Source organism: Pleurodeles waltl, chromosome 1_2 (genome assembly GCF_031143425.1).
Source record: "Pleurodeles waltl isolate 20211129_DDA chromosome 1_2, aPleWal1.hap1.20221129, whole genome shotgun sequence".
Classification (NCBI taxonomy): Eukaryota; Metazoa; Chordata; class Amphibia; order Caudata; family Salamandridae; genus Pleurodeles; species Pleurodeles waltl.
Window position 1 is genome coordinate 667,151,761 of NC_090437.1, and position 72,089 is coordinate 667,223,849.

Consider the following 72,089-nt stretch of genomic DNA (forward strand, 5'->3'; position numbering starts at 1 on the left):
GCAGCTTCCATGCAATATTACAATTTTATAAAGCAACTTGAAACATGACATTGAGCACTATAGCCCATTGTTAAAATTTACAATTATTATCTGGTGGAAATACGACTAGTGGAGCAGAACCAGAGCAACATTTTTCCACAGTGCAAGTCACACAGGATGTTTAATAAACTGCTTCCAAACATTTCAGTGAAGTCAGCAACATTAAAACATCGTGCTCCTAGAAAATGCTAAAACATGGGCCTTTTAACTAATGCTAATCCATGAAGAAAATAAAACATTTCATAATAATTTCAAACCATTATTTGTATGGTACATGTTGGAGGCTGGCCCTCTGTGTATTGTACAAAAACAAGTCCACTATGCAGAAGGTCCGAACAAGCACATGTTAGTTTTCAGGACCACCTAATGCTCTTATTTTTAAGGTAACTGGTCAAGCAGTTAGGCTAATCCAGGAGATGTGCTAAGTATTTGCTGTACTTCCAAATCCATTCATGTACCACGCACACTCAATGAATAACTCAAGACCAGAATTTATAAACATACTTCAGACTTTTATATCATTTTTAAGACCAAAATCTTTAGAATAGGTTAAGTACTTTTCTTGTTATGACTTTTGAAAGTTTTAGCAAAGTTAGTCTTTCTGTGTGTAATTACGCACCATTAAAATCAATAGACAGTCCCTTTTAAAACTGCATTAAAAACCATACGGTTGAGTTACCAGTCTCCTCTTTTGCAGGATGGTCGCAGAGGTCGGTGGGCACCTTGTGCCAGCTGTAGAGCTTCAGGCAGCTCCCAGTTAAGGCGGGAAGAGCTTTGGAAAAGTTCTTGCACAGGCACAGGGCCACCTGCATAGGCCACTTGGAAAAGGAGCTGGTTTGCAAATTCAAAGTAGTATCTGGGTGTCCCCTTTGGCTGTCGAGGTCACAAGGAGCTGGGGACCCGGGGCACACAGCAGAACCCGCGATGCAAGGCCCAGGGCGGCCAGGTGCAGGGCATTTTGGAGGTCTTGGATGCTGTGCCAAACGAAGTCCACTAGAGCTGGAGGTAAGTCTCTTTGGGGATCGCTTGTAGGACAATGGAGGCACTCTGGTTGGAGGTCCAGAGTGTGCCTGAAGTCCCTCAACTGGGGGTTCCTCCTGATCCTTTGTCAGCTCTGGGGGAGCTGGTTTTCTCCTGGTCAGACGTCAGCTGACCAGTACCAAGGGTATTGCTCTATCTCTCCCACTGGGGGTTGCAGTGCCAACAAACCTGGTACAGCTGGTGGGCACTTCCGGACTGTCATCTGTGTGTTGTTGGGTCTGTCTGTGACTTCCGGCCATGGAGATATTGGCGATTCAGTGAAGTGTCCTTCACTGGTTTCTTGGTCTTTTGCAGATTACTTGCTTTTCTTGAGTGGTGCCTCTACTCAGGAGGGAGATCTGGGGTTATCCTTGAAGCCTGGAGGTCCCCTGGGTTTATTGGGGTCGGTCCAGTATTCAGCTCCTCCACTATTGTGAGTGTCGGGACTCTGGTGCAGCAAGCAGGGGTCTTGGGGCCTCTTCTGGTGCAGCAGTTCCTCGTTTTTCGTTCTGGCGGTTTCTCTGGTGCTGGTCTTCTTGTATTCTTGGAATCCTTTTTGAATCGAAAATCTTGGTCTATGGGAGCCCACTAAATACTGAATTTAGTGGGCGTTTTAGGGGGAACCTGGTAGTGTCCAGTGGACACTTGCCCTTCGGTGGCTACACCCACTATAGTGATAACTTCCTGTGGGAAGGGTCACTTCCCTAAACCTGATTGGCTATTTTCCTCCATTGCAAGATGGAGAAAACTGAATCAGAGTGTCCACTTTGCACGCAAGCCCTTAGGGGTGGTGCAGTCTCAGTGAGGCCACTCCTCCTACCCTTTGTCTGGTTTCCCACCTTTGCTCCCTCCTCACTTGGGAGTTTGCAAAGGGGGAGGCCATCTGCTGCTATAAGCAGGCCTGGTGGTTGAGTTTCAAGGGAGGTAGCCTTTGAAGCTCACTGCCAGGTCAGTGCACATTCCTAGGGGGGAGTTAGCTCCTCCAGCTAGGAAGGGCTTTGTTTCACAAACCAGAGAGGCAGGGCTCTCCCCCAAGGTTTGTGGATTGACTGTCTGGAGGCAGCAGGCTGGTTGGAACCAGTCAGCAATCATGCCAGGATAGTTAACTTTTTCAGGGGGCACCTCTAAGGTGACCCCTGGGTACTTTTTATAATAAATCCAGTACTGGGACCAGTTTGAATTTATTATTTTTGATACCAAACAACCCACGGTTCAGAGTAGCCATTATGTAGCTGGGAAACTCGTGTTGACCAGTGTCCAGCACATATATTAAAATGGTTGCACTGTTCACTCACTACGGCGGTCATTCTGAACGCAGCGGTAAACGCTGCAACCGCCGCGGCTGCGGTGAACAGAAGACCGCTGTTGGCGGTGAATAGAAACCCGCCATATAATGAACCAAAATCACGAACCCGCCAAAAATCACCAGTCCACCAGTCACCGCCAGGACCCCTCCGAGCACACCCACATCCCGACCTCCAAATAATGATGCACAAATCAACTTGGCGGTCAGTGGAAGTCGAACGATCATTGGTGGTGCCGACCGCCACGGGCGGCAAGTGGACCCAACAGCAAGAAGTGCACACATTGGTTAAGCTAGAAACCCACTCTCCTGACACACATCCACAACACCATAAAACACTCACATACACACCCCACAATCGTTTGCAATGAAACTAGGCCAACGAAGACAGAGAGCAGCAGAAGCAGACACGGACGCCACTATACACGAGACTCACACCGACCCACAGAAGGGCACCCTCATCGCGATTCCACCCCCCAACACCATTCACCACACTCACCATGTCACCCCCAAACATCCATGCTTCACAGAAAGGGAGCTAAGGACCATGGTGGACGGGATCCTGAAGGTGGAGCCACAACTATTCGGGGCTCAGGTGCAGCACACACCCATTGCCAGGAAGATGGAGCTATGGCAGACCATTGTCAACAGGGTCATTGCCATGGGACACCATCCACACACCAGGGACGACATCCGCAAGAGATGGAACGACCTGCGGGGGAAGGTCAGGGCCATGGCAGCAGTCCAGAAGACTGGGGGAGGACCTCCACCAACACCACCTGACTACACCGACTGGGAGGAAAAGGTACTGGCCATCCTGCACCCTGAGGGACTCACTAGACCTACTGGACTCACTGGCGGAATGGACTCGGGTAAGTCGTCTTCATTTACCCCATATATATCACACCTGGAATGCATGCACCACCCTACCCCACCCTACCAACACCCACCAGGATCACTACCCCACCCAGCCCATGCCATCACCGCCCTCCCTTTTGCTCCCCACCGAGTTGCCCGTGCCCGCTCACCCAGAAGGGTGGGCGTCTCCTTTGCTCCAGGCACCTCCTCCCCTGCCCCAGTCAGCCCTGCTGCCCTCACAGAGGAGGCTATTGACCTCCTGAGAACCATCTCTGTAGGGCAGACAACCATCATCAATGCCATCCAGGGGCTAGCATCAGAGATGCAGCAGACAAATGCTTATCTGGATGGCATTCACGGTGCCGTGTCTGGCCTATAGAGATCTTTTCAGGCTCTGGCCTCCTCTTTGACGGCAGCCAGTTTCCCTGGTCATTCTGTCCCCCCTCCAACCTCCTCTACCCCTTCCAGCACCTCACTCCCTTCACCTGTCCAAAGCACACAATCTGACATGCAGTCAAGCACCTCAACACACAAAAAACACTATTCTAAACACAAGCACCACACTGCCCACCACAAGCATTCACATAGCCAACATACACATGCACACATAGCAACATCCATTCCCCTAGTGTGACCACCTCTTCTGCCTCCCTGTCTGTCCCCTCTACATGCACACCCCCAAGCACTGCACCTTCAGCCACAGTTGCTGAGCCTATTCCTGCACCCACAATAGCAGACATCCATACATGCACCCCAGACACCACACCTGCACTCACCACAACTACTGTAGTTGACACATGTAGCACACTCACCAGACTTGCAGACACCCACACAACATACATCCACACTGGCAGCATGTCTTCTCCCACTGTGTTCACCTCCCCTCCTCCAAAAACACACAAACGCACCAAGACACCCACCCATCACACATCCACCACACTTCAGCATACTGTCCAGTCACCTGCCCCCAAAACACGCACCCCTACACCACTTCCGTCCACACCTTCTGCCTCCACTCCCACGCCCTCCTCCAGGCCCAACCCAATTGCTCCCAAAAAACTTTTCCTCTCCCATGCTGACTTCTTCCAACCCACTGGCCCACCCCGTCTTGCGCCTAAGCATGCGCACATCCTTGCCCTTTCCACTCCTTCCACTTCACAGCCGCCCCTGTCCGCCCTTCATATTCCTGTGCCCCTTCGCCAGAGAGGAAGAAGCCCCTGCAGAGCCAATTCCATCTGGCTCCACCTGGTCGAAGCACACACCCCCACCTTCCAAAGCCAAACCCTAACCCCCTCCACCTTCCGAGCACAAGTCCAAGCCCCACCCCTGTCACAAATAACCCCCCCCACCACCTCCTGCCCCTATTCCCTGAGGTGCCTGGATGCCCCATTGTTGCCCCATTAGGTGGAGTACCGTGCATTTTTTAGAGTCAGGTTGGGGCCATTGTAGCCCAAACACGTCTGGCACTATGGACTGGCCATTGGCCTTGTTGTGAATAGTTAGCCGGCGGCGCGGTTTGGACCGCCGTGTTCATAATGAGGGCCTATGTCCAAGGTTTGGCAAGGACACAGTGGGGGCATATTTCTCATGCAATTATGCCCTCAGATATAGTATGGTGGAACCTGCCTTAGGGCTGGAAGGCCTGCTAGAGGGGTGACTTACCCATGACATAAGCAGCATAGGGTGGACAGGGCACACAGAGAGTGTGCCATGTCGAGTTTGTATTTTAGGTTGGCACCAGGACACTCAGCCTGCTATGGCAGTGCTGGATGTATCTGGATGCTTACCCCTTGAGGTGGCACAATCAGTGCTGCTGCCCTCAGGGGCTTACCCATAGTACTCCATGCCCTGGGTACCTATGTACCTTTTACTAGGACTTATAGTCGTAGCTAAAGGTGTATCCAATTACTTTTACTATGTTTCAGGGAAAGAACACTGGCACTGGGAACCAGGATCCCAGTGCACTCCAATCTAAGTTGCATTCAGAAACCAGGCAAAAAGTGGTGGGGGGGTACTGCAACAAGGAGCCAGTCTCTCACAGTACATATTAATAATAATTCTACTCCAACAGGGGATATGAAATGGTAGATTTAAGCTGATACATTTTAATTATATACATCGCACATATGTTACCCCAGTCTTTCTACATAGAACTGACCCTAGTACGGATGATAGCTGTCAAAGGTGTCACACTCGACCAGCAACCTTCCTACATTTAGTTTGCAATTGTCCTACAGTGCAAAAATTCTTGGGCTTTGTGGTCCAAACTTTAAGATGTATGTGGGGTTGAACTTGAACTGACTTAAACTTGAAAAAAAAAAGAACTGACTCTTGTTAAGTGTTTACTGGGGGCTATTAAAAAAAGAAAGGTAAAAAAATGGAATGGAGATGTATGCAGCTAGCTGTATTGTTAGGCAAGCGCCAAGTGGCGATCGTTTGGATGAGTACTCAAGGGCCTAGTGTAAAGGGATGGCTTAAGGATATCCAGGAATGGGCAGTGGCAGAGGAAATACGGCTAAGGCAGGTCAGACAGGACAATCACATAGAGGAAGATATGCAAACAAGGCAGGGGATACTCAAACGGATAGAGGAAGTGGAAGAACCCAGCCATGACGTATCTAGGGGTGCTCGGAGTAAACCATAGTACAAATCATGTTATATGGGAAAACAGTTCTAGTACCAATGGGGAACACAGTGTCTTTGCGTTTGATGCAGATGTTCTGTAACCCGGCGATTTGTGTGAGAGACTGCTTCTGGGATGATTGGTTGGGAGAGGTGGGGATGGGACGGGCTTACATGTGCAAAGGTTGTTTATCGTATAATGTTTTGGATGTACTGCGAGTTTAATACCAATAAAATAAAAATTAATTCTTTTTTTTTTAAATCATCCTTTGCCGGTACATTTAATTATGATTAAATAAAATAAATTTTCATTAGACATTATTATTTTCACATAAAACACCTTGTGGTGGAAACCATGTCAGTCACTTTTTAAAGGTGCACGTTTATTTTTCTAATACGCGGTATTCAGTTAGACCTTTAAATACACGTTATTTCACATTATTTTAGTGATTCATTTTTATTGATAATATTTGCTCACTAACAATCCCTCTTTGACGACTATATGTGCCGTCACAAAATAAATATATATTAATATGTGTATTAATACTAACGCGACAATTCAAAACTTATTTTTCCTAATATATATACAATTAGGTTATCTCTGTTTTTTCCATTTCTCAAAATTTCTTGAATCATGAAAGTATCTGCTTCTCGTCTTTTACATTTCAATTTCCTCCCTCCTCTGTTCACTTTTCATCTTTTGTCTTTGTATGAATCTATACAATTTGTAAGATCCAATTATGCAAATAAGACATACAACCACTATTAATAATGGTTTCAGTATCATTCCCACAGCACCATGACTAATATTTCCTAACCAATTTTTAATTTCAGTGAAACTTTTGCCTATATTTTCCCACACACCTGGCTCTTTCAGGTCTTTCAAGTCAAAATTGAGATCTGTCAAATTCTGAATGAAGCTCCTAATTTCTTTACGGTTATCAGGGATAAAAGTGCAACAATGTTTTAATTTGAGCATCCGACAAACTCTGCCCTCTTTCGCTAAAAGGATGTCTACCGCAAGATGATTCTGAAGAACCATTGAACGTATCACAGCCATTTCAGTGTCCATCAGTAAGGCTGCACCAGAAAAATCTGTTAACATTTTATCCACAATGGTAGATAGAATTCTTATTTTCATGTCATTCAGAACAACTCTTACTGAAGGAATGATTGCTCCAAATATATCCCCTACTATTTCTGAATAACTTTTTTAATCTTGGTCTTTGAATTTCATGTGTGTCGTGTGTCATCTATGTTGTTAATTTGATAAATCTTAGCTATGACCAGTCTCAGGTAACAAGTCCCATACCATTCCCTAGGGAGACGATAATAAGCATGTTTTCCACAGATGTAATAAACCCCAGGAATCGCAGGATCTTGCCCATTCAGCATAAAGTCCCATGTATTCTTAAAAATTAATACATGTCTATATTCACTTGTTCTCACAAACTTAGTATCAGTTCTGGATTGTGGCACATATATACAAAGATTAACTACATGCTGGTAATGTAAAGCAAGCTTCCATTGTGTGTTAGTTACACTATATGCATGGTCATTCCTAAATGTACGTTTCACTAATCTCTTCTCTATTTTCTCCTTCATTGCCTTTCTCCTATCATCTCCACTAGTGAAAGTGTACACGTTAAATTATTTCTGTGTGCATAGGCAGTGCCAAATGTTAGTGTAGTCTCAAAGAAACCTCCTACAATGTCAATGTTTCTAGCTCTAGCAATGCTATTCAAGTGTTGGTTAACTGGAACAAAAGACAAGACAAATTTCAAAGTTGGATTAGAAATATTGTGTTTATTCTTCATTATAGAACCTTATTAGTAGAAGACTGCAACTAATTCCATATGCTAGTGGTAAGCTGTGACATATAATTCCTTCTTCCATTGATGAAGGAATTTGGGTATATACATAACATTCTCTCACATCCATTGTTTCAACATATTCATACAAGTGATAGAAAACATTTCTAGAAAGATCTCCTTGTGAATTGTCTAAGTGTAAGTATTTCACATCCCTATTAAACTTCTTTAAAGTACAAAGTGCAGTAGTCTCCAGATAGAGTGTATAATTAGTTTCAGCTTTATCAGAAACACTCACAATCAACAGCAAGCTTATCAACACACATACTACCGTCAATCGAACACACATACACTTGCAACATCCATTGTTCCTTTTGCAATTACGTTTGGTATCCATGACCTGTAAAGAATCAAAAAGAAAAATAGATCTAACTATGCAGCCAAACAAAAATAAAAAATAATCTTCAGTTTTCTTTGTGATTATTTACAGCAGCTATCAGAGTTTCTTCAGAATTTGTCAAAAATCAGTTTAGCAGCTTTGTCAAAATCAGTTTTTCAATGTCTTTTAGCAGATCATAATCTGCTGATCACTAACTATCACTTCCAGTGTATAATGCCTTTCTTGTTCAATTTGCAATGTGATTTCAAAATTCTATTTAAATGCAATTTCAAGTTTTAGAATGTTGAACTAGATTCTCACGGTCAAAACAAAAGGACATAAACTTGTTTTCACACTCATCAGCTGCAAGGTACGCCTCTTCAGGACCTAAGTATCTTTGATTTGCAACTCTCTTTCTCTTTGATCTTCGATTGTCACTTGTTTCTCATCCACTCAGATCTGCTACCTCTGTTGTTTCTTCTACTTTCTCATTGATAGTCAATAACACATCAGGAACCTTTCAAATGTTTGCAGAGTAGCCCATTTATCTCCTTTCACAGTTTTTCTAGACAGTGATGGTAAAACTGAACTTACGATTCTTCTTGGTTCAGCAGGAATTTGACTTGATTCACCTGCACCATTAGCCACTTCAGGAGGAGTCAAATCTGCATGACTTTGATTCAACTAAACTCCACTCTCAGCTACTAAAGAAAACGTGATCTGTTTGAATAGATTTTCCCAATCGTCTGCATATGGGAGTGTCTTTTGGCTCAGGCTTGACTCTCCTGCTAAATCCACTTCTGATTGTGCTGATGCTGATAGAAGAATATTAGGATTGTCCTCTATTTCATCTCTCAGAGGTACCCCTCTGGGATCCTTCCCAGTTTGCACTGTCTTTGTATTTGCAGTCTCTTGCTCTGTTTCTGTCACTTGTTCTTCTTGAGACTGTACAACTTCTGCTGGTGCTCTCAGCAACACAGAATTTTCATCAGCCAAAGCATATGGCACTTTACGTGTATGGCTGATGTCAATCCAGTTCAGGATTCCAGCACACTTCACAGCAGTAGTTGTCACCAGAACAGTTTGGTACGGGCCCTTCCTACTAGGTTCCAAACAAGTCTTCTTGCTTCTTGAGCACCACCCAATCTTCAGTTCGGAGACTATGACACTGATCTTGGGATGGTGGCATGGCTGTAGCTTCCCCCTGGTAAGACAAAGAGCGAACCACATCAGCTAGACTTTTGCAGTAATCCGGCACCAAGTCATTTGCTATGTTTACAAGTGTTTTTGCAGGAACAGCTGTCAATCTCATTGTCCTGCCCGTTAGGAATTCATGGGGAGAGAGTCCAGCCTTTTTGTCAGTTGTACTTCGCATGCTCATTAGGAGCCAAAGATAAAGTTTAAAGAAAGAAAGGGGATTCGGAGGATTAATGGTCCAGTGTATGCCCTCTTGTGGATACTACTATGTAATAAAATACACTGTTGCAAAAAGGGAAAGAAAGACAGGGAGAACACTAGGGAGTCCTCATTAATAGGAGCAAGAGTCCTCACACACCCTATTGAGTGTCATGCTTCATCATCGGACGTGCTCCTCATCAGACCGGCGCTGCAATGTCTGATGGGTATCCCCTGTAGGGAGGCTCTTTGCCGGAGATCTTTTTTCAATGATGCCACAAACCCCAAGTGTGAGTAAGGAGAAAAAGAGGAGAGATCAACAGAAAGAATAAAATTGGCTCAGGACCCTTACTGAGTACTAAGTTTATTTGTCTGTGTTGGGTGATGGCCAAGATTAAAAATGTAACATGGGAGTGAGATAGAGATAATGCTCAACCACTCTCCAACAACTTTTTAAGGAAGAGAGGAGGTCAGGAACTACCAAACCTTCCTCAAAATGAGGTCGACATGTTTCGCGTCTCTGTGGTCCAAAAGGATCCTCTGACGCTTCTTCAGGACCTAATGCATCTTAAACTTCTCCAACAAAAAACTAAATTGACTCCTGCAATCTGAAACTGACAGTAAAAAAGTTACCAGTCACTTACACGAGTCCAATCTGACCCGAACTTGCTGTTCCTATTAGTCACCCTGAAGATGTATAAAAAACAATGAACAATCTGTAGCTTATTTACTAGATAATCATTGTCAGAATAAGTGCAAAACATCGTCAATAAAACAAAAAACAAGTGACAAACTGTGCAACACAAGGTGGTGATGTTGGTGGTAGCAAACCCATGCCAAATGAATAAATATGGGCTTACCCTCCCAAGTCGGGATGGGGCTTCATGGGATCACACAGGCCATTAGCCAGGCTTGCAAAAACTCGGATCGTCAAGTAGACAAAAAAACAAGAGAACACACACCTCTGTTACAGTACAAATTGAAACTTAATACATCCAATGGCAGAGTGTGCTTAACTTATAATAATTGTATGAAAAAGTTTCATCCATCTGAGAGCACATGTTAACCCACCCGTATGGTGTCACTAGAAATGGTCATAATCAAAAAGGAGCAAGAGATCAGTATGAATCAGGGGATACTGTGTCTGATTACTTATAGAGTGAAAGAGACCTCCCTGCAGCCCCATAAACAATTACTAGGCAGACAGGCAGAGGAAATAAAATGTTCGTGATACGAACAGTCTGTGAAAAGCAAACAAAAGTGTGTCAAACAACTAGGTGGTTCTCTGTTTATAAAACCGGCCATAGGAATACAAAAAGAGGAGCACAGGTTCGAGATCCGAACCCTCAATGTCTCCCTTTATATTAAAGTGATCGCGCATGCAGAGTAGACTCCCGAACTGCGGGGGCCGTGGCAATGATTCCCTTACGTCAAGCAATGAAAAAACAAACGTCCGGGGCACTTACTTCTGAAGTCCTGGTGGCGTGAAGACAACCTACCCCTGGCCGCGCTCCCGAAAGTGAAGGGAGCCACGGACCGGGGGGTAGAAGTAGTCCGTCACCCGGAAGCGAGAGCAAAAATGCTAATGCTCTCGTTGCCAGGCAACGCGGCTGGGCACGGCAAGGCAATGCCATCAATCGTGATGATAAAATAGAAAAAGGGTGCTGTCCCGGCTTATATTTACTAACAGCTGCAGACGGCGGCCATATTAGAGCAGTGCTAAACTGTATGGATTATCATAGAAGCAGCCATGTAAATAGGAAAAAATGTTCAACCCGGGACTATGCAGCATGGTTCATGAACACCAAACGTGGCATGTCTGATACCAACAACACTGTCAGCCAAAGTTGTTATAAAAAGACTATTAAAGAACATAGTAATTTACAATAATGTATGTAGGGGGTGCAGGATCAAGCTGTATCAAAGCCATACATACATATGGTAGACAGTATAGGATGGTAATCCTTAAACTACAAGGGTGCTTCAAAGCAAAAAATTGATCCAAGGTATGTCATCATTTAATCCTTGGAGATGTGTGTTAAGTTTATATACCCAACGTTGCTCCAGTTCAAAAAGTGGTCTCGTCCCCTTCTGTGCGTAAGTCTGTAGTACAACCCACCACATGTCTTCCGGGCTATGGTTTGCTTCTATGTAGTGAATACTTAATTTGGTCGTAGCTCGGCCACATCGAATGTTACTACGGTGTTCATTTATCCTCAATTTTACTGCTCTTGTGGTCATTCCTACATACCGTAAATTACAAGGGCAGGTGATCAAGTAAACACAATTACGGGTATTGCAATTGGTATGTTTCAACAGCCGCCATTTCCCTATTGGTTCTAATTCAAGGGAATCTACGCTTTTAGTAAGTGAACATGCATTGCAGTTCCCACATGGGAAGTGACCTTTGACTGGCGGGAGATCCCAAAGGGACCTTTGTCTGGTAGAGACATTACGGCGTCTGGGCCGAGTATGGACCAACATATCTTTGATATTGGTGGTCCTTTTAAAAGCAAACAGCGGTTTCGGAATATTCTCTCCTCCGCTACAGAGGATATCCCATCTTTTGTTAATTACTTTCTTGATAGTATTAGACAGTGGTGTAAATGTAGACACACAAGTCAGTTTGGTTTCTGAAGATCTGGGGGTCATCTGAAGTAATGAGTCCCTATCACTGAACTTTGCTCGTTTGTAAGCAGTATTTACCACTCTGTTGGGTTAGTGACGATCGAATAATTTACTTAGCAGATCTGAAGCTTGCGTGTCAAATGAATGCATATTGCTGCAATTGCGACGTAGATGCAAAAACTGGCCGTAAGGCAAATTATCTCTGAGCGCTTTGGGGTGATGGCTCTCATATAACAATAAACTGTTGCGATCTGTAGTTTTTTGATATGTCCATGTCTTAAGTTTACCTCCATCAATACTAATCACCAAATCCAGAAATGGAATCTTGGTGGTTGAAACCGAAGAGGTGAAATTCAAAAAAGGATCCAAACCATTGACCCATGTTGTAAAAACATCTACCTCGGTGGTAGGCCCCTGCCAGATAACCAAAATGTCGTCTATATACTGACGCCATAATTTAATGTTATCAAAAAAAGGATTGGAATCTGGCAATATAAATTTATTTTTAAAGTCATACATATAGAGGCAAGCCAGACTAGGGGCAAAAGTGCTGCCCATCGAAGTACCTCGAATCTGGTGGAAGAGCAGGTCTTCGAATTGAAAAAAAAATTCTGTCAAGGCTAAGCTGGCACAATGCATTATAAAATGGACTGGGGTCGCTGAATCCAGTCTGGCAGATAGGAGAGCTGTCTCAACTACCTTTAATGTAGCTTCTTGCAGAATGTTAGTATATAATGCTTCAACATCTAAGGTGATAAGAGCATGAACGTCAACTGTAGAATTGATAGACTCTATGAGGTTAAGGACATCTTTAGTATCCCTCAGGTAAGTAGTTGACTGCTGCACAAGAGGTTGCAGAAAATGATCACAGAATTTGGATAGGGGTTTGAGAATTGATCCTATCCCTGAAACTATAGGGCGACCCGGAGGAAGGGTCCTGCCTTTATGAATCTTAGGGAGACAGTAGAAGTAAGGTGTGCAAGGATTCACAGTGTCCAAAAATTCTGCTTCTCTCTGTGATATCCAAGAATTTCCACAAGCCTCCTCTATCATTCCTCTTATCTCAATTTGTGTTCTGTCTGTAGGGTCATGATCAATCTGAGCATAATAGATAGAGTCACCAAGGAGGCATAGGCACTCTTGTCTATAGTCCTCTGAATTCATTACGACTATAGCACCACCTTTTTCCGCTGGTTTTATGATGGTACTGGTATCAGCTTCCAGTCCTTTAAGAGCATTGCTCTCAGCTTTGGGTATGTTTAGTTATGTCAGTGGTGACTGCCTTTTCAAATGCCAAGACCTCGCATGGCATTGAGGATGAAGGTGGCATGAACTTGGATGGTTTCTTAAGACCTGAGTCTAAAGGCAAATTGTCAATAGGTTTATCTTTGAAGAAGACCTGCAGTCTGATTTTTCTAAAGAATTGAGAGAGTTCACACTGGAGACGGAAAAAATCTTCTTTGGGAGTCGGTACAAAGCCCAAACCTCTATTAAGAACCTTAATCTCATCAGGGGAGAGCGGTCTAGAGGACAGGTTGACCACTAAGTCTTTGTTTGTTGGACTTTGCCCTGGCTCCGAGTGACCATCTGTGGTTCCTCCTGAGCCCAATGAACTCTCCTGCCTCTTCCTCTCCTTCTGCCTCTTCCTCTGCCCCTGCCGTGGCCTAAAAAAGGCATATATGGTAACATGGGACGGGGTTGGTAGAAGGGGAAAGGTTGCTGCCATGATAAAGTATCAGGCCACGTCCGACTAGTAGAGGCACACATTTTTGCTAGTCGAGCATTCAGAGTGCCATTCATTTGCTCTACTAAGTCAGAGGCTCCAGGGCATTAGCTATAGTGAGCTTATGCTCAATGTTTCAGGCTGAACATAATAATTTAATCACCTTGTTATTGAAGTCACTTCCTCTGTCTTATTCTAAAGAGGCTGGAAAATCAAACCTATGTATCAACTCCCTTAGTGAAAGCTTTGCTGCTGATAGGCTTTCATTTCTATGTATCCCAAACCACCACACAGGCATTTCACTGAAATCCATCTGCATTTTGTTAAATGGACCTCCTGCTCTTCCAATGTGACTCAAATTGACAACATTTCTTTTACCCATGTTCATTTGTTGACATGTAATGTATCTGTGGCAAATTGCCTTAGCAACCTGCCTAAACTTTGGATTGAACCAGGATTGCTTAAATGTTCAAATCATTGCATCTCTGCCAATGTGTGTTGGACCATGATAGCATCTTGCCATTTGCATCAGTAGACAGTTTGGCAAAACCACCTGTCCTTCATTTGAAACCCAAATGTTATCATATTTTCTTTAAATGCAGCCCAATCTTATCCAGCTTTTCTTTTCGTCTTCTGGAACCTCATGTTGGAGTCTCTTTATGTCCTCCCACTGTCCATTACTATCAATAGATAACTTTGACTTGTCTCACCAGTATTCATCGCACCAACATTTTTCCATTCTTCAATAAAAGTAACACAGGTTAAAACACAGAACCAAGCAACTTGATCCACATAGGAGTTTTCCATGGAGAAGAAATCACTCCACTTCTGGTGAGCACTGCACTTAGCCACAGCAATCCTTTCAGGCAGTTGTAGGACTTGTAACAAATCATGAATTCTATCACCATTTCTGATTAGTGAGCCAGAAGAGGTCATAAAACCTTTCTGTGAACACAACTGCCCAAAGTTGGTCACAACACCACATCCATATTGGCTGTCTGTAAAAATCTTAATTTTAAGCTGTGCAAAACACAGCATGCTCTAGTAAGAGCCAATAATTCAGCCACTTGTGCAGAAAGTACTCCTTGGAGCCATGAAGCTTCAAGTACACAAGAAATAGTGCACACAGCATATCCAGATTTAAACGTTCCTGCATTATCTCTCAAACAGGAACCATCAACTAAAAGTATTTAAATATTTTCTCCAGTGGAGTATCCTGAATATTAGGTATGTGTTTGGTGCACAACTCAGTAACCTCTAGACGGTCATGTTCAACTTCTTTTACATTTTCATTTTCAACATTGTCTATTGGTATAAAGGTTGCAGGATTAACTACAGTGCATCTCTTGGGGGTCACATTTGAGGATCCTAAAATCAACAATTCATACTCTGTCAACCTGGCATTTGTCAAATAATGAGTCTTGGTCAGCAAGACCTCAACTGAATGAGGAACAATATAGTTAAAGGATGTCCCATCAGAATGTTCTCTCTTTGAGCGAGACTAACACCAACTGCAGCCACATTTTTTAAACAGCCGGGCAAAGCTGCAGCGACTGGATCCAAAATAGCAGAAAAATATGCTACAGGGTGATTTATGCCACCATGTACCTGTATTAGGACAGAAAGTACACAGCAATCACGTTCATGGCAAAACAAAGAACATTATTTTGTGTAATCAGGCATTCCCAGAGCTGGTGCTCTACACAGACTCTCTCTCGCCTCAGTAAAGGCTTTCATGCAAGCTTCATTAATTGGGACGGGGTCAGTAATATCTTTGTGACTCAATCTCTGCAGTGGCTTTGAAATAACAGAAAAATCATGAATCCATTGGTGACAGAAACTGACCATTCCCAAAATCATCCTGACATCTCTTTGAGTAACAGGAGGATTCATTTGTAAAATAGCTGTAACCCTTTCTCTGGATACCTTCCTTGTGCCTTTCTCTTCTTTTTGACAGTACTGTAATTTAGTTGGGGACACTTTATGTCCATTTTCACTCAAGTGATCCAACAAGGCAATAGTATCTTGCCTGCATGGTAAGTAGTATCTTGTCTGAATGTTTCCTGCGTCTTTGAAGCAACTAATAAATCATCAATGTACTGAACCATTGTTGATTGGAAAGGCATTTACAATGATTCAAAATTCTTTCTCAACACCTGATTGAATATTGATGAGGATTCTGAAAAGCCTTGTGGGATACTGCACCAGGAATACACATGATTATTGAATTTGAAACAGAAAAGAAACTGGCTATCCTCATGTAGAGGCACTGAAAAAAATGCTTGTAACAAGTGCACTACCGTGGACTATTCTGCGTCACATTGAACTTGGAACAAAATCACTTATGGATTGGGTACCACTGGACAACATTTGACCGCAATATCATCAATCTTTCTCAAATCCTGAACAATGTGAAATTTCCCACTTGGTTTTCGCAAACCTATAATATGAATTACATGGGCTGCTCAGCACATCTTTCAAAACTCCCTACTTGACAACATCTGCATTTACAGGAGTAACTCCTTCAATTACATTTGGTGTCATATGATACTGAGGAGTTTTCAGCAAACTGCATTATCTTTGACTGTGACTTTGACTGGTTCAACTCCTTTAATTAAACCAATGTCTTTGCCAGAAAGATTCCAAACTTTCAAAGTAACTGTACCTTGTAGATCAGTTGACAGGTCCTGTACTGTAAATGCAGCATATGTGGGCGTGTGACCTTATTTTGTTTTCTATTATTATGATAAGGTGACCCATAAAAGGGCAGTGACATCTACCACCCTCAGAGGTCGATGCAAATCTTTTGACTCAGACAGGAGTAAGAAATCATCCAATTAAACGATGAAAACCAATAGCCATCAAAGAATAACAAAATATGCAATGAGTCAATACTTTAAACACTCCATGACCCATAAGGTCATGAATCACCACATCAATTTAGTAAAGTTTAAACATTTATTGCCCTTAAATTAACAATGCTAAGGTCACATAAATGATGCGCAAAACCAAATGATAAAAGTAAAGAAACAACACAGGTTGTCCAAAGTGTCTAAAGAATCTAAATTTGGCAATGCATTTAACATTAAACACTCCAAAAGAACAACACAGAATAACAGCAGAACTAAGTGAAAAATAGAAATAGCATACATTTAGTTTGTGCAGTTGAATTAATCACAATCAATTAATAAACACTCAAAATAAAATATTAGGTCAGGCATCTTTAGCTATTATTCTAATTTGAAAAGCATTTGTGGGCTTCATGCAAAAAATAAAAAGAAGACAAAAATTAATTTGGAGAACATCTAACTATGGCGCTAACCAAAAACTTGTGGATGGGTTTTCTAAAGGGAAAACCTGCAAAGGAAAAATACATTCACATTGATTATACCTCTCCTAAATGAAACAGCAGTCAGCAGGGTCTTCAGACAGCATTAGGCAACAGGAACATGAATGGGCAACAGTTCAGTAATAATGGTACCTAATGGATCTGAACTGCTAGAGAAGAGCAAATTGTTGTATAACAGAAACACATTTAACTCAGAACACGCTCAGCACAGAAAACTGGAGCACAAACTCACTTTGAATGGAACTAAAATTAATCTGAATCTCATCACCTAAAACTTTGGTATATTAAAGTCCCAAAAGGTTACTAGCTAAGCCTCTATTGGACAAGACTATGAGGTGGTTTAGTGGGCAGCCAATAAACTTTCATCTGTGCTTCAGTTGTATCTCCCTTCCAAAATAGTGTCACGTTCATTCTCCTTTCTGGTCGACAGCTTCCGTGCAATATTACAATTTTATAAGGCAACATGAAACATGACATTGAGCACTGAAGCCCACTGTTAAAAGGTTCAATTATTATCTCGAGAAAAGAGGACAAGTGAAGCAGGAACAGAACATATTTTTTCCACTGTGCAAGTCTCACAGGATGTAGAATAAACTGCTTGCAAATATTTTTGTGAAGTGAGCAACATTTGAACATCGTGCTTCTAGAAAATGCTAAAATGTGGGCCTTTTAACTAATACTAAAACATGAAGAAAATAAAACATTTCAAAATAATTTCAAACCATTCGTTTTAGAGTACATATTAATAACCATCTTTTATCAGTACATTTAATTATGATTAAACAAAATACATTTTCATTAGACTTTATTATTTTTACATAAAACACATTATGATAGACACCATGTCAGTCACGTTTTAAAGCTGCACATTTATTTTTCTAACTCACGTTTGTCAATTATGCCTTTAAATACACGTTATTTCACATGAATTTAGTGATTCATTTGTATTAATAATGTTTGCTCTCTAACACCTTAACAATGAGGTTTGTAAAATGCCAATGCCTGAGGGCCAATTAGTATCTCCATATCTTCAGATTTTACTCTAGCTTCTAATTATTTTTTATCATTAACTTTATCAAATCACAGAATGTTTTTTTTTAAAGAAAAGGGTGTTTTCTTATTTAAGTCAATTATGTTTGGTCATATGCTTCTAAAATTTTAGTGGAATGTCAGGCTCCTTCTATAGGCATTGCATTGCAAATATCTGGAGACATTGTTCTTATTCCAAATGACATAAAAACAAGAGGTGTTCCCTGGAACTAAGCTCCATGATTTGTTTTTAACAAGGACATGTTTTTGCAGCATAAAAAAGCATATTGTTAACGGACAAGGTGAGGTTTATGAACCTCTGCCCTCAAGCAATGACAGTAGGTAAATCTCCACAAACTGTGTTAGATGCTGTGGACGCAGAACCTTAAAATCTTCTGCATCTTAAACTACAGATCACCCCCAAATTTATGTTAGATGTTCTGCATCATTACTCTTGATCTTGCAATAAGAGACATCCTCCCAAAACAAGTTTAGCAGAGTAAATAAATGTAGCTGCTCTAGATCAGGAAAAAAATATAAAGGGTTTTATTACAAAAAAGAAGTATTGTAAGCAATGTGTGATAGTTCAAAAGCATAGTAGATACCACACTCCTCAAGTTACTTAAATCCACCACTGATAATCAATGTCCTTACAAACTAGAAAAGGACATAGAGTTGTGTTAGTCATAATAGACTATGCTACCCGTTACCCGGAAGTTATACCATGAAAACACCCTTATACATCACAGATAGCTAATGCTATGATTGAGCCCTTCTCTAGTGATGGATTTCCAAAGGGGGGTTGTAACAGATCAAACCCCTTCACATTCAGGTTGATGGCTCATGTATGCAATCACTTAGGGAGTAAACAAACTAGAATAGTGGCCTACCACCCACAAACAACCAGTCTCATAGAAAGATACAGTCCCAGCCTCTGAAAGCCTGACGATGGGAACATATGCTTACTTTAGCTTTGTTTGCTATCACCTCTGAAAAAACAGAAATTTACAGGACACTTGCCTTTTGAGTTGCTGTTTGGAAGAAAATCTAAATCCTAGTTAGATATAGCCAGTGAAACCTGGAAGACTGTGAGACAAAATCTCGAAAAACAAGAAGCGCAATAGTGCACTATGATAAAAAGGCCAAATTGAGACTGTTTCAACCATGGGAGTTTCTGTTACTTTCACTTCCCTTCCAAGAACAAGTTATTGAGTGAATGGCAAGGGCCCTGTAAGATATCAGAGAAAATAACTCCTGTCACATACAAACTGGAAGTTAACAAAGCTAAGGAAGAGACTCAGATATATCATGTGAACCTTTTGAAAAAAGGGAAGGGGCCCTTACCTGTTTTCACAATCAAACTTCATTTGGACAAAATACGGGAACTTGGGCATATCAAAAAAGATTTGGATGAAATAAAGCAACCAGAGTTGAGAGAGGTCTTAGTTTTTTTCCCTGTTTTCCTCCATGACTAGATGGGGGCAGGTGGTATACTATAAAATAAATGCAGAACCTGGCAAGATAGTAAAACCAATTTGAATCCCAGGAGTGAGGTGAAAAGCAATTCAGGAGAAAGTAAAGGCTATGCTAGAATTGGAGGGTAACAGAACCTTCTGTGAGTGACTGGAACTCACCAGTGGTTCTAGTTCATAAACCAGATGGAACCATAAGGATCTGTATAGACTTCAAGGAAGTAAACAAAATATCAAAATGTAATCTTTATCCCATTCCTTGGGTGGATGAGATGACAGAATGGTCAGGCTAGGTTCATTAGCACTGTATCTATAAGAGCTATTGGCAGGTTCCTGTTAATTCACCCGATAAAGAAAAAACAGCCTTTTCCACACCTAGTGATTTGTTTCTGTTTATGGTGTTATCATTCGAAATGGATGGGCAAGAACATTTGGACCATCTCGTAACAGTATTAAAGACACTAGATGAAGCAGCGTTGAAAGTTGACCGAAAGAACAAGTCAAATACCTGGGATACTTGATAAGAATGTGAGTGATCCAATGATTTAACGGGAAGATAATTTGAGTTCTGTATAGATCATGTTCTCCTTGAGTGGATTGCTTAACAAAAAGGGAAGGATGATTGGGTGTTGAGATGGCTTTTAACATTACAACCCTTTAGATTTGTTACCAACCAGAGATGAGGAAAAAAACAAACTAATGTAGACTTTTGTCTAAATATCCTCAAGATGTATTTCTTCCAGGGAAAAAGTAAAGGAGGGGAGATGTGAGAGATCAGCTGAGGACATACAAATAAACTTACCTTCAAGAAAGAAACAGGATTCTATGATGTGTGTCCTGGAGCATGAGGCCATCACGAAAAGAGAAAAAAGGACATAGGATTTAGCAAGGAGAGGAAGGAGGGTGGAGTCAATAAGAGAGACAGGAAAAAAGAGGAGTGGTTCTCACAATAAACTTAACTTCAAGAAAGAAACAGGATTCCATGATGTGTGTCCTGGAGCATGAGGCCATCCTGGAAAGTCAAAAAGGACATAGGATTTAGCAAGGAGAGGAAGGAGGGTGGAGTCAATAAGAGAGACAGTAAAAAAGAGGAGTGGTTCTCACAGGAAAGGGGCAGAGGAAACAGAACTAAAAGCTCAGGGAAAAAGGAGCTTAGTACCAGAGAAGAGGAGAAAGAGAAAGAGGCACACCATGAACAGAAGGAGAAGAAACAGGACGATGAGGGAGCAAAGGAATATAGCCAAAAGGAGGACAGCAAGAACTAAAGAGATATTGGGAGAGACGGGAAGGATCAAGCCAAGAAGACCTGGACTAAAGAGTGGAGATAAATGCCTGGCAGTTCACCAGCCCAGGAGGGTTGGTGCTGGGTGAGTATAAACAAGAGATCTGTGGATTTCACTGTATGATAGAACAAAAGAGAATCCAGTTATTACAGTTTCACAGAGTGTGTGATTTTCCTTGTTGGTGGATTTGGTCATAGACAAATAAACCTTTCTACTGGTTCATTGGACACTTACAATACAACACTCTTAAAAAAGGAAACCTTGCACAGGTAAACTTTGAGGCTTTGGGCCAAATACCACCCAATATGATTAACCTCTTAGCTGCTGGGCCTTCCCCCCCCCCACCCCCCAGTGCTGAGCCCTTTTTTGGCTATTTGGGGTGGTTTGCGCTTAGGCCTTCATAACTTTTTGTCCACATAAGCTATCCATGCCAAATTTGCGTCCTCTTTTTCCAACATCCTAGGGATTCTAATGGTACCCACAGTTTGTGGTTTCCCCTGGAGGAGACCAAGAAATTAGCCAAAATACAGTGAAAATTTAGTTTTTTTTCAAAAAAATGGGAAAAAGGGCTGCCGAAGAAGGCTTGTGGTTTTTTCCCTGAAAATGGCATCAACAAAGGGTTTCTGGTGCTAAAATCATCATGTTCCCACCTTTCAGAAACAGGCAGACTTGAATCAGAAAACCATATTTTTCAACACAAATTTGGCATTTTACTGGGACATACCCCATTTTTACTATTTTTGGTGCTTTCAGCCTCCTTCCAGTTAGTGATAGGAATGGGTGTGAAACCAATGCTGGATCCCGGAAAGCTAAACATTTCTGAAAAGTAGACAAAATTCTGAATTCAGCAAGGGGTCATTTGTGTAGATCCTACAAGGTTTTCCTACAGAAAATAACAGCTGAAATAAAAAAATATTGAAATTGAGCTGAAAACAACAGCCATTTTTCTTTATATTTTACTCTGTAACTTTTTCCTGCGATGTCAGATTTTTGAAAGCAATATACTGTTACGTCTGCCGGACTCTTCTGGTTGCGGGGATATATAGGGCTTGTAGGTTCATCAAGAACCCTAGGTACCCAGAGCCAATAAATGAGCTGCACCCTGCAGTTGGTTTTCATTCTATACTGGGTATACAGCAACTCATTTGCTGAAATATGAAGAGTGAAAAATAGGTATCAAGAAAACCTTTGCATTTCCAAAATGGGCTCAAGATAAGGTTTTGAGGAGCAGCGGTTATTTGCACATCTCTGAATTCCGGGGTGCCCATACGAGCATGTGAATTGCAGGGCATTTCTCAAATAGACGTCTTTTTTACACACTCTCTTATATTTGGAAGGAAAAAATTTAGAGAAAGACAAGGGGCAATAACACTTGTTTTGCTATTCTATGTTCCCCCAAGTCTCCCGATAAAAATGATACCTCAGTTGTGTGGGTAGGCCTAGCGCCCGCGACAGGAAATGCCCCAAAACACAACGTGGACACATCCCATTTTTTGACAGAAAACAGAGGTGTTTTTTGCAAAGTGCCTACCTGTAGATTTTGGCCTCTAGCTCAGCCGACACCTAGGGAAACCTACCAAACCTGTGCATTTTTGAAAACTAGAGACCTAGGGGAATCCAAGATGGGGTGACTTGTGGGGCTCTGACCAGGTTCTGTTACCCAGATTTCTTTGCAAACCTCAAAATGTGGCTAAAAAAACACGTTTTCCTCACATTTCGGTGACAGAAAGTTCTGGAATCTGAGAAGAGCCACAAATTCCCTACCACCCAGCGCTCCCCCAAGTCACCCGATAAAAATGATACCTCACTTGTGTGGGTAGGCCTAGCGCCCGCGACAGGAAATGCCCCAAAACACAACGTGAACACATCCCATTTTTTGACAGAAAACAGAGCTGTTTTTTGCAAAGTGCCTACCTGTAGATTTTGGCCTCTAGCTCAGCCGGCACCTAGGGAAGCCTACCAAACCTGTGCATTTGTGAAAACTAGAGACCTAGGGGAATCTAAGATGGGGTGACTTGTGGGGCTCTGGCCAGGTTCTGTTACCCAGAATCCTTTGCAAACCTCAAAATGTGGGTAAAAAAACAAGTTTTCCTCACATTTCGGTGACAGAAAGTTCTGGAATCTGAGAGGAGCCACAAATTTCCTTCCACCCAGCGTTCCCCCAAGTCTCCCGATACAAATGATACCTCACTTGTGTGGGTAGGCCTAGCGCCCGCGACAGGAAATGCCCCAAAACACAACGTGGACATATCCCATTTTTTGACAGAAAACAGAGCTGTTTTTTGCAAAGTGCCTACCTGTAGAGTTTGGCCTCTAGCTCAGCCGGCACCTAGGGAAACCTACCAAACCTGTGCATTTTTTAAAACTAGAGGCCTAGGGGAATCCAAGATGGGGTGACTTGTGGGGCTCTGATCAGGTTCTGTTACCCAGAATCCTTTGCAAACCTCAAAATGTAGCTAAAAAAACAAGTTTTCCTCACATTTCGGTGACAGAAAGTTCTGGAATCTGAGAGGAGCCACAAATTTCCTTCCACCCAGCGTTCCCCAACGTCTCCCGATAAAAATGATACCTCACTTGTGTGGGTAGGCCTAGCGCCCGCGACAGGAAATGCCCCAAAACACAACGTGGACACATCACATTTTTTCATAGAAAACAGTGCCTACCTGTGGATTTTGGCCTCTAGCTCAGCCGGCACCTGGGGAAACCTAGCAAACCAGCGCATTTTTGAAAACTAGAAACCCAGGGGAATCCAGGATGGGGTGACTTGTGGGGCTCTGACCAGGTTCTGTTACCCAGAATCCTTTGCAAACATCAAAATTTGGCCCAAAAAACACTTTTTCCTCTTGTTTCGGTGACAGAAAGTTCTGGAATCTGAGAGGAGCCACAAATTTCCTTCCACCCAGTGTTTCCCCAAGTCTCCCGATAAAAATGGTACCTCACTTGTGTGGGTAGGCCTGGTGCCCGCAACAGGAATAGATCACACAACGGTCAATGTTGGTCCTTACATGAGGCAGCTGTTGACCCTGGGGTGATCCATTCCTGACGCAGGCACTAGGTGTAGGCACTCAAGTGGGGTAGTGTTTTTATCAGGACAGGTGAGGAATCACTGGGTGGTAGGAATTTTGTGGATCCCAGCATATTCCTGTAGTTTGTGTGACAGAAATGCGAGAAAAATAGAGTTTTTATTCAACATTTCAGCTTTGCAGGGTATTCTGGGTAAGAAAACTTTGGGGAATCCACACAAGTCACACCTCTGTGGACTCCCCAGAATGTCTAGTTTCCAGAAATGTTTGGGTTTAGTGTGTTTCTCTATATTGCCGCCGAACCCAGGACCAAAAACACAGGTGCCTGCCTTACAAAACCAGTTTGTTTTGCGATAGATAATTTTGATGTCTCCACAACACGATTTGGGTGGTGGAATTTGGGGCTGAACTAAATTGGGGAGCTCCCAAGAGAGCACTCTCTCTCTCTCTGCTTGCTGCCGCATTCACCTGCTCTCTCGGTTGGGCTAACCCACTATTACCCAGTTGCACAGACTGCTTGCGAAGGGACAGCAGGACTGTCCTCATCACCTCCCTCAAAGTGTACTGGAAGAAGAGTTATCGAATGGGACTCCTCCGACTGAAAAATCACTCCCAGAGTCTGCGCCATTGTCCTTTTCCTCAGATGCTGTCTCAGTATCTGATGTCTCAGTCTCTGATCCTATGTCAGAGCTGTCCTCTATAACCCGAGTGACGGCAGCAGTCATGCATCAAGATGCCATCTCTGCTATTGGCTAAACTGTTGCTCTAAAACACTAGCCTACGTAGACAGTCACAAAATCGATGGTGTGTGTGAGATACGTGCAACAGTAGAGGCCACCTTACCTGCGCTTCTTCCCTCAATCAGCACGTTCTTTCAAGACACTCAAAAAACACCTTGTCACATACCATTCGTCACATTATTTAGCACCTCCTGCGCCCAGTCCAACAATCATTATTGGTGCTCCCACTCCCTCCTCCTCGGATTCCCTCATTACCACCCAGCAAAAGTGCCCTTCATCTCTCCATAGCCGCCCTCCACCCCGCACATACATTTCATTTGTATTATAGCGCAGGTAATGGCTGACTTTACTAATGTACTCAGCTATTTACATAAAATACAGATTTGCTCTTTGCAGTAGGCATATAAATCTTCTGCGCTTCTTTATGGCACTAAAACTGCCACTAGACAAGTCTGACACTTTTGTAGCAGAAACATAATCACAATACTTACTTGACTTTTTTATTTCTGCCTAAAAGCTACAGTTGAAAAGCGTCAGTTGAAGTATGTGCATTGCTTTGAAGACGCAAGCTGCAACTGCAAGACAACTGGTGGCAAATCTATATATATATATATAAATATATATATATATATATATATACATCACTTTTATATGTGGGTCTGGTTTTCCTGGGGGCCGATCGCAGCCCCCAGGGAAACCACACACATATTGACAAAAGTGATATATATATATATATATATATCTACATAGATATATCTATAGATAGATCTATCTATATATATATATACATATATCTATATATATATCTATAGATCTATCTATAGATATATCCATGTACATAGATATATCTACATAGATATATCTATATATATAGATCTATATACATATATATAGATCTATTTTTTATTTTTGTTGTTGGATGGTTTCCTTGGGGGCCAAAATGGCCCCCAGGGAAACCCTACAACAACTAAAAAAAATATTGCCCCCACAGGGGGTCGCCCTGCCCTTTCGTAGGGAAGGCCGTTTGTGTCCGTTTTCCCCCCTTGGGGCAGGAAGCGGCCGCAAGGCCGCTTCCTGCTCCGATGGGGAAATCCACATACTAACGTCAGCGCGGGGCGGGGGGGAGACACGGAAGAGCTTCCGTGTCTCCCAGGGATAAAAAAAATAAAAATAAAATCCTCGGGTGCAATGCACACGAGGATTTATTAACCCCCTCCCTGGTGTCGGCCACTGGTCGTGACCCGCACCAGGGAGGTAGTGCGGGCGTCGGACAGTGGCCGACACCCGCATTGAAAGGGTTAAAACTACTATACCACTTAATATGATTAAAACTACTGTTGCAAAGCTCCTTTTCAGTCTCCGACACCAATTGCTTCATCAATTTTACTCACTTGATCGATTCTTGGAAACACTAAAGCCATACAGCACAACCCAATTCAACTTCTGGGCAAATTGAGTTAAACATTCTTTTCACTCAAATATAATGAATTCCACTCACAACAGGCTCTCCACACAAAAAATAATCTCCATTCACCTCATAACTTTTTTCTCACTCTCTCTCCCTCATTTTCAACCTTACCATTCTTTAGAATTCTCCTCTGAACCTTACATAATTCACCCATTCTCTCATGCTATGTTTTCAAACCAAGATGCATAATCAGCCTTCTATATTCATCCATATTCATCATCTTTTGATCAAAACATTCCCTTCCTCCAAATTCCCCACAACTGTAACTCCTCTTTAAACATATTCACTCATACACACTTTTTCTAATTTATTTAAAACACATGCGTACTTCCCATTAGTCTTTTTAAATACATGCTCATTTTTACAATCATTTTTAAATACTTAATACTAGGCCTATCTAAGATAATTGACAATGTAGTTTAAGATAGTGGTAAGTGTGAATAAACAACTCCTTCACCAACAGAAATAAAGCACACATGTAGCATTTTTATCATTATTCCAATATACCCATTAATCATCGTGGTATAAATGTTATCACCAAACCCCTTACTAAAACTCTCCCTGAGTTACTTATTTTTGACTTATAAATATATTATTAACAGTTGTTAATGCTGAGACATTTCCCATTGGAGATAGTACGCAAACAAACAACCCAATTAAAATAATATTATTTTTAGCATTCCAATTCATACAATTTTGAGCATCTTCTGTACTTCATCTTCTAAATGATATAGAATAATATACTTGTGGAGCCCAAAATTCCCATAGTAACAAATATTACCTTTAAAACAATAATATTTTCTTCTTTCTACTTATTTTGTTAAATCAACTTCCAAATGAAACAAAAAAATAGTCTTCCTTGGGGGTGTGACTAATAAGATGGCCCACCGGACGCACTGAGTGCAAGCTCTCGGCCTGACTTCTACATCCTGCATGATCCTGCCTCCCTGGTGCTCCCCGGGCCGTGGCCTCCACCCTGGGGCGATCGGGCATAAAAATACAAATTGCACCCCATAAACAAATATCCTGAGCCCCCTGGTAGACAGCAGTGGGTGGCTCTGTGACAGGCCCCTGTTGACTGAGTTTGATAAACTTGGCCCATCTGGGCTTACCGAGAGGAGAGGAGGGCCTGGACGGCTGACTTGATTACGGGGCAGAGTTGACGCTGTTGTTGGAGGAGAAGTACCCGAGTAGTGATGTGTGGCCACCCTCCTAGATGATAACCTCATGGCCTAGTGGAATGCTGGCATGGGGGCCACGCCACCTTGGACGTGTAGCTGGTGGTACGCTCAGCTCCTGATTGCTGTGGGGCCACTGGGAGTCGGCCCTGCTTTAAGAGGTGAGTCCCGGGAGCCAGGAGAGGATGTTAATGGGACGCTCTTTCCTGGCGGTGGGGCCTTCGCATCTGAGGAGGTTGACGAGGGAGTGGGGCCCCTCTCACTGGGGCCCCTGGCTGATTGCTCATTCGGGAGGAGCGTCTTCGGGCTGAACTCTGCTTACCTGGAAATTAGGGCCCAGATGGGAGTGAAGCCAAATAACAAGATTGTTTACCATATTGCATGAGAGAAGGTGATGCAGGAAAATTAGAGAAAGTAAGTCGAATGGGAACGGAACTCAAGTATTGAAAGTGGCACCACCATAGATCCACATGCAAGTGCAGTTAACAATCGTAGCTGCCTGGGGTTCTTTCTGGCAGAGGGCCTCCCCAGAGAAATGTTATCTTCTCACCTCTGGTGTCGCGGACCCTTTAAAAGAGTGACATCAATCCTCAATTACCATGGGTAAAGACAGGCAGACCAAGAGTACACAGCAAACCAAGATGGACCAGTTCACAGCACAGGGATCGCAAATGGAACCAAGTGAGCAGACACGAGACAAACATGAGCCGTCAAGTGCCCAGATCTTGGTGGCCATCAAGGCCTCTGGCCTAGCAGTGCAGACCAAAATAAAAGAAATGGCCCTACACATGTACCTACTGAGGGTAGGCCTGTGTGCAGTTGCAGAGAGGTCTGTCGAGACGGAACGGCACATTTCTACAATGCAAAGTGAACTGGACACTTTGAAAGCTGCGGTGGCCGCTATCAAGGGGAGAACACATAGACTAGAGGCGAGGGCAGAGGTTGCGAAGGGAAGATCCAGGAGATGTAATCTACTCTTTGTGAGATTCCCCAAAGGAGTGGAAGGAACCCCCCCCAGAATTGTTCCTGGAAACCTGGCTTAAACGAGTGTGCCCTTCTGAGAGACTATCATCAGTGTTTGTTGTAGAATGAGCGCACAGGGCACCGACACTGCTGCTGCCACCGGGAGCCTCTCCATGGACAATTATCACCAAGATCCTCAATTACAGAGATCTGGACATCATATTGAGAGAGGTGCATAAATAAGGTGATCCATCGTATGAGAATCACACCATAAGAATTTTTCCAGACTACACCAGAGCCGTTCAAATTCAAACACAATTCATCAGAGGTGTCAAGCAAAAACTGAGAGCAATGGGACTCACATACATGCTGTCATACCCCACTAAATTAAAAGTCCTGCATGCAGGCCGCTCACACTTTTTCCAAACGCCTGAGGGCGCATGGGACTGGTTGGAACTCAGGGGGAACAGAGAAAATCCCAGTGACTCCGAAGAGGGGCAATCGTCATGAAGCTCATGAGAAGGTCAGAACAGCCCCCTCGAGGAGACACAGAGGGAGGCGGCGAGGATCCGGTTCCATTGAAAAGGTGGTAGTCAGATTGCCACTTAGGTAGAGCATAGGAGATGGCGAGAGGAGAAGAAATAGCGCAAGAGGGGACCACTGTCCTGTCCTGGAATGTAAATGGCCTGGGCAATAAAATTAAAAGAGGGTTGGTACTCAACTATATTAGGAGGATGAAGCCAGATGTGGCATTGCTACAAGAGATGCACCTGCTGGGCTTCCATGGTAGATTGCTCAATAGAAGGGCCTACACCACCTTAGCGCAATTTTACTTCTGGTTCTCAATGGGTGGCAATTCTATTAAGGAAGAACCTCCCTTTTAGAGAGTGGAAACAAAGGACAGACCAAGACGGTAAATATAAGGTTATGCAGGGCATGTGGGGAAGGAGAGATGTGATGCTCATTGGTGTGTATGCCCATCCACTCCTACAGAAGGTCACACTAGAAAAGGTAACTGAAATCCCGTTGACCACCAACTTTTCCTTTCATATTGTAGGGGGGAATTTTCATGATGTTATCTGCACCACTCTAGATAGATCGGGACAGGCCCTGCATGACATGCGAGAAACACATCTGGCAAGATTTTCGGATACACTGGGGCTCTGGCATAGACACAATCCAGAGTGTCTTGGGTATTCCTATTACTCTGGTAGTCACAGAGTGTTCTCTTGATTAGATTATATCTTTATCCCTGCGGTAGAGGTATCAGTGATAGCCTCAGCCACGTACATGGCGAGAGGGATCTCAGATCATTCACCCCTTATGATCACTGTGGGACACACAGTCCGAAAACCAGGGGTGCAGTGGAGTCTCAATGCATGGAAATTGAGAGACTCACAAATCAGAAAGGAAGGACTGACAATGAACTGTATTTTAAAGAAAATATGACCTCAGTTGACTCAGCCATAGCCTTGTGGGAGGCGTACAAAACAGTAGTTAGGGACAGGGTGCAGAATATCATTGAGCATAAACTTAAAAAAGAAAAACAAGAAATGAAGAGTATAGAGGAGAGACTGCTGTCCCTAGAAAAGGACGTAGATCCTATAGCAGATACACAGTCGCTGGGCACTATAACATTACTTCGAGAAGAATATCATGCACTGGCTGATTCTTGCTACCCAGCACAGACTATATGATGCAGGTAATAAGCAGGCAAGATACTAGCCTGGCTGGGAAGGAGAGCGGTAGAGACCAGGTGGGTCCACACTACTGTTGATACAGAGGGCACAGTCCATACCACGGATATAGCAATAGCGCAGGAATTTGCTAGGTATTACGAGGCCTTATATGAAGGGTGCCCCCTAGCTAATAGCTCACAAAGTGAATCTTACTTAGCTGATATCCCTATGCCTGGTCTTCAGCAAGAGGACAGCAGGTAACTAGAGGAGGACATTACTCTATTTGAGGTCCAATCGGCCATAGCCAGACTGCAGATAGGAAAGGTTCCCGGCCCTAAATGTATATTGGTGGAGTTTTTTAAGAGTATCTCCTCCATTTTTGCTCCACATCTGTTGAACCTATATGAGGACGCTAAGAGGGAAGGAAGCCTCCCCCCAGATCTTTGTAAAGCCATAATAGATGTTATACAAAAACATGGGAAACCCCATATGAATTGTGGCTCTTACCGCCCAATAGCGAACTTAAATATATAAACTAAAATACTGGCATCAATATTGGCTTCAAGAGTGAAAAAAGTCATAGCTCCCTAATCCACATTGACTAATCTCGTTTTATGCCACAGAGGTCGACCAGACTTAGGCCCTCATTAAAACAATGGTGGTAAGTGCCGCCTACAGCCTCGGCAATGGCCGCCAACTGACCATCACCGCAGCTGACAACCGCCCGTCAAATAATGACCACAGCTGGATTTCCGCCACAAGAAGGGGCGGAAATCCGGCTGTGGCCATGCTGGAGGATGGTGTTAAGGTGGCGCTCCTACCACCAGCAACGTCACGCCAGTAGACCGCCTCCAGCCGTATTTTGAAAAATAATACAGCCTGGCGGTGTTTTGCTGGCAAGCGCTGCTGGCAGTAGCAGCACCCCATCCCATCCCCTGCCGGAAGACCCCCTGGATCCAGGTAAGTTGGGTTTCCAACAGGGGAGGGGGTAGGGGGTGTTGTGTGTGTGTGGGGTGTGTGCATGAATGTGTGAGTGTGTGCGTGAATGCAAATGTATGCGTAGTGTTGGTTGAATGCGTGTATGCATGTGTGAGAATGCGTGTAAATGGATATGTGAATGCCTTTCTGTGTGTCAGTGTAAATGTAGTACGGATGTGTGCATGAATTAATGGATGCATGTGTGAAGGAATGCTTGTATGCCTGTGTGAGTGAGTGTGTGTATGCGTGGTGCGTTTCTGCATGTGTATGGAGGGGTGGTGGATTGGAAGGGGGCATGTGGATGGAGGGGGGACGGGCATCTGAGGAGTGTTTGAGGGGAGGGGGCCTCCTATCAGTGATAGGGAAGTAATTCCCTGTCACTGATAGGGCCTACAGCCATGGTTTTTATGGCGTTACGAATGTCACCAAAACCATGGCGGTAGGCAGGGCCAAAATGCCTGAGTCGGTACAATAGCGGCCGCCGGGCTGGAGATTCATATCTCCAGCCCGGCGGCTGCTACCACCATGATGGTCGGAGTGGTACATTGGCAGGTTGGCTTCAGCCAACCCACCAATGTCATAATGTGGCGGTGTGTACCGCCAGCCTGTTGGCTGTACTACCGACACATTATCACCGACCGCTGGGGTCAAAATTACTCCCTTAATCTGCATCACCTATACAATTTTATTGAGACAGTCTACAATTGAGGGGACTCACACATCCTCCTCGTGTTAGATGCTGAAAAAGCATTTGACGCAGTCCATTGGCCTTTTCTGGAGCAGGAAATATGGTTTCTGTCCTAAAATACTGGAGTAGGCTCCTTTACAGTGGCCCTTCAGCTGCAGTCAGAGTGAATGGTGTTCAGTCGACCAATTTCCCAATTAGACGGGTACCAGGCAGGGTTGTCCCCTCTCGCCTTACTTTTTCGCCACAACTCTGGAACCATTAGCCTTACTGATTCTGAACCACCAGGTGATTAGACGCTACAGCATAGGGGATACCTTGGGGGAGGAAGAGAGGCTCTCTCTCTACGCGGATGATGTACTTCTCTGTGTCACCAGCCCAGGGGAGACTATCCCAGCATTATTTGACGACTCGGGACCCACTTGGGATACATATAAAGTGGGATAAGTCACATCTCTACACAATTGGAGGGGAGACGACGTTGACTGATTTGCCTCGTCCCAAGGGTTCACCTATCTGGGTATGTATGTCACACTAGATAGAAAAAGAGATCTGGACGAAATCTCTATTGTGTACTAGCAAACTTTCAGCGAGACATGAACAGATGAGCAAACTTACCACTGACTTTGATGGGATGCGCAGCAACCTTAAAAATGATAATGATACCCACATTTCTTTACAACCTGCATAATGGGAGGGGAGAACATCCCAGAACAGCACTGCAGACCTTACAGAGAAAACAATACAATGGTGGCCTGGTCCTATAAGACATTAGGGCATACTACTGGGTGGCTCATTTGATTGTCATTAATGAGTGGGGACACACACCTGTGGATCATCTCACCTGCAAAGTAGAATGCCTCCAATTTCAAGCACACCCATACCTCCACTACTTATACGGAGGCCAGGGCTGGAAGAAGTTGCTACCAGCGACACAGGTGGTTATTGAGACCTGGCTCAAAACTAGTAACTTTCTGGGATGGATGGGAACGGTTACGCAGGAGACTTCACTTTAGCTCGGTTGGAGCTTTAGAGAAATTAGGAAACTAAGAGGGTTTCGATCGTGGGACCTACTATGAATAGCTAAACTGGGAGACCTTCTGGAAAATGGGGCGTTGAATCCCTTCGCCTCACTTCAAGAAGACTATCACTTATCCGCCACACAACACTATAAAGTCTTGCAGCTGAGACATGCCTAGTAAGCAGAGGGAACTGATACAGCAGACATACAGGAGTATGCTGCATTAGAGTGCAAGTTGCTCCCAGAAGAAATGCTCGAAATAGCGATATCATATAAATATATATAAAACTATAAATAATAATGTTCTGGGCACTCTCCAGAAACTGAGAGAAACATGGGTAGGGAACTGGGAGGAATAGATGATTCTGAATGGGAAGCAGCCCTTATGCACCCTAGACAAGTCACTATAAAAACAAGACTGAGGCTTATCCAATACAAAATACTGTATAGAGCATATTCTGAATGAGTTAGGCTTCATAAATTTGGTAGAGCTGCGTCGCATGACTGTCTGATATGTAAAACGCAACAAGGATCCTTTCTGCATGTCCTATAGGATTGGCCGGTTGTCCATCAGTACTGGGAGAAAATACTGACAGAACTGGGTCATATCCTCAACACATGCCTGCCAACAGATTCCAAATTTGTCTGGTTGGGCATCTCTATGGATATCGACATCCCAAGAACACAACTATTGTTTTGTAACCTGGATCTGGTGGTGTCCAATAGAGATTCTTCTTGCAGATGGGGGGGGGGCACTGAATCACCAACGATAGAGGACTGTCGGAAAGGTATGGATCTTTATATGAAGGCTGAAAAGGTAACATATAGATTTGAGGTTGCCCAAAGAAATTTAGGCCCTCATTATGACATTGGCGGTAAATCCCACATACCGCCACACTGATTGCCACCAACATACCGCCACGTCGGCAGATATCCGTTCACCATATTATCACACACACACACCAATCTGTCACTATTCAGCCACAGACTCAAATCTGCCAGTTACGCCAACAGAACAACGTCCACCACATTATGAGCCACAAATTACCATGGCGGACATTCAATGGCGGTAAACCATTGGGGGTACATAATGCAGCATTCAAAATACACACACTCAAAGAAAACAACACCACATTGGACAATTCAAACAACACACACCTGACACCCATACACACACCACACACACCCATTCACACCACTACAAAACACACCTCCATATTACCCACAACCCTTTATCATTGCAAACCATTGGCACGAGACAGACACCATGACCTCAGACAAAACCAGAGCCACACACTACCTACACCCGTACACCATGCACGCACTCCACATCACACACCTCAACACATCACCTTACACAACCTCACCTACACAACTCACACAACACCCATGGCTCCCCAAAGACACCCCAGATTCTCAGAGGAAGAGCTCAGGGTCATGGTGGAGGAAATCATCAGGGTAGAGCCACATCTGTTTGGAGCACAGGTGCAGCAGATATCTATAGCTAGGAAGATGTAGCTATGGTGGAGAATCATGGACAGGGTCAATGCCATGGGACAGCACCCAAGAACTAGGGATGACATCAGGAAGAGGTGGAACAACCTACGGGGAAGGTACGTTCCATTGCAGCAAGAAACCAACTCGCTGTACAGAGGACTGGCGGTGGACCCCCACCTCCTCCCCCACAACTAACAACATGGGAGTCTTGGCAATCCTGCATCCTGAGGGCCTTGCCGGAGTAGGAGGAGGACTGTACTCTGGTAAGTCCACTCTATACTACTACTACCCCCCTACCTGCATGTCAACACATATCCCCACCCTCATTCCCATCACTCCACCACTTTCCACACACACCACACCATCACATCTCTCTCATCCCAATGCCAAGCCCTGCTTGCTCTACCAATGCATGGACACCACTCACAGACCTGCATGGGCACCTATCACTAAAGCATGCACACTAGAGAGAATCAGCTAGCCCACCACATACCAACTTACACAAGTGAAAGCTGCCAGGGCAAATACAACCAAAGAGGGCAACCCACCAATGCACAATATGTCACACACAGAAACAATAACACAGCATTTACATCCTCAAAGGTATCCCAGCCAATGTCAGTGGAGAGGAGGTGCCAGATATATCCAGTCCCCCCCACAGAAGAGGCCCACAGTGATGGATCTGGATGACCAACCTGGTCCATCAAGGACCTCTGGACAGTTGGTTACCCAAGCCCAGTCACAGACAACAAGACAGTCAGGGACCTGGGGTCAGTGGTAGTGGGCACACTGTTCAGGGCACAGAGGAACTGGACAACAGGGACACTGGGATGACTGCTGTGCGCCAGGGGGAGGACAGGACCAGGGAAGCAAGTTTCCAGGAGGCACTCACCGAGATCCTGGAAGCATACCAACATTCCCAGGACACGATGGGCCATATCCTGGACAATGTGCAGGAGAACAGGCAGCTGCAGGAGGGACAGTACCAGGGGATTAGGGAGGACTTGCAGGCCATCAGCACCACTGTGGTCTCCATAGCAGGGGTGCTGGCAGGAATGGCCACTATTATGATGGGGGCAGTCTCACAACAGCGGGCCCCTGCCACTAGCCAGACATCTGAACTGCCTTCCACCTCCACTAGTGAACAGGAGGCCCCGCCACAGGACCAACAGGCCACCAGCACCTCTCCCCCTACAGAAGGAGAACCACCCCGCAAATGTTCCCTGCGATCCAGGAAGAAGCCAGAGACTATTGCCAAGACCCCCGCCAGGAAATGAGACTCTCCTGAATGTCACCCTTGTGTCCCACTCTGTCACCCTGTCCACCTTGAACTGCCATTGCTTCCCTAACGATGTCCCCACGGAGAATGCATCTGTGCTACAGACTTAAACTCTACCCTGGAATTGTCTCCATCATCACCCCATCCCATTGCACTTGCCCCTCAATATCTTAGCACTTAAATAAACATCCCTTGTGAGAGAACAGGGCTGAATGCAGAGGCCCCCTAACATTTTGCCCCCATTTTCCACTTTTTGCCGGTGTTTTCCTGACTCTGATGGTGCCCTGGGTACTGCTAACCAGTCCCAGGGCTTGTGCTCTGTGTAAAATCAGTATGCAACTTAGGCTAATTATAATTGGCTAAGTCAACCTACCTATAAGTCCCTAGTATATGGTGGGGCATGTAGGCTTAGGGACTCCAGCATAGGTAGGGCACCCATAGGTGCACTGCTGAGGTGCCCAGTGTCATTTTAAAGGCAGGCCTGCCTTGCTGGCTACTTTTAAATTAAAGTTAAATGCAAATTCGACTTTGGAAATAAATGTAGTTCCAAGGTCTTAAACTACTTTACTTTTACATATAAGTCACCCCTAAGGTGTGCCCTATGTGCCCCTAGGGCTGGGTGACATGTAACTATAAGCAGGGACCTTATAAAATTAGTTTTATAAGCCCTGGTGAGGTAAAACAGCCACATTAGTTTTTCCCTCATTGTAGTGAGTGGCCTCCATAGGCTAGAATGGGGAGACTTTATTTTAATTTTAAAAGTCCCCTTAAGTAACAGATAACAGAAATTTTGGTATCAAATTAATTGTTATAATAAATCCGACAACTTCCAGTTGTCGGATTTAATATAACTTGTTCAGGTAAAGGGTTTTAAACTTTACCTGAAAAGTTGCCAACTTCAGCCCTGCAATTTTTTGCTGCTGTGCTCTGATTGACCAGCCTCTGGCAGCCTGGCCAGGCTGCCTTGATGAGGGTGAAGTGGCCTGGCTTCACCCAAAAAGAGATGTGCCTGTGGGAGGAGATCTCCCCTCAGCAGACGGTGAGGCAGGAATGGGGAGGGCTGCCAAACTGGTCTTCAAAGGCAGATAAGGACATTTGGAGCAACCCAGCAACACCCACATCCTGCAAACCCAGACAATTAGGTGCCCCCATGATTAGATTAGGAGAGGGCAGGAGAGGGGTGTGTTTAGGATTTGTAGCCACACCAGTGGGTGGGCTCAGCCAGATGTAACCTCCAAAAATCACTTTCAGCCATGATGAATTTTTGAGGAATGTTGCTCCCTGGGATTGATTTTTGCTACACTTCCCAGGAAATGGTCATCACAGATGGAAGGACCCTGCACCTGATTGGAGAACCAGGACCCCCCTGTTTTTGACCCAGGAGCAGGGATAAAAATGGCAGACCTGCACCCACACCTCAGTTCCCTACCAGATCCCTATCAGGGTCCAACAAGGAAGAACTACAGGAGAAGAAGGACTGCCCTGCTAGACCACTGACCTGTACCTCGACACTTCACTCTGGAGGACTGCACCAGCTGCAAACTTGGGCTTCACCACTAAAAGGACTTTACCATGTCTTCTACTGCTTCAAGAAGGGACTCCCTGTTTGCTACAGGTACAAAGGAGCTGCCCAGAGTCCCCTGCATCAAGTCCTGCAAGCAGAGCCCAGCTGACCAGCGTCCAGTGGCCATTTGAGGATTCTGACCAGGTGCATTCTGGGAATTGTAGTCCAACTCCCAAGGAGCAACTCAGAGCTTCTGGAACCTTGGATCAAGTTGTGGATACTTCAAGGACACAAAAAGGACCTCTGGAAGAAGATCCAGAAGTTTGGAGATGTTTTGAGCAACTCCATAATCTCTGGTTCCCCTTATCCGATTTTATTCCTTTTGGTGTCATTTTAAAGCTACAAATATTTCTTATTTTTATAAATGATTTTGGATTTTTAACCTGTTTCCTGTGTTTTATTTAATTACTGTTTTGTGATATTTCAATGCTTTACGCTTTGTCTCCTAAGTTAAGCCTTGTCGCTCGTCGCCAAGCTACCAAGGGTTGAGCTAGGTTTAATTTACTGAAACCTGACTGGACCTAAGTGGAGATTAGTGGCATATTGCTAACTGTAGGTACTTACCTGCCCTTACCAATAACCCATTTTCCAACACCCTTGAAACAAAGTATGGAGTATGTCACATTATTTAAGTATTTATACGTTTAACCATGTGCAAATATTGCAAATCAACTGTACAGTAAATGAGCACAAATGAAAGACCTGTAGTTGGCTGCAGTGATCACACCAGGAGCTACTGTGAGGCACCAACATCTGTAAAGTGAATTGCCAAAGGGTACAGTAAGTGGGCATAGAAGTGGGAAATAACAGCATGCCAGTGACAAAGAATTACAAAATAATGACAATGAAATGTGAAGTGACATTGTTTTCCCTGTGTGTCATTGGAAGTACTGTCTGATCACTGCTGTTCTGTTGTCCTCATCGTCATCCTCTGCCTCCTCATCCTCACTGTCCACAGGGTCCATTGCTGCCACACGGGCATCTCCAGCCTCCTCCTCCTGCAGAAAAGGTACATGGCGTCTCAACGCAAGGTTGTGCAACACGCAGCATGCCACTATTATCTGACAGATCTTCTTGGGTGAGTAGCACAGGGATCCACCTGTCAGATGGAGACACCGAAACTGGCCTTCAGGAGGCCAAAAGTTCTTTCTATGATCCTTCTGGTTCGCCCATGTGCCTCACTATAACGTTCTTCTGCCCTTGTCCTGGCATTTCTCACAGGGGTCAGTAGCCATGATAGGTTGGGGTAACCAGAGTCACCTGCAAATATCGAGGCACAACATTTCGCCACACACTATCCCATATAGCCCACACCATACCCATACCCCAACATCTACTGGGTAGGAACCAGGGCTCACCTATTAGCCACACCCTGTGCCTCTGTAGATGGTCCATCACATTTGGGATGCTGCAATTCCTCAGGACAAAGGCATCGTGCACTGATCCAGGATACTTAGCATTGACATGGGAGATGTTCTGGTCCGCCAAACACCATCTGTACATTCATTGAGTGAAAACTCTTGCAATTTCTGTACACCTGTTCATTTTGACGGGGGACAAACGCAATATGTGTTCCATCAGTCACACCAATTATGTTTGGGATATGTCCCATTGCATAGAAGTCAGCCTTCACTGTGGCCAAATCTTCCACCTGGGGAAATACAACGTAGCTGCACATGTGTTTAATCAGGGCATACGACACTTTGGTCAGCACAATTGAGAATAATGGTTGTGACATTCCTACTGCCAAGCCCACTGTCACTTGGAAAGAACCAGTTGCCAGGAAATGGAGAACTGATAGAACTTGCACAAGAGTGGGGATCCTAGTGGGGTGACAGATAGCAGATATCTGGTCAGGCTCCAATTGGGCACACAGCTCTGTGATTGTGGCCCTGTCAAGACTATAGATGAGGATGATGTGCCTGTCCTCCATTGTTGCCAAGTCCACGAGGGGTCTGTAGATAGGGGTATGTCTCCATCTCCTATTCATCCGCAGCAGTAGCAATCTAAGTGACAAAAGAGTGAGGAGCCGGTCACAAACTGAACAATGGGGCTACAACAGTACAAGGCATGCTGCCAAATTGTAATGGGTCAGTGAGAATTGTCCTGTATGCCCAAAATTAAACAGTGACGCAGTAATTATCCAGGGCCTACCCCCCCCCATGAAATGGCGTCCGTCTGTCCTGTGTGGAGGGACAGGTGGAAGTGATGTAATTCCGCTGACGTTATGCGCCGTTGCTGGAGGTGGTCCGGAACTGCAGTGCAACTTCTCATTCATTATAATGGATCCCTATGAGGTACGGTGGGCAATGGTGATGTACGTCGTCGGTGACGGTGTGCACCGCCGCGGACATGACCGCCATTTTCTCTCTGATTCCTCACTTGCTACCTGACCTTCAACAGGAGAAGACCTACACAGCATGTGCTGATGTGACCTGTGTCTGGAACCTACCATGGCTCGTGTGACTGGGGAAAGGGCCCTTCCCTTCACATCGGCGGAGTTGGAGAGACTGGTGGATGGGGGTCCTACCCCAGTGCGGACTGCTGAATGGGCCTCCAGACCAAAGGTGAGTACACTGTGGGCACGATGCATGTGGCATGAATGATGGAGTGGGGTATGAAGGCATCGTATAAGCGGGGTGGGTGGATGTCCCCTGGGCAGCGTACAGGTTGTGTGCTGGGCCATTTGCGTGTAAATGGTGATGTGAAGGGGTGTGGTGGGCCATAAGGGTAACAGGCAGGACTGTCTGACTAATACTATTTTCATGTGTGTGTTCCCTCTGCAGGTCAGCGCCAATCAAAAGAAGGGTATATGGCATGCCATCGCCAAGCAATGGCAGGCAGAGCACCCACTGTTGCAAACGGTGGGAGGACCTGAGACTCTGGGCACAGAAGATAGCGGAGGCCCAGCTGGGGATGGCCTCTCAACAAGGAAGGGGTGCCCTTTGAACCCTGACCCTCCTGATGGCCTGCATACTGGTGGTGGCCTATCCAGAGCTCGATGGGTGCTTGAGGGCATCACAGCAGCCACAAGGGGGTGAGTACAGTGCCCATCATTATAACTTACGAGTGGTAGGGTGGTGTCCGGGTGGGGGATGTGTGTCAGTGGGTGCCCCTAGGCCATGCCTGACATTGCAGCATAGGTCCCCTGGTGGGTAGGGTCCAGAGGGGATAATCCTGCTGCCTAGGTCGTAGGCATACACTGCTGGTCAAGGCTGCATGGGTCCCAGGTGTGCTGGATTTGGCGGTGTGTGCCCCTCCCCATGCCTTGTTGGCTAGCAATATCACTGGTAGTGCAATGCATAGTGCATAGGACTGTACCCTGTGTGTGAGTGTGCTCTGTATGCCAACGGTGGTGTTGGTGCAGCCATTGACCCAGTGTATCCATGTCTCTCCTCCTCCCCATTTTTGTTTTGTCACCCTGTCCTTATGTACATTAGCATCATCTGGCAGAGGAGCAGATGCACCGGCAATGGAGGGAGCTGCATCCCACAGAACCCAGAAGGTGGAGTCCACCGACGGTAAGGTCACCAGTGGGACAGAGGGCGAGGGGAGCACCATGGCGGAGACTGGAGGGGACAGTTCAGAAACAGATACCTCCTCCGATGGAAGCTCCCTGGTGGTAGTGGACACCTCTGTGACCACCCCAGCTACAGGTACAGCCACCACCCCGTACCAGCACTGCCATCCCAGCAGTCCCTCAGTGAGTTGCCTGCGCCCCCTCACCCAGGAGGGTGGGCATCTCCTCGCCCCAGGCACCTCAGGCCCTGCCCCAGTTAGCCCTGCTGCACTGAGTGAGGAGGCTATTGACCTCCTGAGATCCATCTCTGTAAAGCAGTCAACCATTGTAAATGCCATCCAGGGGCTGGCAGCCCAGATGCAACAGATTAATGCATTCCCGGAGGGCTTTCACACTGGCTTGGCGGTCCAACAGAGATCAATCCAGGCTCTGGCCTAATTTCTGATGGCAGCCATTGTCCCTGTTTCCACCCTCTCCCCTCCAACTTCCTCTTCCCAATCCCATTCTCCTCAACCCCAACCTATCCCAAGCACAAAGGCAGACGAGCATGCACACAAGACAACACACAAGAGTGTCACAGGCAAACACAAGCACACACATCATCCCACAGGCACTCACACAAACACCATCCAGATGCAGACATATCAACATCTACAATTTCCACTGTCTCCCCCTCCACCACCTCACTCCCAGTTCCATCTACACTCACACCTGCATGCACTACATCCTCATCCACTACCCGCATCACTACTACACTTAGCTGAACACACACCTCACTGGCAGACACCTCCACAACAGCCATGCACACGTCCCCTGTGTCCTCTCCCACCGTGTCTGTCCCCCCTCCTAAAGTACACAAATGCAAGCACTCAGACACCCAACAGATATCAACCTCACAACAGCATTCAGCCCATGCACCGGCACCCAAAATCAGCAGACAGAAACCTCCTACAACCACTCCCTCTTCCTCCACTCCCAAACCTTCTCCCTATTCCCGCCCCAATGTCCCTAAAAAGCTTTTCCTCTCCACAATTGACCTCTACCTAACCCCTCCCCCACGTCCTGCACATCTGGACAGGGTGGCAGAAACCCAGCCATGCACCTCTGCCATCCAGTCCCCGGGCTCAGCAGTCACCACACCCACTTGTGGTGGGAAAGGATCCAGGGCACATGGCCTGAGGGTGAAGGAGCCTGCACCAGGCAGCCTCAAGGGTAAGGAGCCTGCCCCATCTGCTGCCAGGAAGAGCAAGGAGCCTGCCCCAGCTGCTGCCAGGAAGAGAAAGGAGCCTGCCCCAGCTGCTGCCAGGAAGACCAAGGAACCAGCACCAGCAGGCAGGAAGGGAAAGGGGCGTCGGGCAGGCACTCTGACGGAGCCCCCACCGCCGACCATGGTTGTGCAGCCATCCAAGGCTGAAGTGATGGGCTGGAGCCTCCCTCGACCAGCAGCAGCTCCACAACCACCACCAGTGGGCAGCCATCTGAGGCTGCAGGGGATGGGCTGGAGCCTCCTCCCACCAGCTGCTGCAGCAGCACCACTTCCACCTCTGAGCAGCCGTCACCGCCGGCCGACGGTTTGTAGTCCTGTCTCCATGGGCGGCAGTGCGGCCTGCCCCCTGCAAATCCTGTGGGTATGACAACCATCCTGAGAGACTGTGACCTTGCACTCCCCAGGTACCATGCCCCCTCCAGTACCAGTGGGTTAGACAACACCCAACCCCAGCCTCCCCAGGATCAAGAGCACAGGGCACGATCCCCCCTCCAGAGCCAGTGGGTAAGACACCCACCAACCCCAGCCTCCTCAGGACCAGGAGCACATGTCACGATGCCCCCTCCAGAACCAGTGGGTTAGACACCCACCAACCCCAGCCTCCAGGACCAAAAGCACAGGGCACGATGCCTTCTTCAGAACCAGTGGGTTAGACACCCACCAACCCCAGCCCCCCCAGGTCCAAGAGCACAGGGCACGATGTCCCCTCCAGAACCAGTGGGTAAGACACCCACCAACCCCAGCCTCCCCAGGATCAAGAGCACAGGGCACAATGCCCCCTCCGGAACCAGTGGGTAAGACACCCACCAACCCCACCCTCCCCAGGACCAAGAGTACAGGGCACGATGCCCCCTCCACAGCATGTGGGCAAGTCACCCACTTGAGAGACTGTGGCCTTGCACTCCCCAGGACCAAGCACAGGGCACGATGCCCCTCCAGAGGATGTGGGCAAGTCACCGACTCGAGAGACTGTAGCCTTGCACTCCTCAGGACGAAGCACAGGGCATGTTGCCCCCTTCAGTACCAGTGGTGTTGTTCCATCTCCCAGATGAGGTGCCCCCCCATCCCCCTGAGGTGCCTGCCTATTTACCAACTGATGCCCCTGCAGTGTTCTCTCCGTGTTGATGCAGGTGACAAGTGGGGCCTTGGACTTTGGCCTGTGGCCATGTGGCCCAAGCAATATGAGGACTGGGCAGTGTCCCTTGAACTGTGCAATTGTATATATCTGTTGCATTGCATATTTCTTACTTCTACTGTGTTGATCTTATTACACTCACTCTAGTAAATTAATGTTGTCCTTGCATTATTTATCTGAGGTACGGGGTAAATATGTTTTAGTACTGCAGCTGTATGTGTGTATGGTGTTAGGGGGTGGGTGTGTGTGTGTTGCGTGTGTGTGTCACTCTCTTTTTCCTCACCCCCTCCCTAGTGTGCTAGGGGACTGTACTCACCGTAGTCGTCTTCGCCGTCATTGGTGTTGGTAGTGGAGCAGCACATAGAAGAGCATGGAAAGACATGCAGCTCAAGCTCCATGGCGGCGTGGTTGTTCCCTGTGTCTCCAATGGTGAGTCCTTTCAGTTCTGAGCTCTGTTTCCGCCAGGCTTTTGATGTCGTTGGTACCGCCTTGGAAAAGGTGGCAGATTGGCATGTCTTAATACAGTGGGTGGAACATTGACTTCCGCCTGGCTGTAGGTGCCTGTTGTTTCTGCCCTGGCGGTTGGTGTGGTAAAGTGGCTGTCTATCTGAGATCTTTCCGCCATGGTCATAATTTGGTGGGAATTACTGCCAGCCTGTTGGCGGTATTACCGCCACTTTTGCACCAACCGCCAGGGTTGTAGTGAGGGCCTTAATAAGATCTGGGGCCCCTGGTGTGCATATTATGGCATAGACGATCCAGGGGGCGGTGAACTGTCTACACTAAAATGATTGTGGTACCCCTCAAAAACACCTAAATATAGGGGGAATGATATATGTAACAATGTACTGTTCAACTTCTGGGACAATGGGTGTTGCCGCTATGTAATCATATCTTATGCAAGTGTTTCTAACTCGAGGTCACTTTTTATCATTTGCTTAAAATCAATAAAAATATTTTCAAAAAAGTAGTCTTCCTCTTCACAGGTTACACTTAAGAGTCTCTTTATTCTCCAAGAAACTTTGACTCAAGCTCAGCTTGTACTTGAGCTTAAATTTTGATCAACTCTGTCTTTGTTTGCTTTGTTCACTGTGAACTTCTTTCTTCCTTTGGAGGTCTTTGTAACTTAAATCTTCAACTGCAACTTGTCCTTGATTGAATCAGAGACTACTTTTTCTTGCTACCACTCATTCTTTTGTCTTTTGCACTGCAACAGCTCTTCACTATGATCTCTGCTTTGAAACAGGACTTTGGAATTTTCAGGTTCTTCATCAGAATTTCTGTAATCTGAAATTAAAATGTCTTCACTCCATTAATAGCATCTTTACCAGTTTCAACATTTTCACCAACCCTCTGGATCCATTCTTTGAACTTGAGCTTGGCATGAAACTTGACTACTTGCTTGACTTTGCACTTGACTCTAGATCCACTAATTCATCCACTGCTTCAGATGCTTTCACTTTCTTTGTGTGAGCAGCATGGATCCACTGCAGCACTCCTGCAAGTTAATCACAGATTTTCCTCACATGTTTGCAAATTACTTTCCATTCGCCTGAGTTGAAATCATGGTACTGGATATCCTTTGCCTCTTCTGTTTCTGCTTTCATCTGACGAGAGACATATTTTACAATGACAGTAAGACGCTTGCAGTAATCTAGCACAATGTCATTACTTATTGATGGAACATATGGAAGCTTCATTGCTCTAACCATAATAATTTCAAACCAGTCTGTCTGTCGGCAGTACCTCTCATGTTCATCAAAACAGAATAAGGGCAGCTGGCCACTTTAGCCCTGGTGAAGTACATATTTTTATATTTTTTTTTATCAGTTCATTTTTTTGAGTTCCATCATTGCAGAAGATTGAAGTCGATAACCACATTGAAACTTTTGACTTGCCTCAAATGCTTCACAAATAATTTGCAAACCCCCATTTTTAAAATGAATTCCTGTCTCAATAGATTTGGGAGTCCAGATCAATCCCTCAACAACATTTTGGCAACTCTAAAGCTTCCTAATTTGTAGGTGGTATATGCCTCATCCCATTTAGAGAAACAAGCAATTACTAGATGTATTTCAATCCATTGAAATTTGGCATCTCAATTAAATCTGCTTGAAGTCTTGTAAATGGGCTTTGTGATTTACCAGTATGACTCATCAAAACCATAGTCCATTTTCCTTGAATATTCAACTATGCATTGTAAACACACATCCTCAGCAACATTTTTAAATGTTGTATTTCCACAATATTTTTTGAATATTTTCACTAGGATATCCCTCTATGCATGAGCTCTGTTATACAGATACTTGCACATGGATACAGCATTGAACCACACACAACATATTTAAGATTAGCATTTACATACAAATCCTGATAACTCTTCCATTTCTTTTTCTCATCACCAGGGGCATCATGTTGTAAATCTCTCAATTCACTCAGTGAAGTGTGAATAGAACTCGTAAAGAAACCATTACTGCTCTCAGCATTTCGGACTGCATTCACTTTCACATTTTTATCAGCCTCATTTTCATCTGTTTTGCCATCTTACTAGCATAACTATTGCCAAAGTGTATCCAAATTGTTTCCAGCCTTACGGGCAACATACTTGACCCCAGCAATCTCTTTTGCCTTTAATATTCCTATAAAAAAATGCAAAGGGTATGCACAATTTTTAATTGGGGCTCCATAAGACATCATAAAACCCCTTTTGTGACCACAGTTGAACAAAGTCATTCACAACTCCAAATCCATATTAGCTGTCTGTGTCAATCATCACATCCAAATTCTCTGACACGCAACAAACTCTTGTCAATGCAACCAACTCTGCAACTTGCGCTGAGGTTACATTTTGGAAAGAAACAGTGCACACTGCATAGGTAGCTCTCAGTGCACCTCATCGGTCTCTCAAACAAGAACTATCAACAAATAATACCAGATCAGCCATTTCAAGAGAAGTTTCATTTTTGTCTGGTCTTGATTTCATGCATAACTTAGTCATCTTGATGCAATCATGATGAGGTTCATTATCATATTCATGAATTTCCTTGTCCTTACAATCTGTGTCTCACATGGGAAGTAGTGTTAAGTGAATTACATCTCTTATTCGACATGTTCTCTGTAGTATAATCTGCTCATGACGAGTCAGCCTGCTGTTAGCCAAGTGCTTTGTTTTCATTTGTCAAAAGAATTTCAACTGAGTGTGGAACTTATACATTTACAGTATGGACCACCACAGTCCCTTCACTTTGTTTAATTGCAATTCAAACAGCTTCAACTGATTTCAAACATCCTGTGAGACTTAACATCTACTGGATCCAACACAGATGACAAACACGCCACTGAGTGCATAAGATTTCAATGTTCCTGTGTAAGAATTCAAAGTGTACATCCACCTCATTAATGAAAAAGCACATAAAATGTTAAACTGTAATCGGACATCCCGATTGTGGGCAGAGGACATAGACTCTCTTTCAACAATTCAAATGCATCAAGGCATTCCTTGTCAAATGGTACCTGATCTTGTAAATCACTGTAAGTCAACCTTACTAAAGGTTTTGCAATCAAGGAAAAGCTTAGAATCCCCTGGCAATAATAGCCAAAAATCCCACAAAACATCCTAGCCTGCCTCTGGATGGTCAGCTGGCTCACTTTCAGAATTGCAGTAACGAGTTATTTTGAAACTTTATTACACCATTTTTAATGTGTTGTTCACGATAGATGACTTCCTTCTTACTGCATTTTACTTAGGAAAACCTTGTATGTATTTTCAGCGAAATGATTCAACAAGGCAATTGCATCATGTTTACTGTTCTGTTTTTGAAGCAATGACCAGGTCATCATTCTACTAGACCAAAACTTAATTGCAAGGCAACCTCAAATTTTCTAGATCTTTCAAGATGTGTCTAAATTCATAGGACTTTCAGTATATCCTGTGAAATCCTATGCCAATGACTATATACTATTCAGCATCTGATAGAATTTGAAACAAAATTACTACTCAATTAAGTAGCACTGAACAACATAGAATCACTATTTTGTAAATCTTGCGGGCATACTGTAAAATTCTCTACTTGCATTCAGCTTCTTAATTCCCATTACAGGAGAGTTACAAGGACTGCCAAGTACTTCCTGGAGGAGTCCCTGTTCAATTACCTTTTTAATCCTTCTTCTGCTTCTTTGGTCAGTAGTGGCTTTGCTTTTTTAATTAGGGGAGGGGGGTGAGCTCCGCCAGGGCCGTAGGCAGCGAAAGCTGATGTTTCAGTCCTCTTGCGCACCGGTGTGCACAGGCAGCACAGCAAACAAACAAAAACAAGGACTTACCGGGTTCTCCCAGGGGGTCCTCGTTGCCATGCAGCGGCCTGGTTCTCTGCCTCCACCGACGTCTGTGCATGACTGCAGCTCAGACTGTATGCGCATGCGCTATGTGGCCCATAACCGTGTTGCGTTGGGCAAGTGGTGAGCTCTGCTCCACTGGCAGGGCTAATTCCGGTCTCCAAGCGGAGTGCTGAGTGCCCAAAACTCTGTTAGTTCCACCACCGGAGCGGAGCTCGCCACCCACCCCTAAAGCAGGGTCGGACCTGGGTTTCCAGGCCCCACCCTGCTTAGCGCTTCTGAGATCAGGCACAATCAGGACTCTGTGGCTCATGGAGCTCCGCCTCCACGGAATTCCACTGAGTTTGTATTCCCCTCTGTGGAATTCTGCTGAGTGGAACTCTGTGAACTCCGCCCAGGCCTACACTCCATGCGATGAATGATACCTAAAATTGACTATAGCATGTGTTGACAGAATAATACTCTTCTAGGAAGGGCAAAAAACCCACTCTGTGTATTTTTATGAATTGGTAACAATGGGCCAGATTTTTAAGAAATCGCTATTTCCGAGTCGCAATAGGCCATGTACCATAATTGCGATTCGGAATTAGCGATTTCTTAAAAATCGCAATTTGTGGTTTGCGAGGCCCAATTACCGAATCACAATTTGCAATTTCGCAAATTGCGATTCGGTAATTGAAAATCGCAAATTGCGAGACATTTCGAGAAAGCACACCTGGAGGAGCCTGATGACATCACAAGCAGGAAGTGAGTCATCCCAGGCAGTTTCAGGTGCCACACCCAAACCAGCATCCAGAGAGAGTCAGCCCAGCCACACTGAGCAACACTCTGAAGGAGGCTGCACACCTGAATAACCATGGACACTTCAGCCCAAGGAAAGGAGAAGGGAGAAAGAAAGCGGAAGCTCAAATTTAGCGAGCAAGAGCTGGAGGTGCTGACAGAGGAGATGCTGAGGAGCCACGACTGCCTTTTTGGCAAAAGCTCACTCCAGGTGCCGGAGAGTGAGAAAAGGAGACTCTGGGCAGACATACAAACTAAGATCTGCGCTATTGGAGTGGCATAGCGCTCGGTCAAAGAAATTAAGAAATTAAGAAGAGGTGGTATGACCTGCGGTCCCGTGCCAAGGAGATGGTGGCAAGAAGACTGCAGGAGGCCAGGAGCACAGGAGGCGGTCCACCCACAGAGTCACCATCCACCCAGTTAGAGGACCTAGTGGAGTCCACACTCCTCCCTGAAGCAGTGAGTGGGGTCACAGAGATAGACACCTCCGGCACACCAAGTACCATCAAAGGTAAGTGCAATATTGAATTGTAACCCCATATGTGTATGCACAAAAACCCCTTAGGAATTAGCAAGTAATGTAAAACATTGTGAGAAGTAGTCCATTCCACATCTTAGAAGCAGCACAACAATGCATTATGGGAGTGGCAGTCCACAACCCAGAGCTGAAAGTAGCACATACAATGTATTTAAGTAGAGCGACACCCAGAGGAACACAATACCCACAACACAGTGAAGAGAAGTACCTGTACCTTTATTACCATTGTGTGCCCTCACTTGTAACAAACATAACTGACATGCTGCATATTATTGTTGCAGGTGGGCCAGGCCTAGCAGCCACAGCATGTGCCAGCTTAGGGGAGACTGACACCCATCCAGCCTCAGACTCCAACACGAGTGGGTCTCTCACCATTGCGCCACCCAGATGCAGACCCAGGGCACTGCCACTGCCAGAGCTCAGTCAGGACTCCGATGAGCATCAGGAAGGGCCACATACACCATCCCCAACTGGCAGACGCACCCAGAGGCATCCCTCTTTTTGTCCTGGCCAGCGATTCAGTGGGGGTGGTTTTGTGCTTTCACTAAATTAAACTGCATCTAGTGGGAGCACCCAGATTTTTATAAGATGTGCTCAGAAATTTCTGCTTTTGTCTTGGCTGTTCAGTTCATTGGGAGATGCATCTTAAAAAAGTGTTGAGAAGTCTTTCCCTATAGGCAATACTTCATTCCATCTACCAAAACTTGGAATTAGCACCTGTCAGCCTTCTCTAGGCTCACTGAATCTGTATCCATCATTTATTTGTCCTTTAGTCCTGTTGCTAGCCTCGTTAATCACATATAGCTCCTTAGATCCATAGTGCTTGGAAGGAGTCTCTCAGTTGACCCAAAACCTAAGGTTTTTAGGGTCCACTTCACACCTGCATAAAATTACAGTGCCACTGTTTTGACTCACTCATATCCAGAGGGGAATGCAACAACCAGGGGCCCTTCCTACTATAAACATAAACATGAGAGGGGGCAATACTAGTACTTTACATGAGCTCTACTTTGGGTTGGTCCTTACTGAAGGTATTGCAGAAGTTTCACAGGCCAGTGAATCATGTCAACTCTTTCCCGCCTGGTCCAAATACCAACAAACGTATCTCCCTCTCAAGAAACAGTTAAAACTCTCTGGTACACACGAGGATGATACCACGGCCTCACTGGCCTGTCGAGTTAGTTGATAAGAGTCAGCAAGAACTTGAGAGCTGCACAGCTAAACGCACTCATACACAACTCGCTCCCACATATACATACCAGGACCTCCAGTAGACACCAGACCTGCTGCAGTCTACACTAAATCCATAGTATTACTGGGAATTAGATCTGGTTGTGTACTTCATTAATCTGTTTGGAGATGAAGGAAATGTTTTCTCTTCTCCCATTGCAGCCTTGTGATAACCGCTACTATGTTTTTCATCATCTGTTGTCAGTTGTGATTGACATGCAAGTGCTTACCATTCTGAGTTGTAACTGTTCATTTAGGTCAGTTTGTTGTTGCCTGTTATTTCACTTCTTTTTTCTGTTTGGATTGTGACCAATGCTAAAAGGCTTAAATGTGATTGTTTTACATGCCTCATCACACGAGCCAATGATTATTATGTTTAGTAATAAGACAGAGAAAAGCATCTCAGATTAAAAGGGGTAGGTGATCATTGAACAGTTAGACCTCAACTACACTTGCACCAAAGCATTTGGGTGCCTGCTATTTTGAGAGAACACTAGGTTGAGGGTGTGCTGAACAATTTACTTGCTGCTCACACCACATATATTCTAATTGGTGTTTGGGACCTTGACATTAAGGTAGTTGATCCACAGGTTAAAGACTTCAACTAACAGGATATTCTTCTGGGATACTGTTTGCAGAGGAAGGGTCAATTTTAAGGAATTCGTCTTGGAAAAAAGAATCATAAACTGGTGATCGGCAGAGATAGCACTCTAATAAGGAAGACTTTTGTGGGTGATAGACCAAAGAGCAAATTGCACAGTTCAGTGAGTGTTGCATGACAGGGATTTTCTGTGCACCCTAATTCCCGCTACATGCTAGAGCTACTCAGCTTCTCCTTTCTTGTTTTCTCTGTTCCTTAAGGAAGATTCTGAATCACTCATGAAGATGGTCACCAAAACAACAAAGTATGAAGAAACTAATCTTGCACCTGAGAACATTTCTGTTAAGCATGTCATTGCCCTGAATCCCTCCACACTTTTGCCAATGTCTGATGGAGAAGATACCTACGATGGAGACAATGGCCCTCATTACGACCCTAACGGTTGGTGATAAAGTGGGGGTAATACCGCCAACAGCCTGGCAGTAATTACCACCAAATTATGACCATGGCGGTGATATCTCCGATAGACAGCCAATATACCACACCGACCGCCAGGGCGGAAACAACAGTCACCACAGCGGTAGCGGCCTACAGCCAGGGAGAAGACAAAGTACTGCCCACCATATTTTGACACACAATTCCGCCACCTTTTCCGGGGCGGTACCAACACCATGAAAAGCATGGCGGAAGCACATCATAGAAGAGAAAGGACTCACCATTGGAGACACATGGAAGAACCACGCCGGCATGGAACCAGAACTGCAAGTCTTTCCGATTAACTTCTACGTTATGCTCCACCTGGAACACCAACGCCAGTGAAGATGACGACAGTGAGTCCAGACGCCTAGCACACAAGCGCGGGAGGGAGGAAAATGAGAGTGGCACACACATGCAACACACACACCCGACATACACACGCCATACACAGAACCATATGCATTACAAAAACAATTTGACCACGAAAATCCAGCAATTGAATGAAAATTCTGATTTTGCCATGACGTGTATAAAAAAAGGGACACTGCCAAGTTCATAGTTCACAGGGCCCACATGGCCACAGGGCACAGTCCAGGGCCCCACTTGAATCCTGCATCAATCCAGAGAGAACACTGCAGGGGCATCAGTTGTCAAATAGGCAGGCACCTCAGGGGCTTGGGGCACCTCAGCCGGATGCGGGAACAAGGCCACTGGTTCTGGAGGGGGCAACATGCCCATTGCTCTTTGTCCTGGGGAGTGTAAGGCCACAGTCTCTCGAGTGCCTGTCTTGCCCAACTGGTTCTGGAAGGGACAACATGCCCATTGCTCTTTGTCCTGGGGAGTGCAGGCAACATTCTCTGGAGTGGGTGTCTTGCCCACTGGTTCTGGAGGGGGCAACATGCCCTGTGCTTTGTCCTGGGGAGTGCAAGGCCACAGTCTCTGGAGTGGGTGTCTTGCCCACTGGTTCTGGAGGGGGCATCATGCCCATTGCTCTTTGTCCTGTGGAGTGCAAAGTCACAGTCTCTGGAGTGGGTGTCTTGCCCACTGGTTCTGGAGGGAGCAACATGCCCTGTGCTTTGTCCTGGGGCGAGGAGAGCAAGGCCACAGTCTCTGGAGTGGGTGTCTTGCCCAATGGTTCTGGAGAGGGCAACATGCCATGTGCTTCGTCCTGGGGAGTGCAAGGCCACAGTCTCTCGGGTGGGTGTCTTGAACACTGTTTCTGGTGGGGGCAGGCCGCACAGTAGCCCTTGCAGGCTGGACTATATGGCATCCGCCGGTGGTGACGGCTGTACTGTGGTGGTGGTTATGGGAGGCTCCTGCTCAGCCCGTGCGCCCTCCAATGGCTGCACTGTGGTGGTGATTGTGGGAGGCTCCTGCTCAGCCCCTGCAACCTCCGGTGGCTGCACTGTGGTGGTGTTTGTGGAAGGCTCCGGCTCAGCCCCTGCACTCTCTGATGGCTGTACAACTACGACTGCCGGTGGGAGCCCTGTGACAGCTGCTGGTGGTGGCGGTGTTTGACTGGCAGCTGCCGCTGGCATAGATTGTCTCCTCTCCTACTACTCATGGGTTGGGGATCTCTTACCCTTCCTGAGTCTGGTGGATGGGATCTTCCCCCCTCTGCCTGGTGGTGCAGGCTCCTTCCCCTTCTTAGCAGCTGGTGCAGGCTCCTTCCCCTTCTTTGCAGCTGATGCAGGCTCCTTCCCCTTCTTTGCAACTGCTGCATGCTCCTTCCCCTTCTTAGCAGCTGGTGCAAGCTCCTTACCCTTCTTTGCAGCTGGTGCAGGCTCCTTACCCTTCAGTATTGTTGGCCTGGAATCCTTTCCACCACGAATAGGTGGTGCTACCACTGGGCCCGTGGACTGTTTGGCTGAGGTGCTTGGCTGGGTCCTTGCTACCCTGCCGATACGTGCAAGATGGGTGGGAGGGGTAGGGAAGAGGTCAATCTGGGAAAGGAAAATCTTTTTAGGGAATTTGGGGTGGGAAGAGGGAGGAGTAATGGGAGTGGATGATGAGGGAGTGGTTGTTGGAGGTGTTTGTCTGTTGGATTTGGGTGCAGGTGCATGGGCTGTATGCTGTTGTAAGGTGGATGGCTGTTGGGTGTATGAGTGCTTGTGTCTGTGTACTTTAGGAGGGGGGACAGACAAGGTGGGAGAGGACACAGGGGACGCATGCATGGGTGCTGTGGAGGTGTCTGCCAGTGAGGTGTGTGTTCTGCTTGGTGTGTTGATGATGCTGGTAGTGGATATTCATGAAGTGCATGCAGGTGTGAGTGTAGACGCAACTGGGTGGGAGGTGGAGGAGAAGAAGGAGGGGGACAAAGTGGAGATAGTGGTTGCTGCAACTGAATGGTATTTGTGTGAGTGCCTAAGGGATGAAGTGTGGTGCTTGTGTTTGACTGTGACACTCTTGGGTGTTGTCTTGTGTGCATGCTCGTCTGCCTTTGTGCTTGGGATGGGTTGGGGTTGAGGAGAAAGGGACTGGGAAGTGGAAGTTGGAGGGGGGACGGTTGAAACAGGGACAATGGCTGCCATCAGAGAGGAGGCCAGAGCCTGAATTAATCTCTGTTGGGCCGCTAATCCACAGTGAATGGCCTCCAGGAATCCATTGCATTGCTGCATCTGGGCTGCCAACCCCTGGATGGCATTCACAGTGGTTGACTGCCCTACAGAGATGGATCTCAGGAGGTCAATAGCCTCCTCACTCAGGGCGGCAGGGCCTGAGGTGCCTGGGGTGAAGGAGATGCCCACTTTCCTGGGTGATCGGGAACGGTCATCTCGCTGAGGGGCTACTGGGAGGGCGGTGCTGGTATGGGGATGGCGGCTGTACCTGCAGCTGGGGTGGTCACAGAGGTGTTCTCCACCACCAGGGAATTCCCATCAGAGTAGGTATCAGAGTCTGTATCATCCCCTCCAGCCTCTGCCGTGGTGCTCTCCTCAGCCTCCATCCCACTGGTGCCCTCATCGTCGGTGGGCTCTGCCTCCAGGGTCCTGTGGGATGCAGCTCCCTCTGTCACTGGTGCCTTTGCTCCTCTGCCAGGTGATGCTAATGCACATAAGGACAGGATGACAAAATAAGAAAGGGGGGAGAGAGACAAAGGATACACAGGGTCAATGACTGCACTCACACCACCGTTGGCGTACACAGCACCCTCACACATAGGAAACAAGCCCATGCAAGATGCATGGCACTACCAGTGAAATGGCTAGTCACCAAGGGATGAGGAGGGGCACACACCACCAACTGGAGCACACCTGAGACCCACACAGCCCTGCCCAGGAATGAATACTAACAAGCTAGGTAAGCAGTATTTCACATTCAAACTAGAGGACCTACGCTGCTATGTCTGGCCTGGTCAAGGGGCACCCACTGACACACAACCACCACCCGGATACCACCCCACCAGGCATAAGTTGTAAAGATAGCCACTGTACTCACCCCCTTGTGGCTGCTGTGATGCCCTCAAGTGCCCATCCAGCTCAGGGTATGCCACCGCCAGTATGTGGCCCATCAGGGGGGTCAGGGTCCGACGGGCATCCCTTCTTCGTTGGGAGGCCATCCCCAACTGGGCCTCCACAGTCTTCGGTGCCCAGCGTCTCAGGTCCTCCCACCGTTTGTGACAATGGATGCTCCGCCTGCCATAGACCCCAGGGTCCGCACCTCCTTGGCAATGGCATGTCATATTCCCTTCTTTTGATGGCTGCTGACCTGCAGAGGCAATACAGACAGGAGAACACAATTAGACAAACAGTCCAGCCTGCCACACAAATGGCCCACCATACCCGTTTCCATCACCATTGGCACACACATAGCCCAGCCCACAACTTGTACTCTGCCAAGAGGACATCCATCCCCCCTTACATGAGGCCTTCACACACAACTCCAAGCATTCATGCCACATGCATCGGCACAAGGGGTACTCACCTGTTGGTCTGGAGGCCCATACAGCAGTCAGTACTGGGGTAGGACTCCATCCACCAGTCACTCCAGCTCACCAGAAGTGAAAGTTGGGGCCCTTTCCCCATTCACACGGCCATGGTAGGTTCCAGACACAGGTCACAGCAGAACATGCAGTGTCGGTCCTCTCCTATGGAAGGTCAGGAAACAAGTTAGGAATCTGATAGAAAATGTCAGTCATGTCCGCGGCGGTACATACCATCACCACCGGCATAGATCACCTTTGGCCCCTGTACCCCATAGGGCCCAATATTAACCAATGAGGAATTGCACAGCAGTTCACGACCGCCTACCGCTACGGTGCACAACGTCAGTGGCATTACCTCACTCCCCCCTGTCCCACCACACAGGACAGGGGCTCGCCATTACAGCGGGGTGTACAGGCCTATTGATTATTGCGGCATCACAGGATCAATGCGCACATAATTCACGAATTACACTGTCCCATTAAATGTTTGCACATTGTGGACTGCTGTTGTGGCTCCATTGTTCAGTTTGTGACAGCCTACTCACTCTTGTGTCCCTTAGTTACCTACCACTGTGGATGAATAGGAGATGGAGACATACCCCCGTGTACAGACCCCTGGTGGACTTGGCTACACTGGATGACAGGCACGTAATACTCACCTATAGACTGGACGGAGCCACAATCACAGAGCTGTGTGCCCAATTGGAGCCTGACCTGATATCTCCTATCCTTCACCCCACGGGGATCCCCCCTCTTGTGCAAGTGCCATCAGTTCCCAATTTCCTGGCAACTGGTACTTTCTAAGTGACAGTGGGCTTGGCAGCAGGAATGTCACAGACCATGTTTTCAAACGTGCTAACAAGAGTGTTGTCTGTCCTGCTAAAACACATGTGCAGCTACATTGCATTCCCCCAGGTTGAAGATTTGGCAACTATAAAGGCCGGATTCTATGAAATGGGACATATCCCCAATATAATTGGTGCGATTGACGGAACACATATTGCATTTGTGCCAGAATGAACAGGTGTTCAGGAATTGTAAGAGTTTCCACTCCATGAATGTGCAGAAGGTGTGCTTGGCGGAACAGTACATCTCCCACGTCAATGCTAAGTATCCTGGGTCAGTGCATGATGCATTTGTCCTGAGGAATATCAGCATCCCAAATGTGATGTCCCAACTACAGAGGCACAGGGTGTGGCTAATAGGTGAGCCCTGGTTCCCACCCAGTATATGTTGGTGTATGGCTATGGTGTTGGCCATAATGGATAGTGTGTGGCTAAATGTTGTCCCTCAATATTTGCAGGTGACTCTGGTTACTTAACCTATCATGGCTGCTGACCCCTGGTAGGTATCCCAGGACAAGGACATAAGAACATTGTAATGAGGCACATGGGTGAACCAGAAGGATCATTGAAAGGACCTTTGGCCTCCTGAAGGCCAGGTTCAGGTGCCTCCATCTAACAGGTGGATCCCTGTGCTACTCATCTAAGAATGTCTGCCAGATAGTAGTGGCATGCTGCATGTTGTACAACCTGGCCCTCAGATGGCATGTACCTTTTCTGCAGGAGGAGGAGACTGGAGATGCCCCTGTGGCAGTAGTGGACCCTGAGGACATTGAGGATGAGAGGACAGAGGATGAGGATGTGGACAACAGAACATCTGTGATGCGTCAGTATTTCCAATGACACACGGGTCAGACAGTGCAACTTTCCATTTCTATGACTATTGTTGTATTCTGTGTGGCATTGCCATGCTGGCATTACCCACTTCTTTGCCCACTTACTGTTAACTCTGGATATTCATTTTCCAGATGTGGTGATATGACACATTCTCCTGGCGTGATCACAACAGCCAGCTACAGGTCATTATTTCTGTGCTCATTCTATCTACAGTTCATTTGCAATGGTTGAAGCTGTTTCTATCAATACAAATTTGCTATACATGAAATACTAGTAGTCGATATTCATCCAAGGGTGTTTATTGTAGTGCTAAAATATAGAGGGGAAAGTGCAATGGAATGGGTTGATGATGGAGGAAAGTCCAGGGTATTGTTCCAGTCTGTGTGTAGCACAGGTGCATTGTTCATGGGGACATAGGAAGGGGAGCAATGGCACTTCAAGGTGGACAAGGTGACAGAGTGGGACACAAGGGGGGCAATCAGGAGAGTCTCATTTCCTGGCGGTGGTCTTGGCAAGTGTCTCTGGCTTCTGTCTGATTCGCAGGGAACGTTTGCGGGGTGGTTCACCTTCAGCAGGGGAGGAGTATTGGTGGCCTGTTGGTCCTGTGGCGGGGCCTCCTGGCCACTAGCGGCAGCGGAGGTGGAGGGCTGTTCAGATGACTGGCTAGTGGTAGAGGCCCGCTGGTGTGACACTGCCTCCCTCATAATGTTGGCCATGTCTGCCTGCACCCCTGCTATGGAGATCAGGGTGTTGTTGATGGCCGGCAAGTCCTCCAAGATCCCCTGATACTGTCCCTCCTGCAGCCGCCTGTTCTCCTGCACGTTGTATAGGATCTGGCCCATCATATCCTGGGAATGTTGGTAGGCTCCCAGGATCTCAGAGAGTGCCTCCTGGAGAGTTGGTTCCCTGGTCCTGTCCTCCCCCTGGCGCACAGCAGTCATCCCAGTGTCCCTGTTGTCCTGTTCCTCTGTGCCCTGAACGGTGTGCCCACTACCACTGACCCAGGTCCCTGATTGTCTTGTGTACAAGGTGTGGCCTGGGGTCCCTGTACAGGTGGGCACACTGCTGATTGACATGCCCTGGGGACAGAGGTGTGGGTACACTGGGTGGGTGCTGTGGTGTTGGTTCCTGATGGGGGAGGTTCTGTGGTGGTTTGTGACTGGGCTTGGGTCACCGACTGTCCAGTGGTCCCTGATGGGCCAGGTTGGTCCTCCAGATCCAGAAGTCCAGAGTTACTGTCATCACGGTGGGCCTCTTCTGTTGGGGGACTGGATAGTGGTGGCACCTCCTCTCCAATGACATTGGCTGGGGTACCTGTGGGGATGTAAATGATGTATTGTGCTTCAGGTGTCAGACATTCATACTTTTATGGCTTCCTCTCTATGGTTGTTGTTCCCCTGCCATCTTTTGCTTGTGTATGTTGGTGTATTGTGAGATTGTTAGTTTCCCTATGCTGTGCATGCTTTAGTGATGAGTGTTCATGCAGGGCTGGGAGGGGTGTCCATGCATTGGTACAACATGCAGGCCTTGGCATTGGGATTAGTGTGATGTGATGGTGGAGTGTGTGGTATGGAGTGGAGTGATAAGTGTGAGGGTGAGGGTGTGTGATGGCATGCAGGTATGGGGGGGTGATAATTGTTAAAAGTTGACTTACCAGTGTCCAGTCCTCCTTCAACTCTGGCCAGGCCCTCAGGATGCAGTATTGCCAGTACCTGCTCCTCTCATGCTGTGAATTGTGGGGCAGGAGGTGGGGGTCCACCGCCAGTCTTCTGTATAGTGAGCTGGTGTCTTGCTGCAATGGAACATACCTTCCTCCATAGGTCGTTCCACCTCTTCCTGATGTCGTCCCTTGTTCTGGGTTGCTGTTCCATGGCGTTGACCCTGTCAACGATTCTCTCCATCTTCCTTGCTATTGATATCTGCTGCACTTGTGCTCCAAAGTGCTGTGGCTCTACCCTGACGATTTCCTCCACCATGAACCTTAACTCCTCCTCAGTGAAACAGGGGTGCCTTTGTGGTGCCATGGGTGTTATGTGATGTGTGTTGGTGAGGGTGTGTTGGGTATTGTGTTTGGGTGTGTGATGTGGAGTGCGTGAGGGGTGTATGGGTGTGTGTTGTGTGTGTCTAGTTGTCGCAGTGGTCTTGATGTCTGTCTGGTGGCAATGATTTGTATTCGTAAAGGGTTGTGGGTAATGTGGGTGTCGGTTTTATAGTGGTGTGGGTGTGGTGTGTATGGGTGTCAGGTATGTTTTGTTTGAATTGTCCAATGTGGTATTGTTTTGTCTGTGGGTGTCCATTGTGAGCACAGCGGTATGTACTGCCAATGGCTGACCGCCGTTGAATGTCCGCTGTGGTGATTCGTGGGTCATAATGTGGCGGGCATCGTTCTGTTGGTTTAACGGTGTGGGTTTTGGGACTGCCACTTTTCAACTGATCTTTGGGCTGGCAGATTTCTGTATATGGGTATATTCTGTCAGATTGGTGTGTGTGTGTCGTAATATGGTGAACGGATATTCGTCAGCGCAGCTGTAAGTTGGCTGCCGTCAGCACAGCAGTAAGCGGCATTTACCACCAATGTCATAATGAGGGCCAATGTTTGTGACCATGACTGCATCGTAGTAATGAAATTGTGTGCAAGCCAAGACCATTCATGATATACCACTCAATTTGGCTGATTCAATTTCATTTTCAGATGGCTCTTGTCAGAGAGGCGAACAACCAGCATTGAGAGCAGCATGTGTGGGTTGTACAATAACATACATTGTTGAAGCATCATACTTGTGTAATGTAATTTCAACGCAAGTAGCAGAATGCTATCACAAAAGCATGCTGCATGGCCAGTGGATTGAGTATTATAATCTACACTGATAACCAGTTGGTTTTGATGTGGTCCATGATTTTGGGCAGATGTGGTCACAAAGGGGTTTTGTAACATCCGCTTGCACTCCCATTGAGAATGAGCCTAGAATTTTAAAACTGCTTAACAGAGAGTTTTGAAAGACATGGGCAAAGTGGGCTCTGGCCCAGGGCCCCATCCTTTCAGGAGGTCACCAATAGAGGCAGTTCTGTTCTACAGAGGGTCTTGCCCTGATGACATTGGACAAGTCTTAACAGATTGTTTAAAATGCAGCCTTTCTTCAATTTAGTTTTAATGTGGGTGATGTGTGAGGGTCTATCACAGACATTTCGCACAGAAATCTTGTGTTTATGTTTAATCCAAAATCCATAAAAAGTTTGTTTTAGATCAAAACAGGCGATAACATATGAGAAACAGAAGGGTGTCACAGAGATTATTTACAGTAATATTAGTGAGCTGTTGCTGTTTTCCAATATTGAAAGGACATGTTGCTATCCCTGACTATCAGGCATAAACAGATTTAAAATTTGGACCAGTGTGCTTGTGCACTGAAACAGCTAAAATTGGATCATAAATTCAAAGCTGTTCCTAACAGGGGCCCCAAAAATACGTTTGGCCCAGGACCCCCAAAATCCGTAAGATGTCCCTGCTGCTTAAAGCACAGCAACTGCCTAAAGAAACTGAGGTTGTAAATTTTTCTGTACATAAGAGTGGAGAGAGCGTGGTTATACTTGGCAACCAGTATGTGGATGGAGTCGCAAAATACTCTGCTCTCATGTTTGGTGCCTGGATCAGAGGTGGCACGGACCATTACAAGTGATACTTCTGATGAATACTATTGTGAAGTGAGCAGATTTGCGATAGTGGCTCCATGCAACCAGGAGTGGCTTGTGGTGGTAAATAGGGGTGGGGCAGCGCATGTGGGGGGCTGTGGGTGGTAGTGGGAGAATTAATTTAAAAAACTTAGCTGTGCTGCTGCCACTGTCACCACCACACTGCTCCTCTAGAGAGCCTACTGTGCATGTGTGTTTGCTGGCCAGAGACAGCTGGCCAAACATACATGCACAGTGAGGGGAGGTGCACAGCACTCCCCCTCAGTGCTCGTCACAGCATGTGGGCCCGCCCCTTTTACCAAAAAACGATAATAAACATAGATTATATTTATTTTTTGGTAAAAGGTTTGCAGCTGCTGCTGCTGGTAGAGGGCCTGCATGCAACTCACATGAACAGAGTGAAGACTGCAGATGAGGAAGTGGTAACACCAACCACAGATACACAGTGTCAAACTCAGGTTTGCTATGTGGATTAAGAGGAGGGTGGAGAGGAAACTGTGCACACATATGAAGAGCAATGACAAGAAAAACAAACAGCATAAACTCAGACTCAAGAAAATCATACAGCACAAATTTGAATTTAAAAAAACCACATAGCAAATCAAGCTGCTGCAGTTGAAAACATTGACCTGCACAGCTGCTGCATATGGTTAGAGCTTGAACAGTATGAGGAGTATGGTGGTCACTTAGAGACTTCACAGAGTGACCCTACTGCTGGGGAACAGAAACCGAATAGAAATGATTATCAAAAGTGATTTCCAGAAATCCATACAAGAGCTCAACCTTCCAGCTGAGAATTCCTGAGGATGCCAATGAAGAGGGAGTGGTTGACTATATCCAGCACCAGCTGGTCAACTGCCTGACCTTCATCCTGCCATTTGTAATTGTAATTGCATTTATATAGCACTTACTACCCCTGACGAGGCATTGAAGCGATATTCGGTGAGTAGCACGCTATTGCAGAACTCAAAGGATTAGTGGTGGATTCGTTTAGGGAAATATAAGTTGTGAGTCCTTTAGTTTGACTGAATTGGATGAAAGAGGGATAGAGGGGGGAAGAGTCCTGGAAGTCTTATTTTGGAGATCATAGTAGTAATATGAGGTTTGGGGTAAGTCAAGGGGGATAGAGGAGGGAAGAGTCTGGAAAAGGTTATATGGGAGATCATAGTAGTAGAATGAGGTTTGGGGTGAGTCAAAGAGAGATACAGAAGGGAAGAGTCAAAAAAGGATCTTAGAGATCATAGTAGTAAAATGAGGTTTGGGATGAGTCAGAGAGGGAAGGTAGAGGATATCTTGAGAGAGGTATAGGATGAAACATAGAGTAGTGCATTAGAGGAAGTTGAAGGCTTTTTTTCTTTCTTTCTTTCTACAGTAGGAGAACGGTAATAAATATATAGATATATAACTACATGGAAAGATATTTATGTATAAGGAAAATAATGAAGATATATGAAATTGTATTTCATAAAGTTCCATACGTGCAGGTATGGATAGATAGTTAGAATTATAGGGGCTTATTTACAAGTCCCTGGCACCTCCGTAGCATCATTTTTGTTAATGCTACAGCTTCGTCGAACAGTCCCTCACCCTGCGCCATATTTCCAAAATGGCTCAATGGGACCATTCCACCAGTTTGTAAACCCTTGCCTCAAATGATACCTCTGCCAGGTATAATGTATGCAAGGGAGGCATTCCCCCACTAGGAGGCCGACAGGAATGGCACAGTGAAATTCTGGCATTAGGCGTTAAAGTGATGCTGTGCTGTTTTCAATGGGGCTCCCATAGCATTGCGGACTATGGTCAACATTTTGTACGCTAGTCCAGCAAAGCGCCACAACTGCGGCAGAAATTCTGACGCAGCCGTGCTAATGAGCATCATGGTGCACTTTATTGTAAAAACAGTGCTACCATGGTGTCGTTAGAGGGGTGCAGGGTCGTACAAGTAAACTGGCACATTGTGATTAATGTGCAAGTTTGTTGCAAATGAGGCCCATAGACTTTCCGGTGTTGCTGTACGTAAAAGATAATTTATTTTTGTATTTTTTTATTTTGTTTTATTTGTATGTTTTCCTCAATATTTCAGTAGTGAAACAATTATAGATACAATTGTTATGATCAAATTCACATTCTGTGATAGATAAAATAAACAGTGAACCATAAGCTTCTAATCAAATACATCATATGAAAACTATTCTGTGACCTTTATACATGTTAAGCATAAAATATTCTATCTATCTATCTATCTATCTATCTATCTATCTATCTATCTATCTATCTATCTATGGATTTAGATACATAAATATGTATCTTTTAACCATAATTAATATATGCATTACATATATATTTGTTAAGCAAACCTAAACAACATCTCTATATTTTTTAAACCATAAAGTAGTACATTTATTTGTTCAAAGAAATGCACACATCTAAATACATACATATAATTAAATTATATATATATTTGCATGCACAGGCATATGCTGTACATTTTTGTTTGAGTGTGGTGGACATGTAGGAAAGAACTCTTTCTAACAGTTTTTGTTAGTTTTAAACAAAAATAAACATATACATGTAGTGCACATCAACAGGATTGCCCAGAATACATTATCATTATTAGTTACTATTCAGGGGCCGATACAATCATTTAATACATCAGGTAAAAGCAGCCTCTCAAGGAAGAGAAACACCAAAATATTCAGTGGTAGCATCAGGCCATCAGTATAGCCTAGATCATTAACCATTATTGCATTTTATGGTGCTGCATCTCAAGCTCATCAGAACAGAGTGGGCCCATGATCCAGGGGATCGTCATCCTTCCCCTTCAGAGCTCTCCCGTGATGTTGTGATGTCATCCTCAGAAAACCTAGTGAGTGACCCCTTCATCATTGTGTGATACTTTCATGTGATATTCCTCTGCCACTCCCCACTCCAATATGTCCCGGAGCCAGTCTGTAAACAATGGGACCCTTGTGCTCATCCAGCCAATGGCCTCTCTTCTCTTCACTAGTAATAAGGCCAATTGGGCCATTCTATAGTGAATCCTACTCCTTCTGGGACATAAAACTACTCCCAGGAGACAGGCAAGCGTGATCAAGGGCACATGCATTTCAGTGACCAACTCGATACGTGTCACAACCTGCCCCTAGTGAGCCCAGACCTGCATGCAACTCCATGCCATGTGCAAAAAATTGGCTTTGGTATCTCCACAATGCAGACAGGCAACCAACCTAGTAGGGTCTATTTTTTTTAGTCCTTGTGGAGTAACATATGTACGATGTAGGTAGTGAAAATGTAAAAGTTTAAACATGTTGTTACAGGACACAGTTTGCACCCAAACAGTCCCAATGCGCTTACCCAGTTTGAATCTATTATAGGTGTACACAAATCCCTCTCCCATGTTCTTCGTGCAGGGTACCAGCATGGTGTCATGTCAGATCTAAGGGCTTTAGAGAAGAGAGTGATTAAATGTCTTCTTTCTCCCCAACGAAGAGTCCCTCTAGAACTGCAAAGGCTCGAGGTGCCACAGGGAAATCCACCAAGATCCCCCTCGCCACACTTTCCAATTTTGCATAGAGTAAAAAGTGGTGTGGACCTATCCCAAAAGTATCTTGTGCCTCCTGGAAGATAATATTGGTATACCCAGGGTACAGAGTACCTGCCTTCACACAACTCTCCCCCCCCCCACTGCACCATAGACATAATGGACTCTATGGGGGTCATTCCAACCCTGGCGGTCGGTGTTAAAGCGGCGGCCAACCCTGCCAACAGGCAGGCGGTGCAAAAAATGGAATTCTGACCCTGACGGGAACCGCCAACACAGACTGCCACTTTAACACTCCGACCGCCACGGCGGGACAAACAAACAGCGTGGCGGTCACCGCCAACAGACAGGCGGCAGACAATGTACCGCCCACCCTATCACAACTCACCAACCCGCCACCTTTTCCGGGGCGGGAGCCCCGCGGATAAAAACATGGCGGAAACAGACTACGAACGGGAAAACGCTCACCCTACACACTCCACGAGGAATCTGGACAGCATGGAACCAGAACTACACATCCTACCAGCAATTGTCTACCTGCTCCTCTACCAGGAGCACGAACGCCGGCGCAGAAGACAACGGTGAGTACTGCACCTACGACACAGGGGAGGGGGGAGGAGAAAAGAATACGGGCACACACATACGCGACACCCCCCCCACCCAACTACCTACACACCAATGCAGAGCAACAACTCAGAGTGACACCCCCCAAATCCCCCAGAAGAATGCAAAGACAAAAGAATATGTTATTGGAATTCAAATATATTGTAAGGCTAAGTAAATAAGTAAGTAAGTCGAACATCCCATAACTATATACACATATGTAAATTGTCCAGTCAAAATTGGCTTTCTGTCATTGTACGTGGGCCAATGGTCCTCAACACATGGGCAAAGCCCACACATGAGACCCGAATCCATTGGAGAGAACACTGCAGGGGCATCAGATAGGAAAACTACAGGCACCTCAGGGGGAAGGGAAGGGGGGCACCTCAGCCACATGAGTCCACGACGCCAGATCCACGAGGGGCCTCCATGCCCACTGTTCAATCCTGGGGAGTGCAAAGCCACAGTCTCTCAAGTCCCGACAGTGGGTGGCTTGCCCACTGTTCAATCCTGGGGAGTGCAAAGCCACAGTCTCACAAGTCCCTACAGTGGGTGGCTTGCCCACTGTTACATCCTGGGGAGTGCAAAGCCACAGTCTCACAAATCCCTACAGTGGGTGGCTTGCCCACTGTGCCATCCTGGGGAGTGCAAAGCCACAGTCTCTCAAGTCCCTACAGTGGGTGGCTTGCCCACTGTGCCATCCTGGGGAGTGCAAAGCCACAGTCTCACAAGTCCCTACAGTGGGTGGCTTGCCCACTGTTCAATCCTGGGGAGTGCAAAGCCACAGTCTCACAAGTCTTTTCAGTGGGTGGTTTGCCCACTGTGCCATCCTGGGGAGTGCAAAGCCACAGTCTCACAAGTGGATGACAGACTCCAGTGGTATTGGAGGAGTCTTGGTGCCCAGAGTGTATTGTGCAGCCCTGTCCGACACTGATCCGGGCCTGCCCCTTCTGCCAATGTGTCAGCGGTGCTTGAGTTGAAGGGCCCAGCGGAGCGGTACAGAGACGGCGGTGCCCAGCGGAGCGGTGCTTGAGAGGAAGTGCCCAGCGGAGCGGTGCTTGAGAGGAAGGGCCCAGCGGAGCGGTGCATGAGTTGAAGGGCCCAGCGGAGCAGTGCAGAGACGGCGGTGCCCAGTGGAGCGGTGCTTGAGAGGAAGTGCCCAGCGGAGCGGTGCTTGAGAGGAAGGGCCCAGCGGAGCGGTGCTTGAGTTTAAGGGCCCAGCGGAGCGGTGCTTGAGAGGAAGTGCCCAGCGGAGCGGTGCTTAAGAGGAAGGGCCCAGCGGAGCGGTGCTTGAGTTGAAGGGCCCAGCGGAGCGGTGCAGAGACAGCGGTGCCCAGCGGAGCGGTGATTGAGAGGAAGTGCCCAGCGGAGCGGTGCTTGAGAGGAAGGGCCCAGCGGAGCGGTGCTTGAGTTGAAGGGCCCAGCGGAGCGGTGCTTGAGAGGAAGTGCCCAGCGGAGCAGTGCTTGAGAGGAAGGGCCCAGCGGAGCGGTGCTTGAGTTGAAGGGCCCAGCGGAGCGGTGCAGAGACGGCGGTGCCCAGCGGAGAGGTGCTTGAGAGGAAGTGCCCAGCAGAGCGGTGCTTGAGAGGAAGGGCCCAGCGGAGCGGTGCTTGAGTTGAAGGGCCCAGCAGAGCGGTGCTTGAGTTGAAGGGCCCAGCGGAGCGGTGCTTGAGAGGAAGGGCGCAGCGGAGCGGTGCTTGTCTTGAAGGGACCTGTTCAGCGGTTCTTGAGACGGCGGTGCCCTGTTCAGCGGTTCTTGAGACGGCGGTGCCCTGTTCAGCGGTGCTTGTCTTGAAGGGCCCTGTTCAGCGGTGCTTGAGACGGCTGCACCCTGTTCAGCAGTGCTTGTCTTGAAGGGCCCTGTTCAGCGGTTATTGAGACGGTGGGGCCCTGTTCAGCGGTGCTTGTCTTGAAGGGCCCTGTTCAGCGGTTATTGAGACGGCGGGCCCTGTTCAGCGGTGCTTGTCTTGAAGGGCCCTGTTCAGCGGATCTTGAGACGGCGGTGCCCTGTTCAGCGGTGCTTGTCTTGAAGGCCCTGTTCAGTGGTTCTTGAGACGGCGGTGCCCTGTTCAGCGGTGCTTGTCTTGAAGGGCCCTGTTCAGCGGATCTTGAGACGTCGGTGCCCTGTTCAGCGGTGCTTGTCTTGAAGGGCCCTGTTTAGCGGTTCTTGAGACGGCGGTGCCCTGTTCAGCGGTGCTTGTCTTGAAGGGCCCTGTTCAGCGGTTCTTGAGACGGCAGTGCCCTGTTCAGCGGTGCTTGTCTTGAAGGGCCCTGTTCAGCGGTGCTTGTCTTGAAGGGCCCTGTTCAGCGGTTCTTGAGACGGCGGGGCCCTGTTCAGCGGTGCTTGTCTTGAAGGGCCCTGTTTAGCGGTTCTTGAGACGGCGGTGCCCTGTTCAGCGGTGCTTGAGACGGCGGCGCCCTGTTCAGCGATGCTTGTCTTGAAGGGCCCTGTTCAGCGGATCTTGAGACGGCGGTGCCCTGTTCAGCGGTGCTTGTCTTGAAGGGCCCTGTTCAGCGGTTCTTGAGACGGCGGTGCCCTGTTCAGCGGTGCTTGTCTTGAAGGGCCCTGTTCAGCGGTGCTTGTCTTGAAGGGCCCTGTTCAGCAGTTCTTGAGACGGCGGTGCCCTGTTCAGCGGTGCTTGAGACGGCGGTGCCCTGTTCAGCGGTGCTTGTCTTGAAGGGCCCTGTTCAGCGGATCTTGAGACGGTGGTGCCCTGTTCAGCGGTGCTTGTCTTGAAGGGCCATGTTCAGCGGTTCTTGAGATGGTGGGGCCCTGTTCAGCGGTGCTTGTCTTGAAGGGCCCTGTTCAGCGGTTCTTCACATGTGTCTCCAGGGCACCAGATCTGGCCAATATATGGTGTTCACTCGCCACCCGACTTCTCGCTTGCGGGCCCTCCTGTGCTGGTGTCCCGTGCCGGTGGGTGTCCTCCTTCACCCCCGGAATGGGTCTGGTGGGGCCCTCCTGGGCAGCTCGCCTGCTGCCGGACTTGTCGGCTGTGTTGCCCTTGCCATCCTTGCCTGATCCTCTGTGTCCCTTGCCTCCCTTTGGAGATGTGCCAGGTGGCACCCCACTTCCTGACGGTGCCAGGGTGGTGCCTGTGGAGGCTGCCGTCTCTGTCCTCTCGCGCCGGCCCTTGCCTTTTTTGGATTTCTTCCCAGGGGGTGGGCTGGCTGTCCCCTTGCTGCTGGCCGATGTAGTTGCCCTTGAAGGTGGTAGACTCCAATATCCCTGGACTATGGTCCTTGTAGGTCCAGGGCTTGTGGTGGCTGAGGTGCTGATTGGACTTTTACGAGATGGAGGGGGTGGGTCAGGTGATGGAAAGAGGTTAAGTTTGGAGAGGAAAAACTTTTTAGGAGCAATGGGAAGGGTAGGTGCAGTGGGTATGGGAGTGGAGGAAGAGGATGTGGTTGTAGGAGAGTCAAGTGTGCTGTCGTTTGGTGCAGGTGCTTGTGACGGAGGCTGTCGTGAGGTGGATGGCTGTTGGGTGGGTGGCTGCCTGCGTTTGTGTGGTTTGGAAGAGGGGGTGACAGACACACTGGGAGAGGACACAGGGGACGTGTAAATGGCAGTGGGGGTGGTGACTGCACGTGTGCGGAGTGTTCTGGTGGGTGTGCTGGTGATGGACGCAGTGGCTGATGAAGTGGTGCATGCAAGTGTGAGTGGAGACGTCACAGGGAGGGAGGAGGGAGACGAGGAGGAGGGGGACACAGAGGAGGCAGTGGCTGTTGGCATGTCTGCATGTGGATGTTGCTTGTGTGAATGCTTGTGGGATGTGTGGTGCTTATGTTTGGATGAGCTGACCTTGGGTGTTGAGGTGTGTGCAGGCTGGTCTGTAGGTGTGTCTGGGATAGGCAGAGGAACAGGGGAGTGGGACTGGGTGGAGGGAGTTGGAGGAGGGAGGCAGGAGACAGGGACAATGGCTGCCGTCAGTGCTGAGGCCAGAGCGTTGAATGAACGCTGATGGGCAGCCTCCAGGAATGCATTGCTCCGATTCACCTCCCTTTCCACCCCCTGGATGGCATTCAAAAGGGTAGACTGCCCAACAATGAGCGTCCGGAGGAGGTCAATGACCTCCTCACTGAGGGCAGCAGGGGTAACTGGGGCAGGGCCTGAGGTGCCTGGGGCGAAGGAGATGCCCGTCTTGGTGTGCGAGCGGGCACGGGGCGAACGCTGAGGGGCTGCTTGGAGGGCAGAGCTGGTGCGCTGGGTGGCGGCTGTACCTGTTGTTGCAGTGGGCACGGATGTTGCCGCCACCACAAGGGAGCTCCCTTCCGAGGACGTGTCGGTGTCACTGATGTCTCCACGTGTCCCCGTTGTGGAGCCCCCCTCGCCCTCCGTCTCACTGGTGAAATCAGAGTCCGTTGCATGGCCCTCCGGGGCCATGTGAGATGCAGCTCCCTCGTGCTCCAATGCCACTTCTCCTCCACCAGATGATGCTAATGCACACATGAACAGGAAGAGCAGACAAAAAAAGGGGGGGGAGAAATAAAGACATGTTGAGTGCATGCATTGGCAACACAGTTGGCGGAGAGGACAGACACAGAAGCCCCCTGCACTACGCCGCGCACTTGGGGTACACTACTCAATCAGTGGGACTTGGCCTACAAGCCTATGGACAACATCTGCACACATAGGTGACACAAGGCCATGGATAGCTGTACTTGGCACCCTACAGAGGTGGAGGGTGGGGGCACAGGGCCATGCCTTACGGAGGGGACTAGCCTACAGAAATCGCCCTGGCCTAGGGATACCCACATCCCTCCTCCCCCACCCAGACACCTCCACTGCGCGCTAAGATAGCAGAATGTGCTTGTACTCACCCCCTTGTGTCTGCTGTGATGTCCTCACGCGCCCATCCAAATCTGGGTAGGCCACTGCCAGGATCCGAGACATCAGGGGGGTCAATAGACGAGTAGCACCCCTCCTACGTTGGGAGGCCATCCCCAGCAGAGCCTCCGCGGTCTTTCTGCTCCAGCGGCGGATGTACTCCCACCTCTTGCGGCAGTGGGTGCCCCGTCTGTTGTGGACCCCCAGGGTCCGGACGTCCTCGGCGATGGCACACCAAATGTCGACTTTCTGATGGGCGCTGACCTATGTGACACGTACAGGGAGAGAAAACAAAATATCAACATTTTCTGCATGCTCGATGTGAGTGTCCCCCCATCCCCACCCTTGCCATGTGGCACATGCTCTCATCTGTCGTTTGATGCATGCCTCATACGCTCCCCTCCGCACCTTCGTTCATTCACCCCACTCAACACAGGCATTGCCCACAAAGCATGGTCCCAGTGTACTAACCTGTTGGTCTGGAGGACCGTAGAGTAGCGCTTACTGGGGCAGGACCCCATCCACGAGTTTCTCCAATTCTTCAGAAGTGAAGGCAGGGGCCCTTTCCCCAGTCGCAGCAGCCATTGTCTCTTCCAGACCGAGGTCACAGCAGCACTTGCAGTATAGGTCCTCTCCTGTGGATGATCAGGTCTCGAGTGATTAAGCTGAGAGAAAATGGCGGTCACGCCCGCGGCGGTGCGTACCGCGACCGCCGGCGCACTTCGTCATTGGCTCCTGAAACCCATAGGATTCTATGTTAACCAATGCGACTTTGCACCGCAGTCTTCGACCACCTACCGCCACGGTGTGCCACGCCAGCGCATTGACCTCACATCCCATTGTCACACTTCACAGGTCAGGCAGCCGCCATTTCAAGGGCCCACATGGCCTAATTTCTACTGCGTCACACAGGCCTAGGCCTTGCATTGCCAATCATACAAGCCATTCAATGCATAGCGAATCGTGTACTGTGCAAGCTGTGGGAACGTACCTGGGGTTTGCTTGACTCTGTGCTCCATGTTGTCCTTCCTAGGCACCGTCCGCTGGGACTTGCGAGGAGATGGAGGAATCTTCCCGTGTACAGACCGCTGGTAGACCTGTCGACAATGGAAGAAAGACATGTCATACTGACATACAGGCTTGACAGAGCCACTATACAGGAACTGTGTGCCCAGCTGGAGCCAGAACTGATGTCACCCATTCGCCAACCCACAGGGATTCCCCCTCTGGTGCAGGTTCTGTCAGTACTCCATTTTTTGGCAAGTGGATCATTCCAAACAACAGTGGCCATTTCATCAGGGATGTCTCAGCCTATGTTTTCTAAGGTTTTGTCCAGAGTGTTGTCTGCCCTGATGAAATACATGCGGAGCTACATTGTTTTCCCTGAGGTGGGCGATTTGGCTACAGTGAAGGGTGATTTCTATGCCCTTGGACATATTCCCAACATCAATGGAGCCATTGATGGGACCCATGTGGCTATGGTTCCCCCCAGTGAAAGTGAACAGGTGTACAGGAACAGAAAAAGTTATCATTCCATGAATGTCCAGGTGGTCTGTTTGGCTGACCAGTACATCTCCCATATAAATGCCAAGTTCCCTGGGTCAGTGCATGACGCGTACATCATGCGAAATAGCAGCATACCTTATGTGATGGAACAGCTACAGAGACACCGTGTGTGGCTAATTGGTGACTCTGGTTACCCCAACCTGTCGTGGCTACTGACCCCAGTGAGGAATCCCCGGACCAGGGCAGAGGAACGGTACAATGAGGCCCATGGGCGGACTAGGAGGGTGATCGAGCGGACCTTCGGCCTCCTGAAGGCCAGGTTTAGGTGCATGCACATGACAGGTGTATCCCTAATGTACTCACCGAAGAAGTTGTGCCAGATCATCGTGGCCTGCTGTATGCTTCACAACCTGGCTTTGCGACGCGAGGTGCCTTTCCTGCAGGAGGATGGTCCAGAGGGTGGTGTTGTGGCCGCTGTGGAGCCTGTGGAGAGTGAAGAGGAGGAAGACGAAGTGGACGACACAGACAACAGGGACACAGTGATACAACAGTATTTTCAATAACACACAGGTACGAATCAACACCGCCATTTTACATGTACTTAGAGTCTCCTGCCTCTCTACTGTGTGAGTTTCCCCCCAGTTTATGTTAACTGAGTTGTGACTTTCCCTTCCGTTTTCAGAGATGTGGGCCCCACTGCGTGACCTCTGCTTTGTTTGCCCATGGACTACAGCTGTGTGACAGTGGTATGTTGTCATCACAATGAAACTGAACATTTTTGCACCGTTATGTCTAACACATTTGTTCAAAATACAAGCAGACTCCAGATAATTTTAGTGCAATAAGTGATTTTATTTAAGTGCTAAATTTAGGGACATGCTTGAAAATCGGTGATGGGTGATGGTGGAGTAATGTCCATGGCAGAGTCCAGAATTTCAGTCTCACAGGTGCATTGTCCATATGCCTGTGGAAGGATGGAGCAGGGGCAGTTCAAGGTTGGACAGGGTGACAATGTGGGACAATGGGATGACATCAGGGGGTATCCTTTGCTGGCGGGGGTCTTGGCATCCTACTCTGTCTTCTTCCTAGATCTCAGGTACCGCTTGCGGGGTGGTTCTTCTTCTGCAGGAGGTGGGGTTCTGGTGGCCTGTTGTTGTGTGGGGGCCTCCTGTCCACTAGCGCCGGCGGAGGTGGTAGGCTGTTCCTGGTCCATGCTAGTGACAGGGGCCCTTTGTGGTGCCACATGGTCCCGCAATGTGGTGACAATCTGGTTAAGAGCCACGACGATGGTCCCCATTGCAGAACTAATGGCTCGGAGTTCTTCCCTGATCCCCATGTACTGTTCCTCCTGCAGTACCTGGATCTCGTGGAACCTGGCCTGTACCGTAGCCATCGTCTCCTGGGAGCGGTGGTATGCTCCCATGATGGAGGAGAGGGCCTCGTGGAGAGTGGGTT